This window comes from Alosa pseudoharengus, unplaced genomic scaffold, assembly GCF_046254945.1.
Source record: "Alosa pseudoharengus isolate Yale_2024_CS ecotype anadromous, Long Island Sound unplaced genomic scaffold, YU_APseudo_1.1 YU_APseudo_1.1_scf_7, whole genome shotgun sequence".
Classification (NCBI taxonomy): domain Eukaryota; kingdom Metazoa; phylum Chordata; class Actinopteri; order Clupeiformes; family Clupeidae; genus Alosa; species Alosa pseudoharengus.
The window spans coordinates 11,219,987-11,292,075 of record NW_027468859.1 but is presented as its reverse complement, the minus strand read 5'-3'; the positions used below and the strand labels follow the sequence as shown (position 1 = coordinate 11,292,075).

General features: G+C 41.3%; 3 protein-coding genes and 1 long non-coding RNA gene across 6 annotated transcripts in view; 2 read left to right on the top strand and 2 right to left on the bottom strand.

Annotated features, from left to right (window-relative positions):
* The window catches only part of map3k5 (mitogen-activated protein kinase kinase kinase 5), a 73,625-nt gene extending 54,788 nt beyond the window's left edge, over window positions 1-18,837 (bottom strand). Inside the window, exon 1 of one of the 2 annotated variants that reach the window (XM_076272574.1) lies at window positions 18,752-18,837. Coding sequence is in view for 1 of the 2 variants with exons in the window: in XM_076272573.1 (XP_076128688.1) it covers window positions 16,804-17,227 (424 nt within the window). In the remaining variant the exon portion in view is untranslated. Of the gene's footprint in view, window positions 1-16,803; window positions 17,857-18,751 lie in introns of those variants that run through there. The other variant, XM_076272573.1, reaches the window with a different exon arrangement.
* Window positions 18,838-22,003: 3,166 nt separating this feature from the next.
* Window positions 22,004-42,545, top strand: lrp11 (low density lipoprotein receptor-related protein 11). Its single transcript, XM_076272877.1, has 9 exons — window positions 22,004-22,865; window positions 23,457-23,614; window positions 25,039-25,180; window positions 27,297-27,422; window positions 27,724-27,921; window positions 28,981-29,151; window positions 29,310-29,366; window positions 29,475-29,573; window positions 42,203-42,545. Exons 1-9 carry the CDS (start codon window positions 22,262-22,264, stop codon window positions 42,355-42,357), a joined length of 1,710 nt encoding a protein of 569 aa, XP_076128992.1. The 5' UTR covers window positions 22,004-22,261; the 3' UTR covers window positions 42,358-42,545.
* A 970-nt stretch (window positions 42,546-43,515) lies between these two features.
* On the bottom strand, window positions 43,516-54,660 carry pcmt (protein-L-isoaspartate (D-aspartate) O-methyltransferase). Of its 2 annotated transcripts, none has more exons than XM_076272426.1 (8): window positions 54,549-54,660; window positions 48,231-48,335; window positions 48,068-48,099; window positions 47,615-47,719; window positions 47,331-47,451; window positions 46,231-46,316; window positions 45,240-45,466; window positions 43,516-44,487 (listed from the first exon to the last, which is right to left on the bottom strand). In XM_076272426.1, exons 1-7 carry the CDS (start codon window positions 54,601-54,603, stop codon window positions 45,287-45,289), a joined length of 684 nt encoding a protein of 227 aa, XP_076128541.1. In that variant the 5' UTR covers window positions 54,604-54,660; the 3' UTR covers window positions 43,516-44,487; window positions 45,240-45,286. The 2 variants fall into 2 exon arrangements, with proteins under 2 accessions (XP_076128541.1, XP_076128540.1); XM_076272425.1 differs by having other exon boundaries at window positions 45,297-45,466.
* An 8,310-nt stretch (window positions 54,661-62,970) lies between these two features.
* LOC143109954 (uncharacterized) lies at window positions 62,971-66,059 on the top strand. Its single transcript, XR_012984015.1, has 5 exons — window positions 62,971-63,609; window positions 64,439-64,525; window positions 64,601-64,750; window positions 64,992-65,068; window positions 65,840-66,059. It is a non-coding gene; the product is annotated as an uncharacterized LOC143109954 (long non-coding RNA).
* Window positions 66,060-72,089: the final 6,030 nt, after the last annotated feature.

Below are 72,089 nucleotides of genomic sequence, written 5' to 3'. Positions count from 1 at the left end.
ATGCCATCTCATGACCAAGCGTGAGATGGAAAGATTTGTATTTATATTTTGATATGTATTTATTGTCTGAGGAAATATGCTGAAGAACTGCTAGTTTCTAATGAACCCAGCCAGTGGACCCTGATGTTAGGCAGAGATCGAGTCACCCTTGCCTATATCCTTTTTTTCATGTCTATAAATACTGGGAAAGTGGATGACCACAGCAATAACTCTGTGTTTGTGTGTGTGTGTGTGTGTGTGTGTACCTGCACTCGTGGACCAAATCCAATTTTTTGAGGATATCGAGGGGGGGGGACCCCACGTAAAACAGGGGCATTTCTGATTGCATTTATAATCCAGTTCATCCTCTTTCCCGCTCAGCTCAGCTCAGCTCACGGGTGGCCTGCCTGACTAGATCTACACACAATCTTTATTCACAAAATCTTCCATCCTCTTTCAACTCGCCCTCTGTCTGAGGCAACCCGCCTCAGTGCACTCCATTCTATCAGGTACATCGTTTTAATCTGAGACAAAAACAACAAGGAACAGAGAGAATGAGAGTGATAGATAAAAAAAGAAAGAGAGTGTGTGTGAGTGAGAGCGAGAAAGAGAAAGAAAGAGAAAGAAAGATAGCGAAAACCACATGCCAGTGTAGGCCTTGACGGGGGTCCTGATTCTGACTGGAGATGGGCTCTTTCAAAGGCTCAAATGTACTAATGCCTGACTGTTAAAGTGTGTGTGTGTGTGAAAGTGTGTGTGTATGTGTGTGTGGAAGTGTGTGTGTGTGTGTGTGTGTGTGTGTGATCTTTCATAGGCTCAAATGCATGGAAAGTCAAACAATAAAATCCTGCCTCACTGAAAGCCAGAAAAAAAAAACAGAAAAAGAAAGATCATCCTTTCCAGCTTACATGCCAGAGATGATGGGACGCTCAAGTTCTTCTCCTGTGCCGAGACTCCGCCCTGCGTGTAGGACTGCATGAGGTATCAGCGGAAAAGTCGGTGCAGTGCACGGAGAGTGTGTGTGAGGACCTGTCAGCGCGTTGTCACTCAGCTCAGCATTGTCACTCGCTTTTGCTAGGTGGGTAGGCGAGGTGTGAAGTGGAGACAGTAAGTCAAACTCCCTCACAAAACACCTCAGACCGCGAGTTCTAGGCACAGGTACAAATATAGCCCTGGTGGTCACAGTGTTCGGCTACGTGTGTGTGGTCAGTTGTCAAGGTGGGCTGGAGTGGGGTTGGGGGTAGAGTGTGGTGGAGGTCTGTCCCCAACAGGGCACAAATATACAAGTCACATTACTGAGAGCACATGAACAGCTCAAAAAGTTATGCAACAACTGCCGGCAACAAAAATGTCATAAGAATGTCACACTTGCACTTGCACCGATCTTGTCTTTTCCCAAAGACTTTATCATATTAGAGTTATAAGGTGAACACCCATGTGTACAAACACCTTGTGGTGCAATGGCAAGCTTAGTCCTCAGGTTTCCTCCCTACACTGTGGAAATAAAAAACAACAGGCTTTGCAGTAAGCCAAATAGCGCAAGGTTAAAAGAGGAAACAACAGCGTTTGCTTTCATCTGGTGCCTAGACGGACGGATGATCTGATTTCCTCTTCAAAGCCACAGACCACACGCAGTACTGTACTGCACTGGCTGCCATACACCTGGCCTGGTTGCACTCGTCCGCCCACAGCGCTATTTACACATCAGCGTCTGGTCAGTGAAACACGCGGTGTGATGCATCCATGCGCTTTTGTGGGATCTGACCAGTGGCAAACAATCCTTTTTTTCAATTAGAGTGCTGCTGAGCGCCACTGTACACTACCTGGTGTGCCCATCACTAGGGCTGTAACGATACACCAACCTCACAATTCGGTTTGTATCACGATTTTTGACCCACGGTTCGATACGAATCTCAATTTTTCTTTTTTTTCCCCTTTTTTTTTTTTTGGGGGGGGGGGGGGGCTAGACATTTGATTAAACAACATTTTAATAGCCTCCCTTAGAACACCAGAGGATTACAATATAATATATCTATTATTTTATATCCTGATATAAAAATATCTTTCTGAATGACTGATATTTATGACAGCACACTTTATGCAGATTAGCCTATAGCCTAGGCCTACAATTTTTATTACAACTCTACCTCTTTAATTCAGCTGTCTGGTTGAAGCCTGGAAATATTGTAAACAAAGTAGCATATAGCTTAGCCTATCATAGTCTACTGATTGGACTGTTCAGTTTCCCCATGTGTGTTTAAGTTTCAAGGTAATAGCCTACTTGTTCTCCTTGGGACAGGCCCTTTTGGGAAACGTTGGTATTGAGATGATCAGTCAACTTCAATGCAAGAGTTTTAAACAAATATGTGCAGCATGCTAATGATGCTAAGCGGATTTAATAGTAATTTAGCTAGTTGTCTATGCGTCCTTGCTTTCACGATTGTGAATGTTTTATTTAAGTCGCGCGTGTTCATTGAGCAGGAGAGGGAGGGAGAGTGAGAGGGAGGGAGCGCGAGAGAGAGCGGGGCAAGGAGAGGGGGTTTACTTCTATACTGTTTGGTAAAGTTGCACACATAGTCTACAATGAAAGCAAGGAGAGGTATGAAATTATTATTTATTTATTTGTTTTTGGACAACGTAGGCTACCGATAAGTAAAGCGGGAGTTGTGGGTTGCTTTTGCGGCCATAAGCTGCAAAGCACTGTGTGAAACACTAGAAAGGGTGTGTCGCGATTCTGCCTTTTCACACCGCGACACAGTATCGTGGATATGCATGTCGCGATTTCGGTTTCGAATCGTAAATCGTTACAGCCCTACCCATCACACAATCAAATAGACAAGACACATAAAAAAGAAGTAATGGTTAGACATTAGGAAGAGATCAAACTTCTTCGATAGAATTGTGTAAAAATTTCACATCACATTGATATCACATTCATATCAAGACAGGATGTGAATTAGATTTTTTTTTAAATCCCATCCAGCTAATTCCTAGCATCCTCTGGGAACGCTGTGGTGCAAACGGTATCTGGGACCAGGCTTCTTTCCTGCCTAGTGGCAGAATTCCATTAGCAGCAACTATTTCCAAGACTCTGTTTTCCACAAATGTAAGCGATGGGGCTTTTTAAAAAAATATGTCTTTCTTTCCTAAGGCAATGAAATGCCTGGGCAAATGTGTCTGGCAATGCAGTCAAGTTGGTCAACAGAATTCTCTGGAATAATTGTTTACCAGCATAATGAGTAGCGAGGGACACTCCCTCACACACGCCATTCATTGTGTGCAACAACAAAAACTGTTGTCTCTCCTTCCGGTAGGACTCCAATTCTACCAGCTTCTCCCATGTCAGATCAGCTCATTCTTTGTACCAACCGGTCAGAGAGAGATTTAGGTTCACAAAGCTGTCCGGCAAAACAATTCTGGGAGGTACTCTATAGGAGGAAGTTCTCTCTTCTCATTCTCTAAAAATAAGCTTCTGGACAAAAGTCTCAAACTGTTACAGAACAATAGCAATATGAGAGCACCTTCTAAAGATAACCAATTCTCTGTGGACGACAGCATTGACTCTGGAAGAAACTAGATGTACCGCAGAGCGGTACAAAATATGACCGCCGCCCAGTCCAGCACATTTTTTCCACAAAAAGAAATCACGCTTAAAGGCCTATATGATTCTAACTGTCTCAATAAATTGCATTATCCACACTCAATTCTTGGTATCTGCTAGACAACAAGTACCAAAACATGATTAGTTCATAGATTTCACATGTAAAATTAATTTTATACAACCCCACCTCCATCTTGCCTGTTCATAATTCTGAGAAATTCTTGATTGTTTGTGTTATGTTTATGTTATGTGTGTGGGTGTGTGTGTGTGTGAGTGTGTGTGTGCGTGCTTGTGTGTGTGCCTGCGTATGTGCCTGTGCATGCAAGCGTACATATGTCTACTGTGTGAGTATGTGTCATAGGTATGATTACTGTGAATGTATGTGTGTGTGTGTGTATCTGTTTGTGCACGTGTGCACATGAAATGGGTTAACATGACCCCTGGAGGCAAACATACGGAAAAAATGGTCATCCTAGGCCCTACAGTTCTCAAGATATTCACAGAGAACTGTGTCTGCCCTACCCTCCTTTCGGGGGGTCCAGTCCAGCGGGGGGGCTACAGATCAAAATGAAAAATGACGGTTCCATGCTATCCATGTGGGGGTACATGCCCACCAGTGGTTAAATTGGCTTTTGTAAGGAGGGGGAGCCCTTACGGTGATGGTCATCATTCAAAATCGCGCCGTAAAATGACAATGTGTTTTTACACCAAATGGGCTCTTTTTCCAGTATTAATGTAAGGTAGGACTACTTGTTGAGGGGGGGGGGGGGGGGGGGTGATTTCCTGTAATCTGGTGCATTTTGGGGATGGCCAATACTAAATTCAATCAGATTCATAGCCTATCCTGATTTGTTGATATTGAGACCGAGGTGAAGTTAGTTTGATGTTTGATATTCGGATATTAGACAGATATTCAAAAAAAAAATGTATGCGGCCGGTTTCACCCTGTGTTTGCAGAGACAATGTACAAACAGATGACCTGTCTACTTGCTCCCAGCCGACCTTAGGGACCGTCTAAAAAGTACCTTCTGAATTACCTTCATAGTCTTTTTTGTCAATAGTTTTGACATCATGTGACCTAGTGACTCCAAACCAATGCAGAATAGTTATCCTATATGGGACTCATCAGACACACCTCTTTTTATAGTCACTGTATGCACACTGTATTTTATATGAATATTTTGTAAAAAAAATACATTATATCCTATATGAATGGTCCTTTTTTTCAATACCTCCCAAGCCATGTGACCTAGTGACTCCAAACCAATGCAGAATATTTATCCTATATGGGACTCATCAGACACACCTCTTTTTATAGTCACTGTATGCACACTGTATGTTATATGAATATTTTGTAAAAAAAAATACATTATATCCTATATGAATGGTCCTCTTTTTTCAATACCTCCCAAGTCATGTGACCTAGTGACTCCAAACCAATGCAGAATTGTTATCCTATATGGGACTCATCAGACACACCTCTTTTTATAGTCACTGTATGCACACTGTATTTTATATGAATATTTTAAAGAAAATGTATTATTTTATATAAGAAACAGTCTCCTTTTTTTCAATACCTCCCAGGTCATGTGACCTAGTGACTCCAAACCAATGCAGAATAGTTATCCTATATGGGACTCATCAGACACACCTCTTTTTATAGTCACTGTATGCACACTGTATTTTATATTAATATTTTAAAGAAAATACATTATTTCATATAAGAAACAGTCTCCTTTTTTTCAATACCTCCCAAGCCATGCGACCTAGTGACTCCAAACCAATGCAGAATAGTTATCCTATATGGGACTCATCGGGCACACCTCTTTTTATGATCACTGTATGCACACTGTATTTTATATGAATATTTTAAAGAAAATACATTAGAAACTGTCTCCTTTTTTTCAATACCTCCCAGGTCATGTGACCTAGTGACTCCAAACCAATGCAGAATAGTTATCCTATATGGGACTCATCGGGCACACCTCTTTTTATGATCACTGTATGCACACTGTATTTTATATGAATATTTTAAAGAAAATACATTAGAAACTGTCTCCTTTTTTTCAATACCTCCCAGGTCATGTGACCTAGTGACTCCAAACCAATGCAGAATAGTTATCCTATATGGGACTCATCGGGCACACCTCTTTTTATGATCACTGTATGCACACTGTATTTTATATGAATATTTTAAAGAAAATACATTATTTCATATAAGAAACAGTCTCCTTTTTTCAATACCTCCCAGGTCATGTGACCTAGTGACTCCAAACCAATGCAGAATAGTTATCCTATATGGGACTCATCGGGCACACCTCTTTTTATGGTCACTGTATGCACACTGTATTTTATATGAATATTTTAAAGAAAATACATTATTTCCCATAAGGAATGGTCTCCTTTTTTTCAATACCTCCCAAGCCATGTGACCTAGTGACTCCAAACTAGCCTGGTGTTACCATCCTACGTACTTCCGGCCAAAATTTGATTTCAGCCTCGCACGTAGTCTGGCCCAACAGACAGTATGCGGTTCGCATACAACCGCACCAATCAGCGAACAGTTTAGTGATGACGCGGAACTTGCCTGCCGAGTTGCTTGTTGTAGTCCAGCGAAGCTTGTAGTTCAACATTATAGCAACAATGGCGACGGAGGAAGATACGCTAGAAGCTATCCGCGAAGTTGTCTCAACTCTCGAGGGCATCACGCAATTAAAGCAGGAACAATAGGCTTGTCTTGTCAATTTTATAAATGGCAAGGACGTCGTAAAACTCTCCTTCCAACTGGCTTTGGAAAAAAAGTTTGATTTATCAGATGGTGATTACTAAACCTAAACGCACAAGTGTACTACATGCATCACTACTTTTCATGTTTTCAAATAAACGTTTGCTGCTCGTTATTCTCCCCCCTACTCTCAAATTACCTTTACAAAATCAATGCGGCCTACTTAAGGAATGGAATGTTAGCTACTAGCCTACCGAGCGGGGCTCAAAGCGAGGCTGTGTGTCTTGACTTGAGCTAGCCGGTTACCAAGCGGGGCTCAAGGAAAGGCTGCTGTGATTGTGCTTGACTGGGACTAGCGGTTACCGAGCTGGGCTCAAGGTAAACCACTCCGTGTTTGTGTTTGACAGAGGCCTGTGGCTGAGCTGGGCTCCAGGCGAGGCTACCGTGCTTGTGGACAGTAACGTTAGCCAGTCACGGAGCATGGCTCAAGGTGAGGCTGCGTTGTTTTATGCCGAACAACTGTTAGTTTAACTGAGCAAGCTCCAGGTTAAATAACACGTAGGTCATCAGTACAATCCAACTTATCCAAGAGTGTAGTCTGAACAGCCCGTGTAGGACGAAGTAAAAGCTCCGTAGCTCCGACGAAGTCACCGGGCTGCGTAGAACAACAATCGTCTGATAAGCGGCGAGAAGAGATAAGAGGAAAACTGGCGTGTGACAAGAGCTGATATAATCTCGGTGACATGACGCTTTTGGTATACAACTCTCGGTCTGTGGCTGGCGCAAGTTAGGGATATATCCACTACGAAGAGACTGCCCTGGCGGTCAGGTAGCCTACATACTAGCCAGCGGTCTGTTTACTACTGAGAGCAGGAGCCTGAAGCGGAAGTGGTAAGCGTAATAGCCTGAACTCCGGCGCACAGCATACGTCATTACCAAACGTTGCTGATTGGTTAAGGGAACTCCAATGATTTTAAACCTCGAAATAAGCATCCGCCCATTACGGAGACGGATTCTTATTACTTTGTTCCAGACTGTATGACGAAGAGAATTCGTAGTCACAGGCGGTAAGGGCCAGGCTAACTCCAAACCAATGCAGAATAGTTACCCTATATGGGACTCATCAGACACACCTCTTCCTATAACCATTGAAAGCACACTCTATTTTATATTAATATTTTAAAGAAAATACATCGTTTCCTATAAGGAATGGTCTCCTTTTTCAATACCCCCCCCCCCCCCCCCAGGGAAGTGACGTAGGGACACCAAACCAATGCAGAATATCCTTTATGGGACTAATCAGACACACCTCAAATTAATATAATTTTTGCACATACTATTTTATAGTACCCATTTGTTTCCTATGGAAACTGTGTTTTCTCAATACCTTCCATATAATAGTAGATGCCAAATCATTTTTCATATTGAGGTGTGTCTGATAAGTACCCCATAGCAGAACAGTTCTGTATTGATCTGTGTTGTCTAGGACCCCTTATATGGCAGCTATTGGGCAAAAAGCTGTTTTCCATAGGAAATAAATATGATTCTTTAAAAAAAATTTAATATAATAGTTCATGCAAAATATTATTTCACATTGACATGTGTCTGATTAGTATCACATAGCAGAACAGTTCTATGCTGATCTGTGATGTCTAGTGAGAAAAAAGCTAGTGAGGTATTGAAAAAAGGAGACCATTCATGATGGCAAATAATGTATTTTCTTAAAAATATTCATATAAAATACAGTGTGCATACAGTGACTATAAGAAGAGGTGTGTCTTATTAGTCCCACATAGGATAACTATTCTGCATTGGTTTGGAGTCCCTAGGTCACATGGCTTGGGAGGTATTGAAAAAAAGGAGTCTGTTTCTTATATGAAATAATGTATTTTCTTTAAAAAAATTCATATAAAATACAGCGTGCATACAGTGGCTATCAAAAGAGGTGTGTCTGATGAGTCCCATATAGAATAACTATTCTGCATTGGTTTGGAGTTCCTAGGTCACATGACTTGGGAGGTATTGAAAAAAAGGAGACCATTCCTTATGGGAAATAATGTATTTTCTTCAAAATATTCATATAAAATACAGTGTGCATACAGTGACCATAAAAAGAGGTGTGCCCGATGAGTCCCATATAGGATAACTATTCTGCATTGGTTTGGAGTCACTAGGTCACATGATTTGGGAGGTATTGAAAAAAGAGGACCATTCATATAGGATATAATGTATTTTTTTTACAAAATATTAATATAAAATACAGTGTGCATACAGTGACTATAAAAAGAGGTGTGTCTGATGAGTCCCATATAGGATAACTATTCTGCATTGGTTTGGAGTCACTAGGTCACATGATTTGGGAGGTATTGAAAAAAGAGGACCATTCATATAGGATATAATGTATTTTTTTTACAAAATATTCATATAAAATACAGTGTGCATACAGTGACTATAAAAAGAGGTGTGTCTGATGAGTCCCATATAGGATAACTATTCTGCATTGGTTTGGAGTCACTAGGTCACATGATGTCAAAACTATTGACAAAAAAGACTATGAAGGTAATTCAGAAGGTACTTTTTAGACGGTCCCTAAGGTCGGCTGGGGGCACGACAGGTCATCTATTTGTACATTGTCTGCAAACACGGGGTGAAACTGGCCGCATCATTTTTTTTTTTTGAATATCTGTCGAATATCCGAATATCAAATATCAAACTAACTTCACCTCGGTGATATTGAGGCAATGATTCCGTGCAAAGGCTTGGGCATATTTTAACGTTTAAATGCATCAATCTGGTGCACTTTCAAAAGAAATTCAGAGGTTAGACTTAATAATTACATAATATTATATAAAATTATTATAAAATATATGGATGGAAATATTTGTGCTGTAGCCTAAAGTATTTTGCGGTTCAGAGTTTTAACCATGCACACAGAATAGCATATTTTCAAAAATAGGTCAAAAATAGTGTACATTTCAGCACTCCATGAAATTATGCAGTAGCCTGTAGCAAAACAACCTGTGTTGTTCAGCTAGTTAATCTAAGGCTTAAGCTAGTCATATTGGTTATTGAGTTATATTGGTCATTGTAATGGGCATCTATACATGCTATATCTTCCTTTTTTTCAGGACAGTCTGGGCTACCCATATCTGGGAAAGTAGATGTGATAATATTTGTCTTAAATGCAATATGTCTTATGTCAGCCTTTATATCAAGAAAAAAATATTTGCGTCTCATGATTTTTTCCCTCATATTTTTGCATTCATTGCATTAGGAAGCAGTATAGCCTATTATATTAGTATATTATATTATATTAGGCTATATTATAGCATCTGGCAATATAACAAACATGATGGTTGGATACTCTGGCTAAGCAATTTACAGAAACGTTTCTACTGACATACTGTAGGCTAAATAGTTTAGATGAGAATACATTATAATTTTGGCCCAAAGTTGGAGACCATGTAGAAATGTATTGCAATTTAAAAAAACGGATCACTCGGGAACCGCTTGTTGTAGCCTACAGATGTATGCGTTATATCCTCGTATTCGGCAAGGTCTGCTGTTTATTGTGATATACGGTTCGCCTTGTGTTGAGTGAATAGTTTGTGCAGAGATGTGTGCAGAATGCAAATATGACTAGGTCTACACATTTCATTACAAGTCCAATGTTAAGTTTTTCGCGAACCATTGATCACAGCCACTTGGCGTTAATATCATTGGACAGCTTAGATTCCGCTCGTTCACGTGATAGGCTATGTGTGACGAGTACACCGCGAGAAATTAAACCTGAACTAAAGATTTTACTGGGCCACGGAAGTTCAATATTAGGCTAGTCTTGCTAATTATTCAGTCTCATATGCCATGTATTTGCCAGGAGATGAAAAATAATTCTAGTGGAATAATAATATTTGGTGCTGAAGGAGACGGAGCTGAGCTCCGGCAGGGTGTGTTGTGGACCTGAGGAGACGGAGCTGCGCTCCGGTGCGCTCCGGCCCAATTTAACCTCTGATGCCCACCAAGTTTTGTGTACCCCGGTCTTTCAGTGTCCCGGGAATCCTTGTTGGTGTACGTCACTAAATGAACACATAAATTATTTTATTGTAAGGCCCCCCATGAACGAAAGTACACAAAACTTGGCATGCATTCGGAGGGTGTCATAATGATCCTACACTTTTAATTTCGTGCAGTTTTGACCTTGTCAGCCAGAGATATTGTGATGAAAACACCAAATTTTTTGCTTTTTAATTTTTAACTAGGTGGCGCTATACATGAAATAAGTGGTAATGGGATGGGTTGACATGCCCCCTTAAGACCAACATACATAAAAAAGGTGGACCTCCTAGGCCCTACGGTTCTCGAGATATTCACAGAAAACTGTCTCCGGCCACCTACAGGCCAGTTGGTGTATAGTAACATAAATAAATTTATTGTGTGGCCCCCCATGAACGGAATTCCACAAAATTTGGCGTGCATACAGAGGGTGTCATAATGATCCTACACTTCCAATTTCGTGCAGTTTTGACTATGTTAGGTCACAGATACCTGCGATTACAACACCTCATTTTTACTTTTTTGTGTTTAACTAGGTGGCGCTATACATGAAATGAGTGGTTATGGAATGAGATCAACATACAAAAAAAAATGGTCCTACTAAACCCTACGGTTTTCGAGATATTCACAGAAAACTGTGTCTGCCCTACCCTCCTTTCGGGGGGTCCAGTCCAGCGGGGGGGCTACAGATCAAAACGAAAAACGATGGTTCCATGCTATCCATGTGGGGTTACATGCCCACCAAGTTTCGTGTACCCCGGTCATATTCATCTAATGCCATTGTCTATTACATAATACTTGCACTACATGCGCAGATCTCAATAGACTATTTGGACTGGATTTCTGTATTTGGGTCTATATGTAACAGTATTTTGCTAAAGGTCACTGCAATCCCCAGTGTCCACACTGTTCCCTACTCTCTGCAGGCATCCATTAAGAGCAGGATGAAGTGTCTGGAGGATAGACGCGCTGACGGGGCAAGTCTGTGCCACTATCAGCCAAATCACCCTGCTATTATAGCTGCCATCATTCTTGCCCGCAAGCCGCAGGAAGGTAAGACTCTTTCTAGAGGACCTCCCACAATGCCCCACACTCACTACCCATAAGTGCCTAGTCATCCTGGTGAACATGCACAATTAATTAAAATTAAAAACTGAAAGAAATTCAAATGAAAACTGCTGACATGCTTAGCATAGCTCAGACTAGCCACATCATAAGTCATGTCCAACTTCCTGCACAGGATGTACAGCATCTAGTCCTTGTCGCTGTCATTACTGTAATGGCCGTTGTTGTTGTTGTTTTGTGTCTCTCCCTCCCCTATTTCCTCGCCTAAACAACAGCATGGCACTTAAGACTTCGGAGACAGCCTGCGACTGTGATCCAATTCTCGCTGACCTAATGCTCCGTAAGCCACATGGGTATGCCTGGGGTAAATAAGATGACCAGGTAGTGACATCAAAGTGAGCCGTGAGCAGGACTGCCCTCACACAGGAGGACTCTGTCTCTGGAGGCTCCAGCCCCGAGAAGCCCAGGAAGGAAGCATGTGGGAACTTGTGTGTTGGAATTCATATTTTGAAGAGTTACAGTATAACACACACACACACACACATACAAGCACACACGCACACACACACACACAACCACCACCAAAGACAGAAATGGGGAAAAAAAGAGTCAACAACAGTCTTGTTGTGGAGAGAGGTCCGCCACACTGTGTGCTGAATGGAGGTTACATAATCACGTGGCCCCATAAGCAGAAGTGGAGAAGTCAGATGAATACAGCTTCAGGCTTGTGCCAGTGCGGTTAGCCAATTTGAATGAGAATGACCGACGGCTGCCTGAATCTAACATCAGATATGAATGTTGATAGCTCATCAGTGGTTTTGAATGAGAATATTTTTACCTCTGCCAAGAAAGTTATATTATCATTACCGGTTATTTGCCTGCAAGAATTGTACTTGCAAAAACCCTCCTTTACATGTCCTCGGGGATGTAAGATAGTGTGTCTTGTCCACATGATTTCATGCAATATAGGAACAGGTTCTTCAGCCCTGATGTCCTATCTGGAACTAGTGATGAAAGGAACATTTTCACCAAAACTCAAAAAAGGACTTTAATATAATCAAACACTCACACACACACAATACAGTTTCCACTGGTTCACTGGTCTATGTAAACTGGCTCATATCCATGGGCAGTCCTTTCTTCACACTAGACAAGGGGCGGAGCAACCCTTCCTGAATTAAATTAAAACTCTGTAATAATAATTAACTACCATGATAAAACGGCCGCATTCTTTGACTATGACAAATTCTTTCAGTCGTGCTGCCTGCTCTGTTTGCAGTCCAGTGAAACCACAGAGGTCAACCAAATAAGAAAAACTTCTCCAAATACTTCCTGGCCAGTATCTACTACAATGTAATGTGACCAAAACCTGGTCAGCCTGTGACACTGGGTGTCAATAGTAGTGAACATTTTGTTGGTTTGAGACGTCCTGATTGGCTTCACAAATCTCAGTACCTCACAATGATATCTATGTCTTAGGCGGGTTATTCATTTCTTCTACATTCACAACACCTATCTTAGCTGACATACCTATTCACCTGCGACAAATGCAGTGTCGGGTAAGCATGCTCTTATATGACTTCTTCTCCCATAACCTTAGAGGCCTTGCCCTAATACCTGACCTCAGGAAAGACTTTTTTCTTTTTTTGTCTGAAACTGCATTGATATCGAAGCGCTCTCTTTTACCCTCAAAAGTTTGCAACTGTAATAACATTCCACGTGCAGTCGTGCACTCACACATTATTTTCATCATGACATTAGACTCGAGGAGTTTGATCTGGATCTTCCTCACAATGTGATACCAGAGACCAGACAGCTCCAAAAAGTCTTGCTCCATATGATCTAGTGGGCTGACCAGACCAGCTGGAGAGAATGTGCCTAGACTTGCACATTTTAGAGATTTGCGTTGTCGTCTTTGTAAGGGATTACGAGGCACGTGGGGGGGGGGGGGGGGTGTGAGGAATGTCTCTCAGGAGGAGCATCTTACTCCATGTGCATCCATCTAGATAAGACTTACCACCCCACCCAACCCCACTCCATAAAGGCAAAAATACAGTTCTGTGGAAGAACTCTCTTTTTTGTGTGTGTGTGTGTGTGTGTGTGTGTGTGTGTGTGTGTGTGTATGTGTGTGTGTATGTGTGTGTGTGTAACCAAAAGAGGGGGAAGTAGATAGAGAGTCTTTGGGCATGTGTGCTTATTGGTGCAAGTGTGCATTGTGAAGTCTCTGGGAGTGTTGTTTGATATCAGTGTAGAGCAACTCAGAGAGGGTGTGGAAAAATGTCAAGCCCACAAGGAAAAGGAAGGGAAAAGTTCTCTGTTCTCAGAAACTCTGTTTACACAACGCATTGTAATTGTGACTACCAACAGCCTTCTCCTGGCCACCATCCTGACTAGAGTTGCCTTATTCGGGCTACTGCCAGGGCAGTTGGAAACTATTATAGTTTACACAGCGCAGAACAGAAATAAACACACACCTAAAAGGTACAACGAACACACTAACTGGTGAAACATAAACTAATGATTGGGCAACTTGACTGAGGTTTTACCTCAACAGAGGTTATACACATCTGCTGGAAATGGGTGATGTCCTGAAATAGCCCAAAACACTGCTCTAAATAAAGCATACTCAGGGGTAAACAAACAAAGCAAACAGCAACCAACGCTGTGGGTCAGAAACTCTAAAAGACCCCTTCACCCTGGGCAACAGCAGCAAAGGGTAATCCCTGCCCGTGGAAACAGAAACATCCCTCTTTTTCACTGTGTCCAAATAACAAAAAACAGACAGACAAGGTTGCTTTCTTTCCACTGGGATTACATGTGAAATGAGAGACATATGGGCAAAGACTGGGGAAGAGTGCCATCCCCCTAACAACTGGATGGAAAGACCACACTCAACAAGCCTCCCTTATACACAGAAAAAAGGAAGAGTGGAGCAAACCATGACGCTCTCTGCGATGCTTTACTCCAAGCTCATAATGGCAGGAAAATATGATATCCCAGATGGGAAAACAACAGCTCAAGCACCCGCAGGCTCATGGAAGAGATTAGACAACCTGCAGAGAGAAGTTCCACTATTCTACAGATTCCAGTCTGACGTACACGTGTGTGTGTGTGGGTGTAATTATGTACACTACAGTGGGTAGTAAGAGGTCAGCAATACAGTAGCCTACAACAGTGGTTCTTAAACTGGGGGTCAAGAAAATATCAGAGGGGTTGCGAAATGATTTGCAGCTGAATTACAGACATTTTTCTAAAGGCTTTTAGACTAACATGTTTTGAAAACAAGGATATTCAGTAGCTTTAAATGTAGGCTTTACAACACTTTACAGTGTTTCCATAATGTTCCTCTGAAAGTGGATGCTCTGTTAACGCAAACTCAAATCTCTACCTGCACCTCTTGCAATGAGCTCGAAGATGCTGTATGTAAGCTTAGTATACCAGAACACTATGCAGCCATTTTTTGCCACAAGAGCGCCAGTTATGGGCTTACATGAGTGCTAGTTATCCTTTGGACGTGATAAATCAGATTGTCAAATGCTGCCACCCTAGCCTGACGAGCCAGACCCACATTAAAATGTAGGGTCTGGGCACTCACCGTTCGCAGTGCTCAGTCCGAGGGGCGGGATAATCGGTTGTCTTTCAAATTCCCTCTGCATGCAATAGGACAGCGCTGAGTCCCATGCGTTTTCCCACCAGTGGAGCTAGTTGGCTAGTTCAAACTTTTGCCATCTTAAAACAAGCTTAACTCGTGTCACACTGTTGGCCAACAGCAACATCCATCTTCTTTGTTTTCAAGTAGCAGGAAATTCAAGCCAAACCGTTGCAACTCTGCCATCAATCATTATGTTAAGCCCGCCTAACGACTCTATTAGGGCTGGGATAAACAATTATTTTTTAAACGATTAATCTAGCGATTATTTTTTCGATGCATCGATTAATCTAACGATTCATTTTTTCAGTCCGATTCGATTTCGATTCGATTCGATTATCGATTATCTCCCCATTAATTCACTAATAGCAACTTATACATGTTTATTTACATATCTGAATGAAAAAACATGAATTCTTTAACATTGTAATATATGTGTATTGCTCTTAAGCTTCCAAAATAAAAGACTATACAAGTGCAAAGTAATGCATTCTTAGTCAGAGGTAGCATTCAATAAAGTTCAGTAGTGTAGGCCTATGTCTAATTGAGTGCCTGTCATTTTAAGACGTTCGTGTGGGAATCCTTGCAATTAACTTAACACAGTTAAAAGGCTGCTGATGTGTGGATGCAATTCATAACGTAGTTAGTTGAAATAACGGTTTGTACTTCTCCTTTGGACAAGCACTTTTGAGTCTTGGAAAACACTTTTCCATTTACATCGGGATTTTGCAAACATTCAGAGTCAATAAAATGAGCCCTGCATGAATAACGAATAAAAACAGCTGCAAGTAAGCATGCTAAACTTGACATCCAAACAGTATTCTAACGTTAGCTCTGAGATACTGCTTGATTGCATACTGTAACTTAACTTAGTTTAGTCTCCTCAATGTACTATGTTGCAGTTTACTTTAACTTTAATGCAGCAGTTTTGAACAAGCGCAGCATGGTCACGATGCTAAGCGGATTTAATAGCAATTTAGCCCACTGTGTTCTATGCAGTGCTTCTATGTGGCAACAACAATCGTGAATATTTTGTTAATTGCACATGCAGAGGAGGAGCGTATATGAGGAGGAGCAGCGGGCTCGTAACGAGAGAGAGCGGGTGGGGCGAGGAAAGGCTGTGTGAGTAAAAAGTGCAGCTCAATGAAATTATTTTATCTTATCTTTAATTTAAATAGTAGGCCTACAACATAGAACATCAATGTGTGGTGGCCGGTTTTGATTTCGTGGTGACCAGCCACAGATTAGTCAACGTATGGAAAACACTGAAGGTGTAAAATTAAAAATATTTAGCAGCACACGTTGCTTGACGAATCGACGCTCATATGTTGCCAGACAAAAAGTTTAAGAACCACTGGTCTACAACCCCAACAATAAGCAAAAGGCAGACAGTGCTGTCTGGCAAACTGGTCCTTATGAAGGAGCTTCAAATTTGCCAGACAAAAAGTTTAAGAACCACTGGTCTACAACCCCAACAATAAGCAAAAGGCAGACAGTGCTGTCTGGCAAACTGGTCCTTATGAAGGAGCTTCAAATTGGAACCCAGGTCCAATAGAGAACTCTGTACAATTCATTCAGAGAGTATTGGCTTGTCTTTGGATGTTTCATGCATGGTTCAAATAAAGCATGCAACCTAATGTGAACCAGAAGAACAGAGAGGTGTAATTATACTCAGCTTTGACGGGTGAATGTAGATGCATTGAAAGATGGTACACCTGCTCTACTTCTTACCTGCGTTATAAAACTGATCAAGCACTGAGGTCTCTCCAAAGTCAAGTTTCCCAAAATGCACAATTTCCAGTTTGCAGCCCACAATGTCGCACGCTGCTTTCAAGCACTGGAGGGCCATGCTCTCGGCCGTGTAATTTTGAGTGAGTTCTGTGTTGATAACGTAGGCAACAGTGAGGGGTCTGCTTTTGCTTTTCCCCGTGGTCATAAGCCCGCCGCCGTCCCCCGTGCAGGTAAGGACGGTCGGACTCAAGCTCATCGGAGCAGTGGGGTCCTGCCAGAAAGTCCCGGCAGCGGGGATGACGGTGCCACCGCTGGAGCCACTTTCGTCGTGGGGTTTCAGTAGGCCCCCGCTGTTGTCATGAATTTCCACAGAGGGACTCGGAGAGGGCACCGACAGAGTGACACCCTCTAAATCTGGATTCATCTTGTTCACGTTTGATGAACGCGCAAATCCTGTTGACGCTGAATACCAGTGTAGGTAACAGACGACAAAAGCTTACACACACTTCAGTGCTGACGAGACGCCTTCCTTACGCATTCTAACCCAGTGACATTTTGTGTTGCTATATCGGAGAACAATCGTTCAACGCGATTTTAAAGGTTTCAAAGACATAACTGCGCACGACATAATGAACGCAGCTCCACGTTCAAAACAAAATACTAATTTCTGTCCATGAGCGCGATCAACATCGTACAGTAACAGCCATGGTGTTAAGTCACGACACACTTAAGGATCCGTGTTAAGAGTTGTCAAAACAAGTCTGAAACAAAACCGTTGACGTTCCCATCGAATGACACACGGGCATGCATGCTTCCGCAGGGTAGGCTGCCTAGTTCTGTAAGTTAACTCCACCACGTTCGAAATCCACGGTCCTCCTGTATCATGTTGACAATGAAAGCAATTTCCTCGAGGGCTTGGTAACAACGTCCCCGGACCATATGACCTACCGCCACTACTGTTTATGTCATGTTGCAAGCACTCAAGTTATGAAATCACTCATGCCTTTGCCTCGCCTGCGTTCACTCCTACTCCCACCTCCACCATCGCCTTGCGGCCGCCCTATTTCTACTATTATCTTTCCTGCACAGCTTCACGCATTCGGGGTGGAGTCTGGCTGACTTACTGGGTGGGAACTTTTTCCCCTTTAAAGAGATAGGCCTACTATGTGTAGAGTGGAGAGTAGGCTATTAACCATGTGGAATTCGATCTCTTTCAAAAGAGGTGCATTTAAATGCATAGGCTTAGGTGATTCTAAGGAACTGTACCCTTGATAGGGTAGGCTAATAGCCTACAGTCAATCCGTGTGGTCTCATAGCCTAAGTTATTAATGACTTTTCTTTTTATTTGCCAAGCGAGTAGGCCTAAGATCTTTTTCTATTTATGTGCATAATGGAGGCTACTGTATTTGCATAATATAGTGAAACATTGTTTGGGAGAAAAAAAGCCTACACAGGTGTGGTGTGAAAATAAAGGTACTATTATGACCTCTAGCGGCAAATACATACCACTGCAATTAGATGTTATGTCACAAAAGTAAGCCACCTGTAAGGGACTGTTCGTTATTTATTTAAGGGACTACCGGATGAATTTTGATGATCGTTTTGGGACGTTAAGCCTCGTAAGCTTTAGGCTAATAGTAGAGTGCGGTTCGGGCCGCACATTTCTGTCCGAACCCGGCCCGCGTCCGACAGAGTTGCGTCCGAATCCGACAGGCATTTTAATTTTTATCTCCGAACCCGACCCGAGCCCGACGCAGATGATGCCTCAGTTATTCCCATGCTAGTGATTAAACGTTCACATTTGTGGATAGCCTGTCTTTCTTTAGCCCATGAAACGGAACAAACAACAAACGGAATTCTTGTCTACAGAATCAGATGAGCGTGCACACACGCAGGTCACACACAGCGCACATTAACAAGACCCAAGCAAGTAGAATTCTAGTCTTACCATTGACGAAAAGTCTTGAAATGAACTGCAACAGTCTTTGAAACTACAGTCCCTCTGTCCCTGGTCCATATGCAGCATCAACGTTAATTGGGGCAACTCGAGGAAATCCTCCTCAGCGAACGAGATGACTTTATCCTACATTTTATTTTATTGTCAAAAAACAAACGTTTGCATCATGTAAAGCAGATCTGTTGGCTACCCAACATAAGCTATTTTAAATGTAAAGCTTCCAATGCATATCGCCCCCATGTGTCCGAACCCGAACCGAACCCGACTACAATTTCTAAATATTTGTCCGAACCAGACCCGACCCGTCGGATAGGCTACCGTCGGGCTCGGGTCGGGTAGCCACACTCTACTAATAGGCGTTAATGAAGAATAAATGCTTATGTCATCTTTGGCCAGGTTTGAGGGCTATCAGACGCGAGGCCCTGGGCAACGGCCCAAATTTTGCTGTTTTCATGAATACAAAAGTTGGGTGACCCTCCCTCCTAGACTAAAAAAAAGTTGGGCGACCCTCCCCTCAAAAAACAATAAAAAGACATGACCCTCCCCTATTTTCCTCGGTGGTCCTCCATAAATACCGAAAGGTCCCTAAACTATCATAGACATTCTTGTCTTTTAAGTCATGGATCATTATTGACATAGGCTAGGCCAGGGGTTCCCAAACTTTTCCACGACAAGGCCCCCCAAATACCACTTCTGGCCAAGGACCCCCGTGATGTGTTATTATATGGAGTCAAAATAGGGTCTTTAATATTGAGAGCTTGTGAAAAGATGTTCACATGTGTAATAAAGTTTTGCAGCTGTGCAAAAGGAGTTCTGCATGTGAAAAGAAATTTCGTACCTGTAGAAATATTTTGTACATGTGTGAAAAAATGATGTACCTGTAGAAATATTACGCACTTGTGTGAAAGAAATGTGTATCTGTAGAAATGTTTTGTACATATGTGGGGGGAAAATGCGGATCTGTAAAAATATTTTGTACACGTGTGGAAAAAATATGTACCTGCACAAATACTTTGTAAGTGTGTGAATCTCCTACGAGATGCTTTCCTGCGCAACACTGAAAGTACGAGTGTGAAACTGAGATACAAGCTTACGGACTTTTGACCCTAATTTTACTGCCTTTCTGAAGAGCCAATCAACACATCGCTTACTGCCAACCAATCAGCGTTTCCCACCGACCACCTAGATTTTGGTGCTAAACAGATTGGCTTCATATCGAAGAGTATACTCAGAGCCCGTCTATAATGTCTTATTAGAAATTCTCTGGTATACTCTTTGATTGGGGTTGCAAAATTATAACTTAATTAAGAGTGACGTGGTAGCTCAATTTATACTGTGATCGCAAAAAGGGTTGAAGCGGAGCCGTAATGTTAACGTTAGCTATCCCATCCGCTTTTTAGACTGTAACGTTATAGGTTAGCTTCTAGCTAGCAGTAATGTTGACGAAATAGTTGAATTATTCATTCCATTTCCGAAAGGGTGATTCAGTGGTGTCATTCATGATTAAAAACAGGAATACTGTACACACATTTATGTTTATCTGCTATTATTATTTGAAATGAGAACACGTTTATTTTCTCACCCTTTGCAAGCCTATAATAATAGCCTAGTGGACGGCAAAAAGACGAATCAAATGAATGGGTTGTAATGGGACATCCACAGCTAGGAGATTATAGTGAGTGAGATTATAGTAATGCCCTTCCAGGACTGTTGGTTTGTTGTTTGGAATACAACATCCCATTTTCTTACATAGTTTTGTTTTCTTTGTGTTTGGGGAGTATTTTAACCACACGGTTATCTCGTCAGTTTATGAAGCACAGCAGCGGTTGCTGTAGCAACCATAGACTTAACAGGACGGTAGACTACCAAGCAAGCAAGCGCTTAGGCAAAGTCTATGGCAAGATCTGAATGTAAATGGATAAACCCGTTCAAGCGTTTTCTTTATTTCCTATTTCTTTCAATTCTTTAACTTAAGACATGTAAGAATTAAGCCTACTTATTCGCTGGGCAACGTAAAAAACTGACGAGTTACATTAGCCCTAGCACTATGAGCTACGATAAACGTCAGCTAGGATAGCTATGGCAGCTATCATACAGTTATTATTTCATGTTCTGGTATGATATTCTTAACGTTTTGACTATGTTACAACTGATAAAAGCATGACAAACAAAGTAACCAAATCGCTTTGCAATATTTTAGTCCAGAAATACTTATGGGTGTTCATTTACAGTAATGTTACGACCTATCTGCCCTTGCTGTTACCACCAGTTTTAATAACTAATCTAGATCTGTGGGTTAGCGGCAAAATCTGGGTGGTCGGTGGGGAACGCTGATTGGTTGGCAGTAAGCAATGTGTTGATTGGCTCTTCAGAAAGGCAGTAAAATTAGGGTCAAAAGTCCGTAAGCTTGTATCTCAGTTTCACACTCGTACTTTCAGTGTTGCGCAGGAAAGCATCGCGTAGGAGATTCACACACGTACAAAGTATTTGTGCAGGTACATATTTTTTCCACACGTGTACAAAATATTTTTACAGATCCGCATTTTCCCCCCACATATGTACAAAACATTTCTACAGATACACATTTCTTTCACACAAGTACGTAATATTTCTACAGGTACATCAATTTTTCACACATGTACAAAATATTTCTACAGGTACGAAATTTCTTTTCACATGCAGAACTCCTTTTGCACAGCTGCAAAACTTTATTACACATGTGAACATCTTTTCACAAGCTCTCAATATTAAAGACCCTATTTTGACTCCATATTATTAAACCCATCGAGAATACTACGGCAAATGTAAACATACATTAAGCTAATCCTAATAATTATTTTAGCCACAAACACTTCGCGATGGAGCATACAGTGTGTAAAAATTTTATTTGGGGCTTTCTATATGAGAGCTATCTCTACTATTATTCCCATTTTTTTTTTTTTTTTCCTTCCAACTTGCTGAGGCCCCCCTGGCACCCCCTCGCGGCCCCCCAGGCGGCCCCGGCCCCCACTTTGAAAACCACTGGGCTAGGCTACAATAAGATTCTCATTTTAAGGCTAGTTTTAATGTTATGAGGACAAGGAGTGCAACGCTGAATTGAATAACGTTTTCCCCAGCCTAACCAAACGGACGATAACGCACAACAAAATATAAAAAAGTATTTCCTTAAATTCCTGTAAATTCTAGCATAGTCCTCATTACAATCTATCAGTCGGCACTCCATCTTTTCCATCATATAGTGACGTCAGCACTTCTCTGTCTTTCTCAATCGCTGGATGGAGCTGTCTTTTTGTGCTAGTGCTGAGCGGCGCCCACGCGCAGGAACCCGTCACCACCATCATAAACCTCTATATGTTTAGCCTGATTTTTGCTTTCATCCTCTCAAACGTTACTGAGGATCGAAAAATACTGAGTGCATTTAATGTGGGCGATTGGGGAAAGGATGAGAACCGTGACTGAGAACTAACTGTGGGATAGTCTACGGTGATCTACTGCGTAAATATGTTACTCAAAACATTACATCACCGTCGACTAGTATTGTATGTTTTCCTGTTATTTGGGGTGACTCAAGCTTTAACGCGGTCCTCGCAATTGGGTCTGTCAGATTTAAAATCCAAAATATCAGGAGTAGAGGAGTTGCTGGAAGAATTTCGCAAACAGCTGCAACAAGATCAAGCTTATTCGAGGGACGATGACGCAGGGGATGTGTGCCTTAATGATTTCACCGAGATGGAGGAGCACATCATCCGGGCGAGGGACTCCATCGAACAAGGCGCCACCTTCCTCTCTGCGCCGAGCCGAGTGTACAGCTGGAAGGACTGCCTCCACGCCTGCTGCTTGGAGCCGCACTGCACCGTGGCGGTGATGCAGGAGGACCTCAAGCAGTCAGAAGAAAGCCTCGGTTGCTATTTGTTCAACTGCACGTACAGGAATAAAAACGTGTGTACATTCTCAATGCAGCAGGGGTTTAGCACGTATAGCCGGGTTCATAATGTGACAGCGCATCGGCCCGCAGCTGCCCCCAGCAATAGTGATATGAGCAAGCAGCTGAGTCCACGAAGGAGGCCTCTGGACGACCAGGCAGAAGATGAAACATCCGAACTAGGTAATTAGGCTATGCGTGATGGCCGGCAACAGGTCTACTGGTCTGTCAGTTGTAGCCTAGGCTATTATTATTTTCTATAGTAGATCGATGGTAGTGTATAATATTTCTTTTATGTTTTACAATACCTCTACAATATCCTTCCTTACCCTCTATAGTGTTCCTATAGTAGGCCTAGTCATATAGTGATTCTAGCCCAAATTAGGCCTACTATAAGATTCCTATAATATCTATACTAGCCTATTCCTGTTGGATTACTATCCTTTTGTACTGTCTTTTGTAATGGTTGATGTGCAGAATTCCTTTATTTAGCCCTTCTGATAGCGAGCGTTGACCATTATCCTATATTTGTGAGTTGTGTAATGTCAGAATGCTCAGAACACATATAACTTTATGAATGTTTGATCAAGTATGTATACAAGTAGCTAATGTGAAGAGAGTGTACAGATGAACTTCTACATACCACTTTTTCAAGTTTATCATGTGACAGGGAATTAAACTTTAACTTCAGCTCTCAGTTCTAAAATAAGACACATGGCCTTCAGGCACAAACTGAAATCAGTGTTTGAAGTGGACTGTGTGTTTACTTTTCAGACATGGACGAGCCACCTCGCACTGATGCCGGCAAGGATGTGATGGTCCAATTACCCACTGACTGGGCTGTACTGGACGGGAGGGACAGTGTGGATGACCATGGGGTCGCCCACTATGAATGGGCACTGGTCAAGGGGAACCCCTCTGTAACAATAAAGGTAATACTTTTGCATTTAAAAAAGTTGTGCTTTTGCACACCTCCTTGGGACGAGTGCGTCTGAGAAGGACCACAGGGTCACCAATGTCAGAAAGTCAGAAGAAAGTAGGAAGCTCCCGCACACTCTCTTCATTTGCAATTCTACTGTTTTTTTTATTGCAAAACAGTAAAAAAACAGTTAAAAAACAGTACAATTGCAAATGAAGACAGTGTGCGGGAGCTGAGGAGACCTTAGTTAGGAATTAATACAATACTCTGTATTGTACAGTACATGGTAGTTGTGTGATAAATACTTGGATGTAGAGACATGTACATGGATAGATCAGTCAATCAATCAATAAATAAGTAAACAGAGAATTAGATAGATGGTTATATTGGCTATGAACTGATTGGTTGGCTATATAGTGTATTTGTAGTGTATTTGTAGTGTACATAGTGTGCCCTCTGGTTGTGCCAACAGAAACTGTATCTCAGATACATCCTGTTGCATTTCCTTTTTTAATGTGGCACGCTTCCGCTTGTCCTCAAACTCTGTGGAGCAGGCTTAGTTATACACAGTTAAGAGAGGAGGAAAGAGTCAGCACGGCGTTTAGTCACATAACAAGGGACCAAAGATAATGTTAAGCAAACATGGCCACATGCAGGGCTACACACAGACACACTTTACACTCACATTTGATGTGTTTAGTCCACGTTAGTGTCGCCGCACCTTGCGTTAGGCGTGTTGAAATGGAGCCGGGGTGGGAAAGCAGGCTCTGCTGTTGTTTGCTGTGCAGATATAGATAAGGGAGCTGTACTCCCCCACCTGCTCTGAGCACAAAAAGCCCCATTGTTACTCCCTGTGGACTCAGGAGCTTGAGGGACACACAGGGCTAATGCTCGACACTATTTGTCAAAGAATTAAGCATCACAGTGAATATAATGCATCTGGAAGGATAAGCAGCCGGATTGATTTTAATGATCTGAATGGGAAGTTTATTTGAATGCAAAGGAATAGAGCAGAATGTGCATATTATCCTACAAATGAACGTTTTTAGCAGAACATAAAGAAAGAAAGAAATCAAGAAATCCTCAGAGTCCGAGTACTTGTATCTTTTCAAAGTTGTGTGGTGAAATTTTTAATTACTAAATGACTCTCACTGCTGACATGTCCTCAGCTTATCTGTGATGCTAACTGGTTGAAGCTAAGCATGTGAGGCTACAAAATTAAAGAGTGAGAGTAAAGAGTGAGAGATGTTAATAAATTAACAGTTTTGTATAAAAGTCACTTTTTTAGGCCAGTAAATATACCGTACACTAGGGGCCAGCACAAATCTCACATATAGGGGCCAATATGTGTGTTTGTGTGTGTGTGTGTGTGTGTGTGTGTGTTGGGAGGTTTTTACGTTGGACACTGCATGACATCTAGTGCGCATCTCTCTGAAGGTGACCCATCCAGGTCTGCTGAAGATCACTGACCTGCAGGTGGGAGTGTACGTGTTCCAGCTGACCGTCACAGACACGGCGGGGCAGAGGAGCTCGGACAACGTCTCCGTCACTGTGCTGGCTCCTGAGCGTCACTCTGAAGGTGAGAAACGGCCATCACGGCTCACGCCCAGACAGTTTACTACACAAAGCATAAGGACAGGTTGTTGAGCTGAAGAATGAGAGATGAGAAAATATGAAGACATTAGTAATGTTACGGCAGTGTGAACCTGATATTAGCATAGAACTGGGGATTCATGTCAAAATGGTTTTAAAATAGAACGTTTTTATAGGCAGAACATAATTTGAAATAAACAATCAAAAATGTTGACAAGGTGAGATTCTTTACTGAGATGTTTTTTTGGAGGAATTCAAATGTTTTTTTTTTTGTTGTTGTAAGAAACCTTGAGTGCAATTTGGAAATTACATTTATCTTAGATTTATGAATATATAGAAATGTATGGCTAAAATAATGCCTGTCAACACCTTTGGAGTTTGCATTAAACCTAAGCTGTACTTGGTAAACAAAATCAAGCTTTGTACTATGAGACATTTAGAAGGGGAAAGGATGATTGTATGCCACCTTCAAATCCATCTGTGTCTGACACAAAACAAAACAGAACACCTGTCTGTACATGAGCTTGGAATATACATTTTCATCAGTGGCCCACTCCCAGCACAGCGAAGTATTGTATTTACCAAACTATTCAGTTGAAACACCAGGCTCGTAAAGCCGGCTTTGCAGTTGGGATGAACTTTATAGACAATTTTATAGACAATATTTCAGACCGAATAGCACTAGAACTCAGTTAGATTGGGGCCAAAGTCCTAACTAAAAACATTTTTTCTGCCGACCTTGAGCCGGCCCTCTGATAAGCGCTCAGTAGTCGTACAGACTGAACAAATCATCATCAGACATCAACAACTCTACGATAACCAAAACAGTTGTATGCATAAACTGAAAAAGAGAGATGCCAAACCCCTCCACTCTGATAAGCACCCGGCAGCAATACACACTGCCTCCACCGAGGCAAGACAAGTTCATTTAAATAGCACATTTCATACACAGGAGTAATTCAATGTGCTTTACATAAACAAAAGCAAAGAACAATAGTAAAAAAAGCATAAAGGGGCAATAGTCAAAAATAGTTTAAAAAGTAAAGTACATAAAATACCATAATTAAAAACCATAAAAGACACAAAGTAGAATAATTAAAAGACAGAGTGCATCTCATTAACAGGAAGTGTATTTGATCAGTTAGCAGAAAGCATCTGAAAACAATTTGATTTTAAGTCTAGATTTAAAACTGGCTACAGTTGGGGCATTTTTGATGTCATCTGGAAGTTTGTTCAAGAGCTAAACTGCATAGCAGCTTTAAGCTGCTTCATCATCTTCATCAACAGTGGGTTTTACCAACAACAATTCTCCTGACACCTGAGAGGTCTGATGGGTAATTAAGTCCCGTTCCATTTAGTGACAAGCAGTAGTGCAATTCTGTTATTTACTGGAGGCCAGTTCAGGGACTTACGTAAATTAAATGAAGAGCTTGGAAGAACATAAACATCCCTCTCCACAATGGACATAAAAACATAACATAAGAAGGACAGTGGTGAAATGACTCAAAGCCAGTTATTGCCGTCAAACTTCCCTGAATTTCATCACTCAAACAGAGATAACGAGCATGAAGATGATAGAAAAGATGCTGCAAAAAATCTATGTCACCTACCAAGGCTGCTGAGAGGCAATCAGAAGAGAAGGGTCATGCTGAAACATCAGGACTGTCTGACACACACATATATCCCACCCCACCTTCTCTGACTCCGTCACCGCAAAAACACTACAAGGACACTGCTGAAATGACTTAAGGCGAACCATCTCCTAGTCTCCGCCAAAGATACAGTACAGTCTTACTTAAAGCATCTGTTTGGAAGATGTGTCAATTCTGTACAACTTTTTGTCAATTTACATTCTTGTGAATTTAGTCCTACTTCTGCATTACTAGTCCTTATGGCATGAATCGGCTCCTTTTTTCACTAACACTGAATGAATCTCAGAAATTATATTGAATTTATCTTTGATGCATTCATGTATGTTTCAGCTATCCTACTTGTGCTACCAGTGTCCTTCCGTAATGTGTATTGACTGGTGAGAGAAATCCAGTGTCAGTGGGCCTGATGAAAGCCTTTCATAGCTAACCAGAGGCCATCTGTGTCCGCAGCGTGCATCGGCTCGTGCTCCCACTACCAGTTCATGTGCGACGACGGCTGCTGCATCGACATCAGCTACGCGTGTGATGGGAAACAGCAATGTCCAGACCGCTCGGACGAAGACTTCTGCCATAGCTGTGCGTGTCTCTCTTCACCTAAAACCTAAACCTGACACATACTCTGGACACTAACCTTTGTCCTCTTTTTACAATGTCTCTAATGCCAACATGAAAGTCAAGCATCTTCAAGGTTGCATAATAAAATAATCTAAGCCTGTAAATTCTCAATAGATGAAATTACATTTGGTTGGCTACCCAATCATCTAATAATAAATTCAAACATTTTGAAAGGAGAGAGAGGAGTTCAATTAACATAAGGATCGGACTGTTAGTTATCCTAAGATGACTCACATACTGTGCTTTTGTTTCCCCTCTCTAGTTGATGGAGGCAGGAAGACTGTCAATCATGCTGCTACGCCTCAGCAAGCTCAGCCAGCCGATCAGTCCATGATACCAACCAGACCCAAGGCAACCATGGAGGAGGCTAGACCATCAGTGGGTCAGATTCCCACCAGAAGCAAGCCACCTCCTCCGGCCGCCCCTGAAAGCCACAATCCACAGAATGAACTTATACCAGGTAAAAAAAAGGGTTAACAAAGCATGGTACTCAGACAAGTCGATGGCAGTGTAGTAGTGGATAAGGACTGGCCCTGACTTCTGTAAGGCACTTTCGATAAAAGCATCAGCCAAATTAATAAAGATTAAGTCAAACATTGCATTCCCATCACTAGCATCTCATGCTTGCAGCAGCATCAAAACTCCATTCAGCAGAATTCAGAATTCCATTCAGTCTACATTACAATGGCACCAGACGTCATCTTTTCAACTATTCAATATGGACTTAAGCATATTAGTCAAGCACCAATACGTAATTAAACCATGCATAGTTATACGAGTCAATTGTTACCTCCACCAAGGAAGTTCTGCTTTCTGTGCAGTCTGTCTCTGTTTGTACTTTATTGTCATTACTATTTATGCATAGACACTCTTATCTGGAGCGGCTTACAAAGACCTCTGTAAACCGGTGGGTGGTGACCTTCAGTCTGTATTCAGTTAGAGGGTTTAAAAGTCAAAGGTAAAGGTCAGAGATTGGGCCTGTCAGTGAAAATACAAATACGAAGCAAAGAGAGCAAAGAGAAGGAGAAACGGGGAAACAGATCAAATCTCAAATCAGGCAGTGCACCCTATAGCCTTAACCGACAGCAGTCCATCAGAGTCACTCTTCGGCAATGCAAGAATATGGCAGGACAGAAATCCAGAGAACCAAGTGCAGAAGGTCTCTTTAATGGACGGTTTACCTAGATTTACACAGATTGAGGATCTCACAGGCAGCTGAAATGAATGAAAGTGAACTGTGTATCTGTGGGTTTGGAGTGCAGAGGGACTAGTCCTGTAGCATGGGCCCAGTGGTGAGCTACAGCTGCCCAGTATATTATCCCATCTCGGCAGGTTCTCGGGGTCTGGACACAAAGCTTCCCCTGTTTGCAGCCACCTGATCCCTTATGAGTATGCCATGGTTACCTGAGTCCAGACTGAAACCTTGTCCCATGCCAACACACACACACACGCACACACACACACACACACATTTTCTCTCTTTCTCTCTGTCTTAATTCTCACTCACCTCTGTTTGCAGAGCAATGTACATCGCCCCCTGTGGTTGGACCATGCAAGGGCATATTCCCTCGTTGGTACTATGACCCAAATGCAGGGGAGTGCAAGCACTTTATCTATGGTGGCTGCAAAGGCAACCACAACAACTTTCTGCAAGATTCAGATTGCATCAATGAATGTATACAAAGACCTGGTAAGGGTTTGAAATTGTTATCCATTAATTAGCAAGAGTTTTATAGAACTGTGAACACTTACTAGCGTTTACTAATATGTTATCATTACATCAACATTTGCTAATACGTTCATAGCATATTATACTCTTGATGTTAAGTTAAGTAATATAATTTTCAGCTCCAGCTAAACCAGAGACCACAACAGCTCCTGCTCCTAATCCACATACAGAGATGGGTTTGTGTTTTCTGCTTCTGAAATCCCTATTAATGATACTACCCAAGTCTTCTCCTTCCATGATCATGACTTAGACCAACATTCTTGTTCTTGTTTTTTTCCCCTCAGCTGTGTTTTCCAAAGTGGCTGTGTCTGAACTCCAACCGGAGAATCTTCCTGTCTCAAAATCTCACAGAGTTTTAGGAGGACACCCACCACCAGAGTCAGGTACTTCATAATATATCAGTTCATTATATCATTATGTGTCCGATAAACAGGCTGCAGACTGCAGCAACTAAGTGTACTGCTCCTACTGTACCTTCAATAAGTTCTGGTAATTTTGCATGTTTGGTTGTGTTTAGATGGTTAAAGAGTGCTGCGTTGAACTCTGTGGCTTGTGCAAGTGCTCTGAGAAGGCAATTGTTTGCTTTCGTTTTAAAATGTGTTAGCCTGATGAAATAGTTGTAAATATAGAAATAAAAATATATTTGGGGCAGCTGTGGCCTACTGGTTAGCGCTTTAGACTTGTAACCAGAGGGTTGCTGGTTCGAACCCCGACCAGTAGGCACGGCTGAAGTGCCCTTGAGCAAGGCACCTAACCCCTCACTGCTCCCCGAGCTGTTGTTGCAGGCAGCTCACTGCACTGGGATTAGTGCGTGCTTCACAGTGTGTTCACTGTGTGCTGAGTGTGTTTCACTAATTCACAGATTGGGGTAAATGCAGAGACCAAATTTCCCTCACGGGATCAAAAGTGTATATATACTGTAGTAGCGTTTAAGTTTTAAATTTGTCTACTACTTGTGGCTGAGTGGATCCTAGTCTTGACGCGTGTTGATGAGGAGTAGTGAAATGATGAGGAGTGGTGGTTTTGTTCCAAGTCGGTCCCTTCTGACCATTTATTGTTGACAGTTTGTTGCAAAGAAAAACATGAAAATACACTATAAGGCTTTCTATTAAAGTCCAAAAGTCCAAGCTTTAGTCAGCAGAGCAGCACGGTCAAAAGACTGTATGCCCTTCTCAGCCACGCCCACATGCTGCAGCCTACAGCTTTTAAGGTCATCCCCCTGGGGCTCCACCTTCAGCAACCTCCTCCAGGATCCTGTAGGTGGGACAGACAGACCTGTGCCCATACTCAATCCAATCAACCACTCTCACATACATACGCACACAGACATGCACACACATACTTACTCCGGCTAATAAACAAGGAAAATATAAGAATTAACATAAAGCTCAATTTGGCTCCTACATACCGGCCCCTAATTGTATTTGTAGAGGCAAAGACAATTAATTCATTAAATTATAAAAGGAGCCATTTCTATTTGCACCCGAATTATTCTAAATTATTTGCAACTGAAATCTCAAAATATTAAAGCAAAGTGAATCAGTTCACTTATCTTTAATCCTTTTTGACTTGTTCTGAACCCATCACAGAAGTGTCATCACCCTCCAGCAGCAAGCAGACTTTAGATACTGGCCTCTCCAGCACACTGGTCTTCGTTTGCAGCTTCACAACTCTGACATGGCCTCTGGTGTCAGGTTTGGCCTCCAAAATTCTTCCAAGTAGCCATGAATTACGAGGGGCTGAGTTGTCTGCGATTAGGACAATGTCTCCAGGGATGAAGTTTCTTTTGACTCTTGACCACTTTTGCCTTTCTTGAAGAAGAGGTAGGTATTCCAGCAGCCATCTCTTCCAGAAGAGCTCTGCTATATACTGGACCTGTCTCCAGCGTCTCCTGTGGTAAAGGTCAGACCTTGAAAACACTCCAGGGGGCAGAAGTGGGTTAGTCCTGAGCAACAAAATGTGATTAGGAGTCAGGGCTTCCAAATCGTGTGGGTCATCAGAAACTTTTGTAATAGGCCGGCTGTTAAGAATCGCCTCAACTTCACAGAAAACAGTGCTTAGGCCTTCATCATCTAGTGTTTGTTGTTTGCAGACTGAACATAAGATATGCCTTACCATTCTGATGAGGCGTTCCCAGCACCCACCATGATGAGAAGCAGTAGGGGGGTTGAAGCTCCAGTGAACTCCCTCCTTCATCAGAGCTTGGTGGATCTTTCTTTGGTCTAATGTTCTGAGTGCTTCTCTTAGTTCCCTTTCTGCACCGACAAGGTTAGTGCCATGATCAGATCTTATGTGTTGTGCATGGCCTCTTCGGCATAGAAACCTCCTGATGGCATTGATGCACGAGTGTGTATCTAAAGAGTAGGCAACCTCCAGATGTACTGCTCGACTTGTCATGCAGGTAAAGATGACACCATACCTTTTTACTGTGCTCCTTCCCCTTCTCACCTCTAAAGGGCCAAAATAGTCAAGACCAATGTTGGAGAATGGTGGTAAGTCCATGACTAGCCTTTCCCTTGGCAGATCAGCCATCTTTTGTTCACCAGGTTTTCCTCTGTTCTTTCTGCAAGTTACACAGTGAGAGATAATCTTTCTTGAAGCAGAATTAGCACTTGTAATCCAGTATGTTTTACGCACCTGGGATAACATGTGGTTCCTTCCTCCATGTCCAGTTTGAGCATGGACATGGCGTAAGATCAGAGTGGACACATGGTGGGTTTTGGCCAAAATGGCAGGATGTTTTCTTTCCTCAGGCATTGCTGTTCTTCTGAGGCGACCGCCCACTCTGAGGATTCCATTGTCCAGCACTGGATCCAATTTGTATATGCTACTGGTCTTTTTCACAATGGAAGCGCCCTCTTGCAGCATGTTGATTTCATCAGGGAAACTTTGTCTCTGTACATACGATAGAATAGCCTTTTCTGCCTTTATCAGATCATTCACTGTTATTGCTTCTTTTATGTTGTCTTTGACATACCCTTTTGTCATTCTGGTTACCCTTAGAGTCTGCTTACAATCTTTCTTTGAGTCATTTCCTTTCTGCACAAGGTGTTTTAATGCTTCTTTCACTTTAAGGATCCATGCAACAGCTACTCTCAACTTCAGCCAATCTGAAAAGTGATTGAGCAACTTGTCTGTGGGCCTTTCCTCACATGTCTGCATAATTGCATTCACTGTTGCAGATTTCCTCACCTCTGGATCATCTTCACAAAGTTCAACATTGTCCACTGATTCATTCGGCCAGTCCTCTTCTGATGACCAAAGGAACTCTGGTCCAGAGATCCACCTTGGGTTCCTCATGAACCTCTCTGCGCTCACACCTCTAGAGCAGTCGTCTGCGGGGTTTCTCTTTGTGTCAATATACCTCCACTGATTGACTTGTGTAGCCTCCCTAATCCTAGATGTCCTATTCGCCACATAGGTATGAAAACGAGTGTGGTCATTTGAGATATACTTTAAGACATGTGCTGTCAGACCAAAACACTGACCTATCTGTAGGTGGCGGCAATTCTTTTTTTAACATGTTATCCACTTTAACTGACAAAGCTGCAGCTGCTAACTCCAACCTTGGGATGGTCTGTCGTTTTAATGGAGCTACTCTTGACTTGCCAATCAAGAATGATACATAGACTTTCCCTTCTCCATTTGTCATTCTGAGATAGCTGACTGTTCCATAGCCTAGCTCGCTGGCATCAGAGAAGTGGTGAATCTGGTTTTGCACTGACTCACCAAAATCATTTGACTTCAAGCAGCGTGAAACTTTAAAGTCTGTGAGTTGTGAGAGACTTCCGGTCCATTTGGTCCACTGGTCAGAAAGTGTGTTGGGAATGGTCATGTCCCATCCAAGGTCCTGTCGGCACCATTCCTGTAACAACAGTTTAGCTGGCAAGGTAAGTGGAGACAGAAAGCCTAATGGATCATATATAGAGCTTACCATTAATAGGATGCCCCTTCTGGTAAGTGCACGCTCACTGATGGTGATGTTGAACTTGAAGGAGTCACTTTGGACACACCATTGAAGTCCTAAGGCTCGTTCCATGGGCAATGGATCTTTGCTTAAGTCCAAGTCTTTTATCTCTTTAACTCTGTCTTCTTGTGGGACAGCACCAAGGACAGCTCTGCTGTTGCTTACCCATTTTGACAAATGGAAGCCTCCTCTATGACAGATTTCAGTGAGGTCTGAGATGAGCTCCATTGCTTTTAGTTCTGTGGGCATAGATTTTAAACAATCATCTACATAAAAGTGTTCTATAATTGTGTTTGTTACCTCAGGAGGGAAGTTGTTTGCATTGTCCTGTGCAGTCTTTCTGAGAGCAAAGTTGGCTATGCTTGGTGAAGAGACTGCACCAAACAAATGAACAGTCATGCGATATTCCACTGGAGCATCATCCACATTCCCTTGTGGCCACCATAAGAAGCGCAGGAAGTCCATGTCACTTTCAGTCACCTGGACTTGGTGGAACATGGCCTGTATGTCCGCCATCAGCGCTATAGGTTCTTCTCGGAAACGTGTCAGCACTCCAATCAGCGTGTTCGTCAAATTTGGGCCTTGGAGTAATTCAGAGTTAAGGGATGTCCCCTGAAAGGTTGCACCACAATCAAAGACTACTCTAATGGTCTTCTTTTTTGGGTGATATACCCCATGATGAGGGATATACCAAACCTTTCCATCTGTCCTATACAGTTGTGCAAAGGGAACCATTTCAGCGTAGCCTTTGTGAATGACATCACTGAGGAACTCTGTATACTCCCTTTGATAGTACGGATCTCTTTTGAACTTCCTTTTCAGATTCAACAGGCGCTGTTCTGCAACAACGCGGTTGTTGGGCATTGTGATATTATCTGATTTGAAAGGTAAGTTAATGCAGTAGTGACCCTCTTTCACTTTCACAGATTCATTGACAATGTTCAGGAATTTCTTGTCATTCACTGACATTTCAGTTTTTTCTTCATAGGCCTTCTCGTTGAAATCTGTGTTGTATTGCCTCACCAGAAGTTCTTGCAGGTCGACCAAGGAGATCCTATTGGCAGTCACTGTGGCAATTTCCACACCTTTGCTGCATCCTCCCAATGGACCATTTATCACCCAGCCTAACAGGGTTTTAACGGCATAAGGCCCATGTTTTTGTGAATTGATCACTTGCCAGGGTTCCATCATATTTGCTGCGTTCATTCCAATGAGCAAGTCAACATCAGAGTCTATCTGGGGTAAGTGGATTTCACTGAGGTAAGGCCATTCCTTTAAGTCCTCCTGTGTTGGGATGTTGTGTTTTGTCACTGGCATGGACCTTTGAGTGTAAACTTCAGTTATAGGCATGCATTTGCTACTTTTCAGCTCACTCACTTCCAGTCCTGACAGCAACACACTCTTGACAGGTCTTTCATATGACAATGTTCTCAATAACACAGTGGTTTGTTTTCCTTCCAGGCTTAACTTCTGCGCCAGCCTTTCCGTGCAGAATGTTGTTGAACTTCCCGGATCGAGAAAAGCATAAGTTTGAATGATCCTGTTTCCTTTAACAGATTTCACTTGAACAGGTAAAATTGAAAGTGCACATTTAGAGTTCCCGGCCCCATTATGCCTACAGATGTTTGATGACACAGTTGGGATGGGCTGTGGTGGTTCCACTGACCTGGAAGTCTCACCTTTGACCTGAAAGTTGATGTGAAGCACACTGGGATGGTTTCGGTTGCACATGTTGCATGACAGACGGTCCTTGCAGTCCTTGCTTAAGTGCCCTTTGCACAAACAACCAAAACAGAGTCCCTTTTCTTTTAAAAGGTTTAACTTTTCCCTGTGGGTTTTCTTCCTGAGGTCAGAGCAATGCTCTACTTTGTGGGCACCTTCACAGCAGAGGCATTTGGGAATTGGATCATTGCTGTTCAAGCTTTGAGCCACTGGAGTGCTCAGTGTTGCCACATTAGCTGCATAAGAAGACTTGGGCCTAGAGATGGACTTACTGATATTGAGACTTCTCCTGCCCGCAACCTTGTCTTGTATGTCTCCAAATATTGGGTTGGAACAAATCTTTGTTTGTTTCTCAATGAACTGAACAAGATCTGCAAATGTGATAGCGCTGTTGTTCTCCAACCTTTCTTGAGCTTTAGTCCGCCATTTATCCCGCAACTTGTAGGGCAATTTCATGACAATGGCTTTCAAGGTGGAAGCTACATTCAGTTCTTTCATGTAATCCAGCCTTTCCATGGTATTACAGCATCCTTTGAGATACAAGGCATAGTCGTTCAAGGCCTTTGGGTCTTCAGGCTTTATGGTAGGCCAATTAAGTACTTTCTCAATGTAAGCTGTAGAAATTGTATACTCATTGCCAAAATGTTCGTGCAACAGGCGTTTGGCTCTGAGATAGCCTTGGTTTCTATCCATGTGCTGGCAACTTTTTACTAACTCTCTAGCTTGACCCTTTGTGTACTGCTCAAGGTAAAACAATCTGTCTTGTGCATCTTCAGTTTTCATCTCAATGTTGTGCTCAAAAGATGACATAAATGACCTGAACTGCAAGATGTCCCCTTCAAAGATGGTAACACTTTTGGGTGGCAATAAAGACAATTGCTGTTGCTTGAGTAGCATAGATGTGATTTCATTTTGTCTATTCAAAATATTTATCAGATTACCAGAGGTTGCACTGTCTTGTACTGGCCTGCGCTGTTCTTGTCCTTGATGTGTTTTCACAGGACCTTCTGTGTCTGCATGTGATTTTACAATAACATCATCAGCCAGCTGTTTATATTCTGTACTAAGCTCAATTCTTTCTGAGAGATCATGAGATTTCTCCACAATAGTTTGCCGAAGAACATTACCTCTTTGCACTGACTGTGGCCTTTGAGCTGCACCTATAGCCTCTTGGGTGTCCTGGAGTAGCCAGTGTTCTTTGTCGTCCTCACCCGAACCTGCTTGTCTGCTGCGCGGTTGGAACAAGGGTATATGCTGCACACCATGCCTGGGTCGAACAGTCCTTCCACCGAGCATGTTAGTGGTTTGAGGTCCTGCACGCAAGGTTTCCATTTCCTGTAGGTACTCGTTCATTCCATCCACTGGAGTGGAAGCCACTTGCTCTTCAGCACCAGCCAACACTGCAAGCTTGGCATTTACAGCAGAGAGCTCAGCTTCAAAGTCCAGAGTCTCCTTTTGCCTCCTTAATTCCTCTCTTTCTTTTCTTAGACATTCTTCCTTTTCTTCTAAAGCATGTCTTTCTTTCAGAGCGGCAGTCTTGACTACAAGAACGGCCTTCTCAGCCTCTGCTACCAGTCTGGCTGATGCTGTACTAACATTTGTCCCTTTGCTTGATGCCCGAGTTACCACAGAGATGCTGTCCTGAGGACGAACTTCCTCCTCTTTCTCAGGTGGTGGTAAAACTGGTGAGAGCAAAGTTGGACAAGATTGAATCCACTCTTCTGCCTTGGCCTTAAACATTTCAATGGTCCTCATTTTTGGTTCATACCACTGCTTTGTGTCTTTAACATGCTCATCCTTTGACAGGAAAGTTTGATAATGCTTGTGAACTTCATTAAAACTCTCCAGCATTTCTATGTATTTCTGTAAATCCTTTTTAACTTCCTCTACATTTGCTTGATCAGACATAAGTTTATTTATCTTATTCATTTTGCGAGTCATTGCAGCACTTCTATTCTTTCTAACATTTTTTGCATCTTCACATGTCAAAGCCTTTCTTAACTCAATTTCTTCCAGCTCTCCTAGAGGTGAAGAAGCCGTGGCATTGGCATCCATCTTGATAACTAAACAAAGTTTTTTGTTCAACTTGACAAACTTAACATTTATTTTTCTTTCAAACTTTAACTCAATATTCCTCAAAACTGATTCTTCTTAAGATACTAAACAAGATTCCTTTCAAAGTTTCTTCATTAACATACCGATTGATCCAGATTCCCTTGGATTAACTTTGGGCCTTCAAACAATCCAGAGTGACACTCACTTCCTTTGTTCCAGTTTCCAGTTGCATGCATAGAAATTAATTCATCCAATGTCATCCAATGTTCCAAGAATCCATCCAGGGTAGTCTTTTGACTAAATTGTAGTAGCGTTTAAGTTTTAAATTTGTCTACTACTTGTGGCTGAGTGGATCCTAGTCTTGACGCGTGTTGATGAGGAGTAGTGAAATGATGAGGAGTGGTGGTTTTGTTCCAAGTCGGTCCCTTCTGACCATTTATTGTTGACAGTTTGTTGTAAAGAAAAACATGAAAATACACTATAAGGCTTTCTATTAAAGTCCAAGCTTTAGTCAGCAGAGCAGCACGGTCAAAAGACTGTATGCCCTTCTCAGCCACGCCCACATGCTGCAGCCTACAGCTTTTAAGGTCATCCCCCTGGGGCTCCACCTTCAGCAACCTCCTCCAGGATCCTGTAGGTGGGACAGACAGACCTGTGCCCATACTCAATCCAATCAACCACTCTCACATACATACGCACACAGACATGCACACACATACTTACTCCGGCTAATAAACAAGGAAAATATAAGAATTAACATAAAGCTCAATTTGGCTCCTACATATACTTATACTTACTTATATACTTTCATATTCTTTTTAACTTTTCAGTCTTATCTTTCATCTCTAAATTACTTGAGGTGGATATGCTGTGATCATCACTGCATTAGTACGGCAGGTTTTGTATGCATGTCGATGCTGATAGGCTAGCACCTGACGTTTTCGTGGTGTAGCTGAGGCCTGAGAGATAGGTAGCCTACGTGGAATGAGGGAGCCTATGGTAGAATGAGCGGGAGAAAGAGTTGGTAAGCCAGTTAGCGATAGGTTGGCCATATATTCGAATTTAGGCCGGACATATGGATTTTAAAAGCCCTGTCCGGCGTCTGGCGCAGCCTCAAACCAGACGCTCATTTGTTCTTTTTGGAGTTGCGTTTGGCATCTAAAGTCTTTGCTTGGATGCAGCATCGTTTCACAAACTATGGACGCGAAGACTGCTGGTCAAATGATGTGCAGTGTTTTGCAATCAGGAGGAAATACTGTATATGTTAAGTTGAGCTGTTTGCATCTTTCCAGCGTGTGTTGCTGGCCTAGCCTAACCTGACCCTCACCAGATGAATTTCGTTCCGCTTAGCTCCGCCTAGCTTCACTCACATCCATCTGGGACTAGTGTTGCACGGTGTATCGATACTAAAAAGGTATCGCGATGCCTTCACGCAAAAAACGATACGATTTCAGACGTTTTTAGAATCGATACTTTATTAAAAATAATAACGTTCTGTGTCTGTGTGAACTGCTGCTCTCACTGCTCCTTGCACGCATCTAGGCAAGTGGGCGTGTCTAAGCAGGCAGCTCTGAGTGAGTCAGTGGGCAGCCAACGTCAACATAGTTCTTTGCCGACAGTTCTAGGCCTTGTGGATAAAACAAAAGGTGCAGTGAAATCTGCAACTATTTCGGATACATCGCGAATAGTGAAGGCAAGCCATCAGGTACACAAAGTCATTTAAAAGCAGTAGGCTACGCATGGAACTTGGCTAAACACCTCGCAGACATATCCCAACATTTTTAAAGAGTTCAAAGAACGACAGGTTAACGATTATGCTATAGAAAACACGACTACATGGTTAGTGCCAAGTTCTTCTCTTATGTTTTAGTCTAGCCTAAGTGAAACGAGTATGGTTATCTGGGATAAAGCGAACCTTCCTTCATCCATGAATTTTGACGAGACATAACGAGCTGTAATCATTTTGACGAGACATAACGAGCTGTAATCATAGGGTGCTAACGTGATGAAAGCGCAATGTTCACGCCAGAATAACATTACCATAACTTGTAAACCATCTATTTCATGTTCGGTCAGTAGCCTACTACTGGTAATATTTGTCATGGCATGTAGACTGCAATTTGTTCAATAATTATTGCCCAGATGTAGGATAGGCTACCCGAAATGCGCTAAATTAAAGCCCACAGCATAATACCACCAAAGCGTGTTGAGTCCTAATAATAGCGGCTTATTGTTACAGTAGCCTACGTGGTAGCAAATCATGTTATCAAAGAAATAGACGTAATGTAGGAATGCACACAGATATATTGCAACAGGTAATGGTGTAGGCTTATCTGACGAAGACCTGAGTGGTTGGAACGTCGTACTTGTACACTGGGCGCAAAGAAGACTATCCTCACATTTTCCCCTTTGCAACTGTCAAAGAAATCCCATGAACACGGGAAGGCCTAGGGTAGCCTATTCATGAGTTTCATCAAGTCCCTTTACACAGGTGTATAAAATCAAGCACCTTGATTATCAATGCAGACTGCATGGTGCTTGATTAATACACCTGTGGAAAGGGACCTGATGAAACCCATCAATACTGTACATCAGATGGCCCCTCTGCATAGCATTCAGTGATTTGCATGCAGTCATTTTAACACTGACCTTGATCTAGCCTAGTTTGGCTATTTAAAGCTACTTTATTGCCAAAACACAACACAATGTAAATGAACTATAACAAACAATAAAGGACTTAATCACACAAAGTAGGCCTACTATTTTACTCACTGCTCCAGGTTAATGTGTGCTTCAATGTGTGACCTGTGTGTTCACTAATTCACGGATGGGATACATGCAGAGACCAAATTCCTTGTATACCAAAGTATACTTGGTCATAAAACCTGATTTACATTACATTTTACACAATTGAAGCGAATTAGGTTGGTAATGTATGTAGTCTCAGAGTAAGTTACACTTTACGGTAAGGGTACATGAATTAATTCATGATTTATGTATTACTTCATTCATTAATATCAAATTAATCATCAGGAATTTACTGAGTTCATAGTTTGTCATTTGTCAAATGAACTATAACAAACAATAAAGGACTTAATCACACAAAGTAGGCCTACTATTTTACTGACTATAAAAAAATAATAATTATGTAGGAAGTTTAGAAGTTTAGAACCCAGAATTGACCTACACACTACAAAAGTGCACCAAATTTAACACAAATGACTCAATACACTTGGAGGAGGTATGAGTCCTTTCTTGTCCAGATATCTTAGGATTTCGCCGAAGTATCGTTTTAGTATCGAGCATCGTGATATTTATGGCAGGTATCGTATCGAAGTCATAATTTTGGTATCGTGACAACACTATCTGGGACCTCTTCCATTGAGAGTGATTTCTGCAACCGACTTTATGGTTCAGCCAATCAGGACGCAGGGCGGGAGTTTCATAGATGTGACATAGTGGAGAAGCGACCGTGAGACTGTTATCAGCGTCACGGGTTGGCTTCGATGTTAGTGGTTGAAGTAGCATGTCATAAGATGACGGACAAGTGGCTTATTCAATCATATGCAAGCATTTTTTGATTAGGCCCAGCCTTCTGAAACACCATTCCAATGGATCGGTTCCAGATGGATGAGTGGAGCTAGGCGGAGCGAAATTCATCTGGCTAGCTAGGGTCAGGTTAGGCCTAGCCTAGGGAAGAAAATATCTGTCTAAGTTATAATAGCCTACCTGTAATATCTGCCAGCAGCTTGCTTGCCAGCATTTCCCAGTAGGCTAGGCCTACTTCGCAAAAGTTGTGAAATATAACAGTCTGCGACTGCTACATAAAAAATAAAAAAACGTGCGTTCATAATACGTGCGTGCTTGAGATGAAACCAGCAGTTTTCAGCAGGATCATGTGAGGAGGACCTGTCTCTTAATTAATTTAAAACAATTCAATGGTTTTACAATGTTTCAGTCAAGCTTTGGTTGGTTTAGATACAACTGGTATGCAAAATGTAAAGTAGTGGATTAACTTTAATTTGCTGTGCTGCATATTGGACAATAGATGCACATAGTAAATTATATAAAGTAGGCTTATTAAAATATGTAAATAGCTTAGTATTGAAGGGAATCCAATCCAGTGCACATGTCTTTGGCAAGTAGCCCTAGGCTACTACAGACATAGGTGAAGAACAGTTAGCCTCAGCAGTAAGCAAAACCAAATATGTACAGCCAGCTTCAAAAGCAAGCAGCCCAGACCCTAAAATTGGGCATTTATAGCTGTGAAGGTAATTCACACACAATTATTTTTCTTTCGCCAAAATATATTTGGTATATATTCTGTAGACATCCAAAATGGGGTGGGGGTTAAAATTTGTAGGAAAAAAAAACTATTGCATAAACAGTATATCTTTTTGTCGTGGAATAGTCTTAATTTTCATTTAGATGTCTTGAAAAGGTCTTAAAAAGTCTTTAAATTTGCACTTGGAAAATGAGCAGATACCCTGAGAAAGACAGTTGGTTAGCTAGCTCATTTAAAATATCCTAAACTTTTTTTGACCCTGCCTTTAAAAAAAATCGGTTAGGAACCGGAATCGAAATAAGAAATCGGAATTGGAATCGTTCAAATTGAAACGATACCCAACCCTAGTGGTATTAGTAGTAGTCGCGAAAAATCATGGGTTTGATTCCCAGCTGCCACAGATGTGCAACAAGGCACTTATCCCTGAGGGAGACGGGCCCTGCAGTTAATAAACATCTGTGAGTCACTTTGGATAAAAAGCTTCAGCCAAATGAATAAAGATCAAGATAGGATCAGGGAGGCTTTAGCTTCAGAATGACCATCTGTTGGACAATGTCCTACAGTTAGATGTCATAGTTCTGATAATGAAAGGAAAGAGTCAAGGAGTTTAAACTTCTTTTCAAAGATGGCTGTGAGTTAGGCTGTACAATGACGTTTCTGTAAGAGATGTTTGCAAGTCAGTGCATTGACTTGACTTGATGGATGCAGTCCTCTTTGCATAAACTCATTGTGCTCCCTGTAAAGTAGTTGGTTATTTCAAAAATTGTAGATATGTTATTGCTACTTAACTGTTGTAGTTGGAGCCTGTATTGCACATTGTTATGCACACTTCAGCAGCTGTGCACTTCAGTCTGTCTGACAATGTGCATTGTATATGTGGAAGTGTTTCACCTTTGCGGTATTCAAAGTAGGGATTTGAATACCTGGAGTCATGATAAGTCCTGAGACTAACTCAACTTCATGTGTTCCCTTTGTGCACTCAGGGGCCATTTTGCCACTGGTCCTGGGCATCCTCATCAGTGCCCTGCTGCTGCTCATGGTGGGCTGTCGGCTGCGTCTTGTGCGACACAAGCTGAAGAAGGCTCGGCCACTGACCACCGAGGAGTCGGATTACCTCATCAATGGCATGTACTTGTAGTAGCCCCAGCAGGACAAACATCCAAACCATGAGAGAGAGAGAGAGATGCAGTCTTTCTCTGATCAATCTATTTTGTCCATCTTCCTCCTGCCTCCCAAATTGAAGTTGGGTTCACACCCTGGCCGCTTTCCGTTCGTTTTTTGTCCTTTCTTCAATTTTAAGGGTAAAACTCAACCTTCTCTGCACAGAGATTTATCCTTAAACCTTAAAAAAAATTGCTATTGAGCTTTTGTTGTCTCATTTGTAATAGCTTTTGTGTACCTGTTGTTTATCATTTGCTTTTTTGAAAAAAATATATATTTCTCTTCACATTTTCAAAACTTTTTTGCTGATTGTGGATGGACATCTCCTATTTGTGCCATAAAATGAGTTATTTTTCAGAGGACATACCTCCATTATGCAACTACATGTGACTTTGTTTATATTTTCACAAATGAAAGACCACGACTTAATGCAAGTCTGTATCAGTAATGACCTGTCTGGTCCATGTCTGTGTACTTCAGACATGGCTGGTGTTTCTAGTAGTTACCTCAGAACACTATGATGATTATCATGATTGATATTGATTTATTATCATGACTTCAGAAGATGCTCTTAGCTTTGTGTGATTTCTATCTCGTTAGAATACCGCTTTGGCTGTTCTACATCAATTAGTTCAATGTAAACATCTTTTAACACTAGACATAAGAAAATATGTATACATTTCTATGTGTCTTATACATATATTATACATATCTAAATTGTATATGTGGGTCTGAGATTTTGAGGAATAAACTTATCCCATATGACAGGACACAAAATGTGACACAATGTGTGACATATATGACTCACCTTCAACAATCCTTTGACTTGACATGATAAATTCTTAAAATCCAACTTCTGAATCCAACATTTGATGTAATTCCTGTAGTTTGTGAGATGCAATTAATTGCAGGAATTTCATTTACCAACCAACAACTGATTACACTCTCAAAAATGTCTTACACATCAAAAAGTGCAACACCAACTTTGGCAAATCTGCTAAATCCTACGATGATGACAAGAAAGTTTTTTAAGCTGTATTTTATTTAGTGTGCCATTCCAAAAAAATAAAATAAAATAAAAATTACAGTCATGGGTAAACCATGTTGACAGAAAGAAAATGGCAAGACATTCATGTGCTTTGCGTCGAGGTTTATTTTAGCAAAGCCATTCTTTTTTTTGTGGAAGTCACCACAAGTGGGGCCAGCATACAACGTTGTCAGGGAAAACAAAGAGTCAGTGGGAGGAGAGAAATCAAAGCTCAGCCCAGTTCATTTGTTAATGTGCACGTTTTTTTCGTTGGTGTTTGTGTAGAAAAGCCAGTTCCAGGCTGAATGGGAGGAGTGAAACAGAAGAGCGAAAAGAAGGGGGGGGGAAAAAGTCCACTCAAATGTTCCACTGAGCCAAGACTAGGGACATCGACAATGCCACTTTGTGTTTAGTGCTGCATATCAAACAACTACACATAGGGGTGGAATTTAGCCGCTGTGGAACTGCAGGCGCTGTGTGGCTCTCCTTACAGTTAGCGGAGGAGGAAGCGTCAAAGGTATGTTAGCGTCAAAGAGCGATTCATTTATCTACACCGACCAGCACGTCGCACACACGGCAGCTACTGTGAAGTGATTTTATGTTATACTCTCCACCGTGGGCAGTTTAAAGCCAAACGGCAGAGCTCAGAGGAGGTTCCTATTCTTTCGCACTCAGTTCCTTCGCAGCTGAAATGCGTGAGAAAAGGAGAATAAAAAGAAAACAAAAAAGGCTTCCAATACTGAATTTATCACCAAAACTGCCTTTTTCAAAAGGAAAACTTGAGGAAATGGAAAAAAAAAGATAACCCCCTTATATGTAGTATACATTAAATAACTCATAGTCCATACACCTACAAGAGGGGTTACCTCACTTTATAACCCTCTTCCACAACTGGAGAGAGAAAAAAAAAACTGAATTACAACTGCAATGCTGGGGTGTGTGCCGTTTGTTCTTTCCTTTTTGCTTTAGAATGAAGCTTTTAGTTTGAAATCCAATGGCTTGGGGCCAGTCCAAACTCCCCCCACCCCAGTTCAGAGTGAAATGTTGGATATAGCCGGTCTGATGATTCAGAGTTCATCCCTAAGAGAGATAACAGGACAGAGTTACATAGACCAATACAGAAAAACAGACAAAACTGTCCACTAAGCTCCACTCTGCCTCAGATTTCAGTCAATCGCACATTCATTCATTCTTTCACACACTCACTTATTCATTATTGCATGCACAAATCAAAGGTTCATGCACAAAGGTTTTCTGCAGGACTTCACATGCCCTTATACCATTCACTTATTCATCATTAGTTCTGTTCAGAGCTGAAAGATGATCCAAGTAATAATAATGGGAAGCTTATTGGGTATACATAATAAAATAAAAAAAAAGGATCCATTCCTTTCAAAATACACTTTTCTGTATTTTGTATATGTTTACATTAATGGGTGACATGCTCTAAATGTTGGGCAGCACCTGAGGTATTACGGTTTCATTTTGTCTTTACACAACAAACTAAAATTGTCACTGCAATCGAGAAAAACAAAACCAAGCTTCAAACATAACAGATCTAGGCTGGTTGTTCTATTAAATACATAAATAGATACAAATATTAAAAATAAATAAATAAATAAAACTCACTCATATATCATGTTGTATATCAAGCACTGCAATACCCGTTCATGTGAATTGTTAAATAACTACATGTTAAAAAAATGTAATTAAAAAAACAAACGTGCAGCCAGTTACTATGGTATGGGGGAAGCAAAGAATGATGACAGGCAGGCAGCACACGCAGGCCCCTTTTTGTGATCGATTGTCTGCTCCAGACCCCACCATTTCACCTGTGCTGCCAGAGGGGGAGAAGGGAGGGGGGAGGGGGAGTAGGAAGTCACTTCCACCTGGACCACTGCTTGTCTTTGTCTGTTAAAGGCACGTAAATCACCCCCATCAGGGGCTTCATTTTGGTGCTGCCGTCCTCCATCTTGTCGTACTGCTCCAGCATCTGGTTGCCCCCGGCCGGACCCACGGGCAGGATGAGCCGTCCGCCAGGCTTCAGCTGATCCAGGAGCTGTGGAAGGGGAGGAAGAGGCGCGTGGGTTTAAACACATGGGCTCCTCTGACACGCATGGGTGCAGACACATGGGTATATGCAGGACTGAATCACAGTAGTCGTTCTATTCAACTCATGTATGTCTGTCAGTCTATAGACCAGTGTTTCTTAACTGGTGGGTCGGAACCCAAAAGTGGGTCGCAGAACCGTTCTCGGTGGGTCCGGAGCTTTAAAGTGCTACTTTATCAGATCTAATATCGGACCTTTATTTTGATGGACTTTATTCGTATATCAGTCGTTGCCATGGACAAAGACAATGTTACTGTGACAGGTCAGGACATGGATTCACTTAAATTGAGGACAAAATGGGACTGAAACCCCAGTATGTGGTGTGCAGTGAATGGCTGGCACATGAGAGCATGAAACCATCAAAACTAAAATGCTACATGGAAACAAAGTACCTCTGTCAAAAGCAAAGCTGTCGAGTACTTTGAAAGGTGACATCAGGAGTTGAAGACTTCACAAATGTAATACCGAACATCAGCATGTTCCAAACAAGTAGGCCTACAGGCACTTTGCAATTAAGTGGCCATTAAGTTATATGTAACAGACTAATTGCTAGTATGTATAATAACACTTAATGCTCTGCTACCGAACTCTATAATAATACCAGAGATGCACTAGCAAGAGGTCTATAATGTTGAGTCTTGCCAAAAGAAACCCCTTGCTTACATGCTTCCTATCTAGTTCTCTAAGGTGATCAAGTGTCACAGGTGACTTACTGCTTGTGGCACTGTAGGTGCCGCTGCCCCAACATGGATGGCATCGTAAGGTGCCTCTGCCTCGTGACCCATTCTGCCATCCCCCACTGCAACACAACACAACACACACACACACACACACACACACGGTGTCAAAATAGGCACTGCCACAGCAGAAGAGGCTGCAGCAGACACCAACACAGCCGGATGCCAGCTTGTATGCCAGAGTGCCAGCCGGAGGGGAGGGGAGGGGAGAGAGGAGGGTGCAGTAGGGCTGGGCTGGGCGTCTGTGAGGAACGAGAGGCTGAACCTGCAGGCAACTCAATAATTCAGTTTTAACACAAAACACAGTTTATTACTGCGCAATTGACACTGGGGTTCACATAGTGATAGAGTTGGGCAATATGGTAAAAAAAAAAACACTACAATCTTGATATAATGATTCTTATAATATAGAAGCGTAACCATGATAAATAATGTGCGATATGATACGTCCCAGCCCTAGAGTGGAGAGCAGGATGTATGTGAGGAACAAGAGGTTGAACCTGCAACTGAGTGCTAAATAATTCAACACAGTTTATACATTTTATTTATCTTAATATATTAGTCAGATAGGACCGTAACAAGTGACAGGAAGCAAGCGAGAAAGAGACCGAGCGAGAGAGAGAGAGAGAGAGCGAGAGAGAGAGAGAGAGAGAGAGAGAGAGAGAGAGAGAGAGAGAGAGAGAGAGAGAGAGAGAGAGAGAGAGAGAGCCCTGGGTCGAACCCATGCCCCTGTGGGCAGTTGGACCTGAACATATTAGATGCTACAGCATCTTGTGTCACAGCTTCCCCCTCATCACAGTTTATTACTGCTAGACTGACACCGGGCTTCACACACTGACAGCTTATTACTGCAAGACACTGGGGTTCACATTCTGACAGGCTTGGCAAGATGACCATTTCTGATGACAACTACGATATAGCCCAAGAAACATTCACTTAAGGGTTGTGTGTGAATACTGTGCATGCTACAACCACATATTCATTCTACCAAACTTAAGGTTTGCAGCCATTGTATGCCTTCACAATCTTCCCACTACCTTTCACAAAACACATAAAACAGGATCATCAGAACTTACCGATCAGTGTCACTCTGCCTGAAGATATCAAACTGGGATCATCTTTCTTTACATTATTTACAGAGTCGTCCACTAGTTCCTTGATATGATCAATTCCTATGACCTTCCCTTTCGGGCCGACCTGCAAAAACAGGAAGTGTGGTCAATCTATGTCAAATGTTGAAACCGACACCCGGCAACTGACTTTTACTCTGCCTTTGACAAAATAATGCATTGAGATTTTGTGCAACAACTTCATCTGGGACAGAAAAATACTTGAGGCTCTTTTTTACGAAAAAGCTCACCATTCGTGCGAAACAAACAGAAAGGATCCCACTCCCGGATCCCACGTCTAAAGCCTTTGCCCCATCGTACAGCTGATCGTGAAGCAGCTCCAGTGCGTAGGCGTGCTGGGGGGAGAGAAGAGGGGCAGCCTCTTCAACATCATCATCATCATCATCGTCACTGTCCCCACAGCTTTACAACCATTTACACATGACAGTGGAGTAAAAGCCACTTTTATCAGACCACACATCTCCACCATCGAAAGCAACCACACTCAATCAAATCTATTTAATTATTTTCACTGATATTATTAACAAACCCACATTTTGTTGAATATTTTAATAAATAAATCACCCAGCTAAGTAATTAATATCAACACACATGGGTAAATGTTTTATGACTTCTTTATAGCTTCTAATGAGATAGTACATGCAAACAAACTGAATCCCAAATAAGGCATCGTGATGCCTTACCATATGTGGAGCACTGATGGTCGCTTGGTAGCCTGTTGGGACAACCAGAGGAAGAGAGATTACATAAGACAGTCAAGGCAGAGTGGGAGGGGTGGGGGATGTAATAAAACATTCTGTTTTGAACAGAAGCCAGTAGACCTGCAGTCTTTGAGAGGACACCTACCTATAGACTGTGGTGAGTCCATGTAGGGGTTGCAGCGCGAGAAGTGAGCCCGGTCTGTGGCCAGCATGACTTCATAGACCTTATCTGACTTGATAATTCCATTTTCTGGTACAGAGACAAGAAAAAAGGGACAAACGCACAACAGGTGGGAGAGGAGACGACAGCCAGACATGAGCTTTCTCAACAAAGGGGGCATTTTCAGATTCAAACAAAAAAAAAGTGACCACATGACACCACACATGACCACATTCAGACCAAAAAAACAACCATGTCAGTCTTTTGGACTGACATAGGCTATTGACTGAACCCATAGACAGCACACACAATTTGTGTGCACTAGGGTGGTCCTTATATGGGGTAAAAAAAAATGTTTTGGAAATGTTTAACTCTCACCCCCTAAATGTGTTAGGATATCAATAAAAACACACTGTGCAAAATGTTTAATTGTTCCCACAATATCTAGAGGTTGCTCAAGGCCTTTGAATATTTCCGGAATCGCTAATTTTTGTAGAAATTGTACCATTTAAGAACACAAAAAAACAAATGCAATATTATGTTTAATAACACAGGCACTGTGGTAGTGTGGTAAACAACATACAACATCAAAATCATAGAAAGAAAGAAACAAACAAACAAACCAAAATCACTTGTCATGCTTGTATGACGTAATGACAGAATGTTGAACTCTACTATAGTATATTATCATCATATTGTACAGTTGTACACCTGAGACGTCCATTTTCACTCTGGGCCAGAGGAAAGTCTCTATCTTATGGATTCTTGAGATGAATGAGTGCATCCTGAATCCTGCAATATCAAACAGGTCTCCTAACTGGTCTACAAAGGCCTCTACATTGGACTGCTGAGTCTTGGAAGTTCTCTTGGCATTTTTCTTGGCTTCAGCCATTTGTCCTGAAGTGTTTCCAGTTGTTTTATGGCATGATGTTGGGGACGAACGGGAATCCTAGCCTTGTCCTAGAATACCAAGACTTCTTTTATCACCGCTGTTGCACTTTCATGAAGTTTTTTTTCAATGTTTTATGTGATACCCTTGGGTCTGGCCCTTGAGTCGTGGATCTGCTCGAGGTTTCATCCTATATGTATCTTCAATTCTAGGGAGTTTTTCCTCGCCCCTGTTACTCATGGGCTCTCTTTAAATGTTTAACACTCTGTAAAGCGTCATGACACATGAGCAATGTTTTGCCGCTCTATAAGTGAAATTAAATTGAAATTGATATTACAACACACATGAAACCTGCTTCTTGGAGGGTAACTTTGTTCCAGTTATTTCAGTCTCTTCTGATCCGAGTAACCATATAGCGGACTTGCTTCGTGTTGCTTCAGCCATTGTCTCAGTGTATATTGTCTACTGTGCTTCATTCACATTGAAGTGTTCTTGCTTTGAAAGACATATCACAACTAAAACAGGAGTTGCTATGAAAATTGTTCACAACACCATATTATTGGGAAATACCGGAATCAGCAGATGAGATCAGCAAATCACCATTGTAAATTTGCATGGACAATATGGAATTCCCATTTTAAGATTCATTAGGTGATGTAGGTAAAACCGCCACATGTGGTCACCAATAATCAATACACATTGTCATTGACTGCATGGTCAAATAAGTCCATTGCTGTCATAAGCATATATTATTAAACAATTATACATGCTAGCACAATGTATCACATAATACGCGAAAAATCCCAAATATATGCACATTGCACTATGGGCCCTATTTTAATGGTCTGAAACGGAAGTGTCTTCGCGCAAAACGCAAGTGACTTTGTGGGCGGATCTTGGGCGCTGATGCTATTTTACCGGCGGGATATTGACTGTTGCGCCCGACGCAAATCTAAAATGGGGTGGTCTGAAGTAGCTACATTAATCATGGGTGTGGTTTGGGCGTAACGTGCAATAAACCAATCAGAGCGTCATCTCACATTCCCTTTAACAACAGGCACGCTTGTTCCATAGCTGATTGTTATTATGGTGGCGTATTTGCCAGGCGCAGCCAGGAGCGTTCACAGCGCTATAATCACTGTTCAGTTGGGAACAGTTAGCTATTGATTTTTCATCTTGACAAAATGTAATACAGAATTGTCACAAAGACATACTTTCCGATGTTTTGGGATCATTCTCACTGAATCACGAGGTTATGAATGCATGGTGATATATTTGCAATGTACAATGTAATCTAACATTACCTCTCTATAGACAATGCATATCTTCCGTCAGTTAATCTCTTCTCTCCCGTGCTGCCGCTGGGGCATTTGGGTTAAATGGCATCGGCATGCAGTTCAACATCACGTCTCCTTAAGTCCTCTAACATTTCCTAATTTATGTCATCAACACATCAGTGATTCGTGAAAATGTGTACGCTAGATTTATGCCTATTTTTTCACATGGACACCACACTGATTTCCCTCGAGTGGTAATATTTTTCTTTGAAATTATGTATGGTTTACAGAAATGGGAACTACATTGTATAGATGAGAGGAGCTAAGTGTGCGTTGCGCAGCACAGGCGGCCAAGCAAGGGCTTCGTTTAAGTTGACCTAACTTTCAACTCTGCACAGTATCCCATTAACTGCGTGACAGTAGACTATTTACAATATTTTCTGTAAAGCAGAGTTTGTAAACACATTATCATCAACTTAATTCACGCTCATCAACTTCATTCATTTATTTGAGCATGAGAGAGAATAACAATGAATGGATGCAGCAACTACAGAAATTGTACAGAAATTGTAACCATACTTGCTGCTTTCTTGTACTATCTGTTGCTGGTTAACAGCACATGAAAAGCTGATTTAAGCTAATTCACTAACTTAAGACTTCAAGGCCATCATGGATATAGAACGTTTTTTGAAAATAACGAAAGGATGGAGGGAACATAGCAAAGCTTGGAGTTATTTCAGATGGGCTACAACAAGGTAGGCAATATTATGGTGCTTAAAACCTTACACAACGGTAAATTGGAACAAAACTAAAAGTAACTTTAGCCTTTATAGGGCTGTAGCCTATAAAGTTGTCCAGATGAATAGGTCGTAATTAGGCGTTGTTGTAAAGATATTGCATGTAGATGTTGTACTTTATAGGCTACTAAATATTTAGGTCACCAATGCACGAACAAAACCGGGAAATGGACAAATATTATCAAGGCTTTGAATGTTTCCGTCTGTGCACGGGGGTGTCTGTAGATTGGTGTGCAACGCATTCATTCATGCAGGCTTGTGGTCATGCATGCGCCCTTAAAATAGCATCTGCATTTTCGCCACAGACTTTAGACCAGGGAGTTCCCGGTCTGTGGCGGAATTGTTTTCTGAAACTGCAAAATATCAACAGTGAACGTTTGCGCCGGAACACGCCCCGTCTTTTTGCTGAACCGCCCCCGTGGGCGCAATCGAATTCCCTAATTTACAGGCATGTACCTGTGGAGGGAAAATTCCAATATGCGCTGACTGCAAAATAGGAAAGACAAACGCGCGAGTATACAAAGTCAATTGCGCCGGGACGGAAGATAGAGCCCAATATGTGTTAAACTTCAAAGGTCTTGAGCAACCTCTAAATATTGATACAAATTTGCCCAATTGTTTTTTTTATTTATTCAAACATATTTGTGGGGTGAGAGCATGAACTTTTAAAAGTTGAAAAATAAGGACCACCCTAGTGTGCACAGACAGTTTTGGTTCGTGCAGTCTACACTTTAGGTTTGCATGATGTGATAAAACAATTCAAACAAAGAATTTACTGTAATTATGAAATTCCACAGACAGATGGTGGAAGTGACAGGAAGTGCTAATCACAGCTGCTTGTGGTCAAGTTACAGTAGGTCCCTGACCCTACAACACCCGCCTTGATACGCAGGTCGGCTCACACACAATGCAGCATCTCAGATCAGCTGTTAAAGCCAACCGGTGGTGCACACAGCAGTTGCCTTTTGGCCTGTGCATGACATCTGAAAGCTGAACATGTTTATGTCTTTGAACTGACATGCACGGTGTACAAACATGATTCTACGGAGACACGTTGTGTACCACACCACAAAACAACTGAGGTCAAACATGAGGAATTTTAATCAACTGCCTTCAGCCAGACCTGTTTAAATCCAGCCTCAGCTAAGTTTAGGTGCGTACGCAGCTGGGGCAGCTGAAATGGGTCAGTTCTTGGCTACATGAGGAGAGAAAGGGAGATGCAAGGGGGCAGAGGGGTGGGGATCGGCCGGCTGCTTCTAAAAAATTCAACAACATTTTTTTAGGATGTAAAATATTAATTCGCCTCAGCATCCGATTTTTAGATGCAGTGCACATCAAGAGGGGAGGCATGCAGTTTTGTGACAGTGCATATTTAAAACACACTGACCTCATTCTCTCTAAAGCCAAATAATAAGGCAAAGGGAAAATGGTCTATAGAACACTCAGGTTGATTTTCTACGGTGTCATCATTCAATGGGCAATGCCGAAAACATGAAAAACAAATGAACAAATGAGAAAAACAAATGCGAGAGAGAGAGAGAGAGAGAGAGAGAGAGAGAGAGAGAGAGAGAGAGAAAAAAATAGGCTACTGCGCACCTGTGTATGGTAAGAATGCCTGGCATTCGGCAAATGCCACAAATAACCCTACTCAGCCTTGACAGCAAAACTGCTCTGTCATTCAATCACCTGGCAGTCATCACTGCCATTTCAGTACAATGTAAGAACAGTGGCTTGAAAGTTCCTTGATGACCAACACCATTCAGTTAGAGCCCTTGTTTTAGGCTTAAATCATAGCTTCACTTTTACTGCGAGTGATAAAAAAGAGCAACCTGCAACAGAAGAACCAGAGATCACATATCTCAGGATTTAAAAATAGCCAATTGACTGGACACTTGCCTTGTAGGTGGGCATGACTATAACAAGACTCTTTAGAATGGCTTTAGATCACTGCGTGCTCTACAAATTTGGGATGGGGAAGTCCTAAACATGAAGCCATTAACATTCTGCAACAGACAAAAAAATTCGAGCTGCTTAGCCCCATGAAAACAGGAAAACTGGCAGAGGCTAAAAGGTGCCATGCCAGCTAAAAGGTGCTATGCCAGCTAGAACCGTGCATTGATATGTAGCCTAGTTGCTGAGAAACAGAGTGCGTTGACCCTCCTGATTAGCATGACAACGATAGAATAGTCAGTAAATCTATGAGAAATATACAATGTATTGGAATTAACCGAAATGGGTGCATGTTTTACTCTACTGTTACGTTTTGGGGTTTTTATCGGTGCGGTTCAGACTGCCCCGCCCTCTCAACTGCTGCCAGTTCAGGAGGCAACTGCAGGCATACGGGACTGAAACGTGGGTACGGTTACTGACAACTCTCCTATAAACAACCCAATAACTATAACACCAACAACAGTTAGGTAGCGACTGACTCCCTCAACGCGTCCCCATTAAATAGATAGCCTACTAAACTGCAAGCAATAGCAGCTATGACTGACAATTACTTGCATGACTCAAACTAGTTCCTCACATAGCAACACTAAAAAAACAACATGTGGTAACGTTATTACAAAGCATAACGTTAACACAAAATGCCTCAAGAGTATTATGGCAATGCATGGCATAAAACAATTAAGCAGATTATCTAAAACAGACAAACTAGCCTACACACGTAGAAGCTATTCGAAAAACGTTCTAAGATGACACTGTTAGCCAATGTCACATAGTTAGCAGGCCAATCTGATGCTAACATGCAGTGCCAGTGCACACATTATGAACATATCCTCACATGAATTGGCTGAGATATAACAGCGACTAATACCAAGGTCACGACTGAAAAAATATTTTCTAGACAATTCGCTCAAAACTAGACTTGCTTAGGCTACACACTGCCAGTGTATAAGCAAGCAAACGCTAGCTGACAACTGTTAGCTTTCCTAGCAACAAATGACGCACAGGCAGAATGATTAAAGTAGCAGTATGCAATGCAGAAACCAAACTTGTTACAGTGTATCGATAGGTCATATTGTTAACATTATAACAACGGTGCTGTGTTGCTACGTTGCATTCCAACATCTGAGAAAACATTGACATTTGGCGAGGGGTGCACTGGTATTAATACTAGCTACACGTAGCTGCACCATTGCAGTTTGCTGTTTGCTGCCAATGTAACATTATGCTAGCTAATGTTAGCTAGGCAGTTGGCAGCCTGGTGCTGCTTTGGACGTCTGGGCGGGGGGGGCAAGAATGGCTTGAAACACCAGGGTTTGCGTCAAAATCAACTCCACCACGACTTGCAAAGACCTTTTGAGCACAAGATTATCTATATTATAACAAAACTTACTGCGAAGGTTGTTGACGAGCTCTGCTTGGCTAGCTCCTCCTGATTTCCAGGCCATTATTAAACACACTCTGCGGATCAAGTAGAGAGCGGCTGTCAATGCCGCGCCTGCGCAAACAGCTTTACCTACAACAGAAACCACTTCCAGAACAGATGGAGCCGATACGTCACTTGACATAACTGTGCACCCCTCTTTTCCCGCGTAACCTTCAGCTACTCATTTCAACGTTTAATATTAATCTAGCTCGTAGCCAAAAGTGTCCACATAAAACAACCAACAGACTAAGTTTTATCCATTGCTATGCGAACCTGTATTTGAAGATGGCTTGGTGAGCTGCCGTGTTCTTCCAACAGGAGAGCATGAGCTTATTAGCGTAACACATGACGTAGGCTAGTTGCCCTCTTAATCTTTAAAGAAAATGTGCAATCACCTTATGGCAATTATCTGCTCATTGTAGCCTACCTGTAGCATGTCTTCTTGAAATGGCTTATTTGTAGTCACATGTGCTTCATTTAGCATCAGGAGATGTTTTGTTTGCATTTAACTACCAGTTTTTGACATTCCATGATGACAACATGATTTAATTCCAGTTTTTCTCGATTGCTTTGACCTGTTTAAGGAAACTGGGATCCTCTTGGTCCTCATGAACACTTTCTTTGCACAGCAGAAGTCAAATGTTGCGAATGTGTAAACACGTTTTCATTGGGTTCAGTTCTCACACCCTTTTGCAAAACAGTTAACACAGATGTCATTCAAAAAACCCAAACTCCATTGGTTTTCTTTCCTGTGCTGAACAAAAGGAAAACATATTTCCGCAGGTGGGAGAGATTCCTTGCATAAGTCTGAATCTCTGATACACCTGTGTGAAACTCCTTTGCACAATTCTTCAATCAGCAATCATTACAGTTTTTTTCTGATTGCTTACTGTAATTATTCATAAGAGATGCCTGTTAGTGTTGCTATTTGCAAGTAGGCTATGGATCTAAGGCACATTTAGAGAAATTACAGTATTATATAGCCTATTTGGTGAAGAAAACAGTAGCCTACAAGGTGTACTATTTTGATGAAAAATGACAAGTTGTAGTTCAATGAAATTTGTTGTGTCTACATGCTTTCTGTAAGTACATGTCAATGACAGTTACATCTTGGGAGGAATGAATACAATTATTTTTTATTCAGTACATTTAGTCTTTAGTTTTTTCTGATACCAGAGAAAATGAGAAATAAACGGAACAGACATAGCAAAAATGAGAACTATGTTTTGCATTTTGTTGTATGTAAGTGTGTAATGATTGATTGAAATCACACAGTGATTTGATGACAGGATGTGTTGTTTGAAGGCAAGATTTGCTTTTGCTGCATGTTTTAAGTGTTTTGAGAGAGTAACGGCCTTTTGCAAGCAAAATGTGTAATTTTCAGCCTGTTTAAGGCTATAAAATAAGCCCTTATGGATTTTGTGTTCACCTATATGCCCATAACGTGCATTGAGGCTGTTTGATATTGTGCTTTAGTGGTGTTGAAGCCTATATAATAGCCCAATGTTTTCTTGTCAAGTGCTCTGTTTGTGGCATTTTTTATAATAAAGAGCACAAAAGAACCTGTTATGTCCTCCATAGAACTTTATGTAGAACACATTTAGGACAGATATTGGGTTCTGCCCAAAGTCGAGCAACATAACGTAAAAGTAACGAGTAGCGTAAACAGCTACTTTCCATACAGGGTAACTAAGTCAAGGGTTACTTTTTAAAGAAGTAATGAGCAAACACTGGTCTGCATGAAAAAGTAACTTGTAATCAAAAAACACTGGCCTGCATGCGTGCGTGTGTGTGTGTGTGTGTGTGTGTGTGTGTGTTTACAGTATGTGTGTGCCTGCATGTTTGTGCATGTATCTTTTTGTGTGTGTTTGCATGTGTTCATGAGTGTGTGTGTGTGTGTGTGTGTGTGTGTGTGTGTGTGTGTGTAGTCACTAAATGTACACATACTAATTTATGGCTCCCCATGAACGGAATTTCACTAAACTTGGCATGCATTCAGAGGGTGTCGATCGTACACCTCCAATTTCGTACAGTTTTGACCATGTCAGCCAGAGCCAGATGTGGCCATCTGGCTAAACTCTGCTTGAGGCAGAGTGTGTTGAAACCTCAACTTGACCAGTGATGGTCTCTGCAGGTAGCCTCCTCAAAGCTGGAGAAAAAATTCCCATCTCTCTCCTCCTGATACTCTTTCTCCCTCTCTTTCTCTCTTGCCTCTTTCTTCACTGTCATTGCTCTATCAATCTATCTCTCTCTATCTACCTCTCTCTCGTCAAGTTCAAAAGAGCATACTGCACAGTTTTGCAGGGATGATGCATCAATCCTTCAAGTCAAGTCAAGTCAAGTCACTTTTATTTATATAGCACATTTAAAAACAACAGGAGTTGACCCAAAGTGCTTAAAGGAGCCCAGGGATACACAGGTCTGACTAAGAAAATATAAAAAAGTAAAAGGAAAATAATATTACATGAGTAGAATTAAGAGAGTACATTAGAAAAAAAATAAAATAAATAATAGTAGTAGTAATAATAATAAGATCAGTAGAATAGATAAAGTTAAAAAAATATATATAATATAAAAATAAGAACATAAAATAAATGGAGTAAAACAGGTAAAACAGAGTAAGCAGGATATATAAATTAAGATAAATAAATAACTAAAAGTAAGTGGTAGATAAAAATAAGTAAAAGGTAGAGGGACACACACGCAAGGGGGCAGAATTAATGGTTGTTAAAAGCAAGAGAGAAAAGGTGCGTTTTTAGATTAGACTTAAAACTAGCAAGGGTAGTCGAGGACTTAATGTGGGGGTGGGAGGGGATTCCATAAGTTTGGGCCAGCCACAGAGAAGGCCCGGTCACCTTTTGTTTTGAGACGTGTGCGGGGGACAGTTAAGAGTTGTCTTGAAGATGACCGGGTCGACCTAGAGGTAGAGTGTGGAGAAAGGATTTCAGCAATGTAGGGGGGTGCTAGGCCATTGAGAGCTTTAAAAACAAAAAGTAAAATCTTAAAATCAATTCTAAATTTAACAGGAAGACAGTGCAACTGAGCCAGGACTGGTGTGATGTGCTCTCTCTTTTTAGTACCAGTAAGCAATCTGGCTGCTGCATTCTGGACCATCTGTAATTTGTGAATGTTAGATTGGGTCAGACCTGTGTATAAAATATTGCAATAATCGAGTCTGGAGGTAATAAAAGCATGTATAAGGGTTTCAAGGTCGTTTTGTGATAAAAAGGATGTGAGATTAGCTATGACTCTGAGTTGATAAAAGCCACTTTGGACTACACTGTTGATTTGTTTATTAAAATTTAGAGAGCTATCCAGCATGACACCAAGATTTCTAACCACGGAGTGCAAATTTTTTGAGAGTGGACCAAGAGTACTGCTGAGGCTGGAGACAGAGGAGGGTGGACCAAATATGATTATTTCAGTTTTGCTGTCGTTGAGTTGTAGGAAATTGCAGGCCATCCAAGATTTAATATCATTGAGGCAGCTATGTAGTTTATTTAGTAAACATGGGGTCTGAGGAGCCACTGGGAGATAGATTTGGGTATCATCAGCGTAGCAGTGGTATTGGATGCCATATTTATCAAAAATGGAACTGAGGGACAGCATAGAGAGAAGAGGAGGGGGCCAAGGATTGAACCTTGGGGGACCCCACATTTCATGGTAGCAGATGAAGATGAATGATTTCCCAATTTGACAGAAAAAGTCCTATCTTTGAGGTATGAGGTGAACCAGGTGAGTACAGTGCCCTGCAGACCAACTCTGTGTTCCAGCCTGCGCAGCAAGATACCATGGTCAATGGTATCAAATGCAGCACTGAGATCTAATAAAACTAAGATGGCACAGGAACCAGAATCAGTGCAGATCAGAATGTCATTGTAAACTTTCAGTAGGGCAGATTCAGTGCTGTGGATAGCTCTAAAACCAGATTGGAATTTATCTAATAAATTAAAACGGTTTAGATATTCTGTGAGCTGCAGATTTACTTAGACCTTTACTAAACTTAGACCTTTACTAAATTGGTTGGCACTACCAGGTAGCCAGTCATGAGATGTAACAGCAATGAAAATAAGAGTAGCTTTCAAAGGTGTATATACTATACATGATTTGTCCACTGTTGCCAAACAATATATAATGATATTATTGGTTTTAATGATTTCTCTGAACATATTTCATTTTATAGTCGAATCATATCATGTGGTAAAAATGGATGACAAATAAATTGGGCATTATGTAAACAAATATGTATTTTTGGATATTTATTTTTATACCAAGCTGGACAATGTAGTTATACTTTAAATATTTTAATATAAATAGTGATACTTTGAAAGAGTATTACAAAAATAAAGGTGTTGATAAGCATCCATTAAATTACGTATTTACAAATTTCGCACCGAAATAAATTAGCAAATATATTATGTTCCATCTAATTGTCATTCATAAATCTGTGACGTTCATTTCTTTCTCGTCCTCCTCGTCACTGTCCTCGTCGCTGCTGGAGTCTGCGTAAAGACAGACAGTCGCCTGGACGGGATAATTCCGGAGCAGCGCTTCGGCGTCCTGATACAGATAATCATAGCAGCGCGATCGAGGCCAGAATAACCTACCAAGGAAACAAGGTTTGTGTTAGAAACCACAGGAATCCAATACAATTGATAGCCTACGTCACGTATGATGAACACAGAAACTCTGCCAAAGTGATGTGATTGAGAGATAAGACTCACTTTACAGGATGTGGGCTTCTGTTGGGCTTCTTTGCATCTGATAATTCAACTGGAGATTTGCCGTAAAACTGAGAAAGAAAGGAAAGAAAAATAACGTTAGCGGGATCAAAGAAACAATGATAATAACACGGTTTATGTTTTTTATATTAACATTACAGGCTTTTGTCCAGCCGTTCATTTATCTCTCTCAATCCATCATTTGATTCAAATAAACTCACCCCATGAGAGTCCCTTTGTTCCAACTGTCCTTGTGTCCACGGTCTCCAAAACAGAGCACGCGTGTGTGTTGGCTCGTGTGTTGTATTTTCATTATTATATCCGGTATGTCCAAGGCAAGAATTAATGGTTATCTCCATAGTCCTAGTTTGACAAGTAGAACACTCCATACGATTATTCCCGAGCGATGCAAGTCCTTAATCCTTCGAGTCTGTGGTGAAGTATGTCCACGAATCTGAGCGAGGGATCCATAAAGGACACGCAGCTCGTGCCAAATTGTGGTTTGACACCTTCATTCTGGCACGCTGCCAGGCGACGCGTGCAACGTAGTGCCAGAAAGGGGTGTGTGTTGAGGTGACAACTGCACAAATGGTCGTATGCACTGATTTGCAATAGCATTCTAAAGGTGAGTTGATCTACTTGGCAAGCATTGCTTGCTTTGTAGAAATGTAGTAATCTTGCACCACAGCAGTAATCACCAGTCAAATAATCTCATGCAATTGCAGGAACTATATAATATCAGTTTACCTAAACATCTCGGTGCTTTAGAACTTATGTGGTGTGAAATTACTTGAACTGTACCTTCTTCAACCGTCTTAAAATCATCTTTGGAACTGATAATGCTATCTGACAGAGAATGTTACAGTTTCTGTTCAGTTCACTGCATTTTTTAATGCTGTTGTTTTACTGCTTATGTTCATAAACTTACATTACATATGTTCATGAGCTCACCACAGACATAATTTATTTTGCTGGATCATGTAAGCTATATTACATAGGCTATTTAAGGACTCACACAGATAGAACTGGTCAGAGTTCAAGATACGGGTCACTAGTGTGTGAACATGAGAACCAGCAACCACACACCTCAGCCTGGCCAGACAAGCACCTTTAATCGTGTCAAAATTCCCACTAATTATTAACACGTCTCTCTCTCTCTCTCTCTCTCTCTCTCGCATGCATGCAGAGCCTACATTAAGCATAATAGTAATAATAACAATAATATCAATAACAATATAAAATATCAATAATGGAAATAATTAGTTTTATATTAATGAAACAGATGAGTCCTTAAACCCCTCAAAAACATAGGCAACTCATTCCATCAACAAGGATCAACAGATTAAATAGAGTGTTGGATGTGACCTCTTAGCATTAATGACTGGTCGACACAGCAGACGCTATGAGGCTCCGTACTCTCGGTCATCAATTGTGACGCCCAAGATTTAATTGGGGTCAGTAAAGATGAGCCAAGCTGGATATTAATTTGTTGGGCAATAGCTGTAATAGCTGTAACAGTTTCGTTCTTGGAAAGATTAAGATAGAGGTTCCAATCTTTAATTCAAACTGAAATATCCTTAAGGCATGCTGAAATACGATCTGAAACGGTAGTCATCAGGTGAGAAAGACAGGTAAAGTTGAGTATCATCTGCATTGCAGCGATAGCCAAATCCATGAGAGTGAATGATCTCACCTAAAGAAGTGGTGTAAATAGAGAAAAGGGGCCCTAATACTGACCCCTCATGAGACTTAAATACACATTCAGTAAGAAGCTTACATAAACACCTGTTACAAATATCACTTACCAATAGGCTTGTTAAAAAAAACACACACACACAGACAAGTAAACTACAGTAAGAGAAGATTCCGCCAAGACTTATCAGTGTGTCAGAGGAGAAAACAAGGAGGAATGGTGAGAGATGTTGTACTGCAAATGAGGCAGAGTAACTAAGCACACCTGAGAGGAGAAATGTGTCTTTGCCACTTATCTCCCAACTCCAATGACATTTCCAGTGAACTGGGCATGAACTGGGGTCAAATACAAGGCATATACTGTAGGCATGAGGCTATTCAAAATATTTATTAATTACTTAATTCATTCATTCATTCATCCATCCATTCATTCATATATGCATTATAGAGACAGTCTCCCTGGTTGCAAGTCAGGGTTAAGTGCCTTGCTCAGGGGCAAAACATTAGCAGGCCGGAATTGAATCCAAGCCTTTTTAGCTTCCACAATACCATCATCAATTCTTATGGAGACATCACCACTCAACATATCAAAACAATCCCACATAGGGATCTCTGGATTGTAAATCTACACCCTCAGAAAAGTCAGAGTTCAGGACAAGGGTCAGGAGTGTGTGACCATGAGAACCAAGAACAACACACACCTCTTTGTATCACTGCTCACCTCTTTCAGTGTGTCAAAATCCTCACTCTCTGTTAGCATAACACACACACACACACACACACACACACACAATGTGTGAAACTGGGTTAGGGTTAACCAAAGATGAATTATTCCATGCCAAATGGCTTAAGCTGAAATTCTCACAAATAGCGTAGCTATTAAGTGGCCTTATTTTGGTAAGCCAGCTTGTAACTTACAAGTGAATTGATCATTGATTAATTTGCAGAGCTTGTGTGGAGATAGTATTTATAAACCTCCTTTTTCAAAGGGTTTCCTCCCCATATAGAAATCAAAGGCAATATTGAGGTCTCTGTAAAATGCAAAGACTTCTTTGTTTAAACCTCCTTGTCTGATTAAGGTTCACCTGTTTTAGGAATGCTTATCACCCGGAGAGAAGAAATACTCTTTTCTGATTGGCTGGCGGGGTGGCTTTTAATTCTCCTATGAAGTAGATCTGGTAAAAAAAGTTTAATCGCTGTTTCATATCAATCCTTATGAATGGTAACTATAACAACGATAGTAGGATGTCGGTTGAGCCTGGAGGAAGGCTTCGCAACAATGGAATCAACTGTAAACAAGCTAACTGTCCATGCTATCGCTTATAGGACTCGGGCGGAGGCAACTCTCCACTGCTGCGCGTCCGGGAGTTCTTTGCCCCTCGCCCTCGTCCATTAATTCCGTATAACAGGACACCTCGACTGCCGTTATCCCTTACTGTACATAAATCATGATTTGGACCAAAGATTCTAGAACAGAGCTCCGCTCTAGAATCTTTGATTTGGACTATCTGCCAAGACCATGGTAGGCCTACGCATTATGATCTGAATGTGTAAAAACATTTTTTAAATGTTTTTCCTGCTTAAAAATAGTCACTTAAACAAAATTAGTGAAAATTTTAAAAAATATTTATTTTTTATTTTATTTTTATAAAACCGTTGCCTGTAGGCAACATTATACCATAATGGAAAACATTAAACTATGTAGGTTTTCTTATAGAATATATTTTTATTTAACCAAAGACATAGAAAACAGAATTATGTAGTTTTTACCCCGTAATATTATTTATTTTTCTCAAAAAAGTATCGCATCATACCCGTTCGTATTCACCCGTTGCCCACAGGCAACATTGTATTGTGGAACACTATCATAAACAAATCATAATATCTTCAAATCATGCATGTAGATTATTTTAAATGACTGTTTATTAAAATTAAAAGTAGTAAAAAGCATTACAATAAGTAAAAAATCCCCTACACAGTAAAATCCCAAGAGTTAAAATGACAGAGTAGACTGTTATTGACTCTAATAGAGTTACATTTACTACAGTTAGAGTAAAATGTACTCTAGCATATTAGTTAAAAAACAGAGTTAAAATCACAAGAGTTAATCAACCACCTCATTTTCTCATTTGGACGCCATTTTAGACATTTCTTGGGAGATGTTTGCCTAATTATTATTTGGATATTATTCATAAAAAATCAAGTGTTTTCTTCTGGTTTATTCCAAAGTCATTCGGTAGCTTTAAGATTTTTTTCTGGACTAGGCTACTAAAAAATTACTTGCAAGTTTGTAGGCTAGCATGTGCTACAGTAAAATAGGCAAATACTGCTAAGCTATCTATAAACGGAGTCTCTGTTATCAAGCCTATAGCTGTTCACAAAGAATAGTCAAAGCGAACAAACATTATAATAATACTAATAATTATAAGTACTGTATGTTTGTTACATGCAAGTGTGTAAGGGCTCAGACAAATTACTAACTGGCGGAACGTGCCCTCTGGCATTTCACGTCAGAGACGAACGTTAGTAGCCTATCACCCACTTCCTTCCATTTGAGAGAATGCAGCGACGCGACGGAGCCTGGTTAGAAGAATCTCTCTGAAGTGTAGTTGAAGGTGAGTAGATGTTCATCTAAAATACACTTACTAGAGATTTATTTCACATGTTCCGTAGTATGCCTCGAAAATGATAAACAATAAGCGGTGACGCGCAAGAGGAGTGTAACTTAACGTAAATGTATGGTCAAGATATCATTCTGAAATGTGTTGACCTTCAGGGGCTAACGTTAACGTTAAGTTAACTGCTAACGAAGGTTGAAAGTTAACATGAACGTTAACGTTACCTCTGTGTAACATGAGGTACATGTCAATTCGTGCTCCCGTATTGTACAATGCTATAAGTTTTTTTTTATCATGTTAATATTTACTCAACCAAATATGATACCAGTATAATCGTCTTTCATGGTCAACATTGACTTGGTTAGCAGCTAGCCTATCAGCCAACGTAGCTCTCATTGGCAGCTTAGCATAATGCAAATCAGATATCAAATGAAGGCTATGGTTAGCTTAATGAGGTAACAGTTACTGTTGTTAGCTACTTAACATTAACAGTCATTAATAGGGCAAATTAGCTTAAAGTTCATGCTCTACCAAAAAGCTTGTTTCACGTAAAACAGGCATCCATAAGCATGAATTTGGCCTTCACAAGTTGGTTATTTCAAAACTAGCTGCATTAATTGACTATCAAGGACGTGTTGATTGCTGAATGTGCATCATTGATAGCATAGAAGACACGTGTTCAGTGCAAAGTGCCAACAGGTGCACGTGCCACATTTACTAGTTTAGTCAGTGTCACTGAGATAGTTGTTACCTGTTTTTTTTTTTAAGAAACTGTTTTAAAAGTAGTGTTGTTTTTGTCTGAATGTTTGATTTTATGTTTTCTCAGGATGTTGGTGAAAGTTAAATACCAGGCAGACCAGATACATTAAAATGGTGGAAACTGATGCCACTCTAGAGGATTTATTTAACCAAGGTACTGATTTATTCAATTGTTGCATTGTTTAAGTCTATTGTCAGTTTTTTTTGTAATGTTCTGTTTTTATTTTAGTGTTCATGAAATTTGATATTTAAGCCAAACACCAAGCTGGGCTAAAATGTATGATGAGTTTGGTACAGAAGATTGACAACTATGTGTCTGAAGATGTGGTGAAGGATCCAAAATGTGGTGTATTAAAGCTGAAGCCTGCAGAAGATGATGGTGAGTTGTAATATGGAATGTAGTTAAAACTTGGTACAAGTTTTGTGAATATATCAACAGCGGTTGCAACACATTGTTTTGATGGAATTCCACTCTGTGGGGTTTGTGGATGTTGATTATGTCCGTCTTTGAGCCTATTTAGTGTTTAAAAATCTCAGCCATCAAAGACTACATGACATACAGCCGTCACAGGTACTGGACATGACTATATAACTGATTTATTCTGTCCTCTGCTTTGTAGTAGATGCATTATGTGATTCAGATGACACCACTGCCTTGTTTCCAAATAAGCCCAAGGGAGATGATGGGGTAGAGCAAGTAAGTGGCATTTTTTCCCTTGTTAAATATTGGTAAAATCTTTATGCTGCCCATTAACACAAAGGTAACCTAAACTGAAACCCACACTGAGGTATTTTTTTTTCTTCAAAAAAATTCCACACACTCAGATCTGTGCAAAATGATCTTTCTATTCTAGATTTCGGTCATAGACCCTCTTCAGGAATCCTGAAAAAGGCCCATGACCGAAAGCTATATAAAAAGATAATTTTGCACAGATGTGAGTGTGTGGATTTGTCATGCTGTGCTTGACTTTTGACTTTAAATCCCAGCATCTCCACCACCAGATGAACAGTATTATTTGTCTCTTTTAAATGATTGAACTTGAAATGAAACCATTTCATAAGTATTTCTGCATACAAATTGTAATGAATCTGTTTAAGATCAAATACATTGTTTACAGTGCACTGAATTTCACATTGATCTCCATTTCTCAAGGTCACCGAGAACTGTCGGTACAGGGGGGAAAAAACAAAACAAAAAAACAATCGGATTCACTTAGCTCGAAATGCAGCAAGGAAGCTACTGTGCTACACTCTAGGGGCATGTTCCTGAGCCCTAATGTTCATGACCCCAGAGTGTAGCGCTGTAGCTGCACAGTCGCTTTAGCTGCTGGCTTTAGCAACTCGAGCTATGTAAAACCGATTGTTTTCGTTTTACATACTCGGTGACCCAATAAATGGAGATCTTTTTGGAAAATCGCTGGATTTCCTCTTAATGCTGGAACTCACCCTACTTTACACTGTTTTATAGGAACATTTCTATGATCCAGCCAGCGGAGCAGGGTACCTGGCCTGACGCATTAAAACAATTCAGAGGAAAGCCTCAGGAACCACAAAGTCCAGCACACAATGAACATAATGGAGGACCAGCTTCTGAAGATGTGCCCGAGCCAATCCTGAATGAAGAACAGCTGAGAGAGGCGGTATCTCTAATGAAGCATTCTTCTGATGAAGAAGTTGTGCGGCTGAAGGTGAACGTTTGATTATCGTCAGAAAAAATGGTCCATGACCCTCAATCACCTCATATGCTTGCAACATTCTCTCGATTCGTGGATGTAATGGATCAGATTGAGCAAGACTGTGTTACTGTTTGGTGAGATTTCAGCGAACCTTCTTGAGAGGTAGTCAACTATGTTCAAAGAGAAGACTATTAAACAGAGTAAAGGTCTTTCTTCCTCCAGCATCGAACTGCAAAAAAGGATCCAGGTAGCAGAATCACCACATGGGCTGTGTCCCGGTAGAACACTCAGGTTAAAGTGTGGTGAGACTGGGTGTTTCAGGGACATTTTCTGGCTTTTAGAAAACATTTGGAAATGTTACATGAGTATAGCGTTAATAATGTTCATGTTTTGGAAAATAACTGTAGTGAACACAGAAGTAATGATTTGGCGGTAGATTTTGATACAGTGGTTCCTGTTATGCATTCTGCTGTACATGAGATACAGGTTAAGGAAACTATTCAGTTTTTTGAGTGATAAGCAAAGTGTTGAGGAAATGAATCATACTTTAAGTCATCTTGAAAATCTCTTCTAGGCCCCATCCATTGGATCATGCCTTAGGTATGAGCTACACCAGGCGCGTAACTGAAGCGTTCCGTTCGCGACGCGTAAAATTCATTTTAAATGAATGGTCTATTTTTTTCGAACGTACGCGCCGCTATCACGTCTGGTGTAGCTACCTCCATTGATTATAGTGGCAGCTAATTGTTGCAACAGACGCTATGCGAACGTAACGCTTCAGTTACGCGCCTGGTGTAGCTTCACTGTTAGAATGTGTAGACTTAAACATGTCGGTGATGCTAGAATGTTTCAGTACAGGCTGTAGAGTGAGTAAAATTGGTATGTAAGCTAATGTATCACTAACAACAACTTGATATTATGTTCTAGTGGCTTTGTTCCATTTGATGCCAAATGTGTTGTACATGCATTTACCAAAGGAAAAAAAAAAGAAACTTTTTATATTGTATATTGATACATTAACTTAATATTTTGTAATAAATATATTTTCAATAATTTGTCTGTATGTCCTTCAGATTTTGTAGAGCTTGATAAAGACAAGCAAAATGGTGACTCTAGCAAGAGTAGCTGGGAATAAACTCTGAATAGAGATAAACTAAGATTACCCAATTAAGAGTTAAGATGACTCTGGAAAGAGTTGTTGGCTTATAGAGTAGATTTTTCTTTACTCCCTGTGGAGTTTATCTTGGTGATTTTTCAACTCTCTGTAGAGTAAATTTAACTCTGAAAAATGTGCTCTAGGAGAAGAGTCAAATTTACTCTCTGTGGGGTGGGACCAATGGGTCTCTATGACAGAGTCAGAATCGACTCTATTAGAGTTGAAAACAACTCTGACAATTTTACTGTGTACATTCCCTCAATTATATCACGTATGGCCTATTGTGATTCCATTACGGTACAATGTTGCCTGTGGGCAACATGCAGATTTTTGCTATTTTTTTAAATATTGTAACGTCGGTGTCTTCCGGACTGAGTGCTAGCCTCCCAGAATGCAATGTGTGTGAATGCTAGATTGTGTAATGTCGGTTTTAGTGAGTGTAATTATGTTTACCATGTCATGTATGTGTTAGCTTCTGTAGTCTTTCTTTAGGTTATACCTCATGTGTTTTACCCGGTGTATTGTATGTGACTACCCTGTTCGTGTATTGTGCTTGTTTTATTGACTTACCTTGTGGTTCCTATGTGAAAGTGTTTTGGTATGTGTGTGTTTCCCATTTCCCTTAATAAACCTTTGATTGGTCATCTGTGTTCCGCATCAGATGTTACAATATTCATTATTTTATATACATAAAATGATGGTTGTCATTTTTTTGAAGAATGTATACTTGAGGGAAATTAGTGAAATTCACACTTCTCTATAGAGAAAATATGATACCAAGCCAAATGTGTGCATCTGCTGAAAGAAGGGTTAAAATAGCTGCCTGTGGGGCATGTGACCACTATTTTGCATTTTCATTGGTTAGTATTGAGTTGTCCAGTTCTTAAAGAGGTATTTACTTCTTTAAGGGATGTCTCATTTTATTTCAACAAGGCAAAATAGGCTATGTTGCCTAAAGGTAACACCGTATCATAGAGGGTTAAATCCAGAATGAACACAAAGGGCCCACAAATGTGGTGTGTGCTACAGAGCCTACATATCATTTAATTCTTCTCATGTGACAGTAAATAATTTGACTTTAGATTTTACTACTCTAAATATTTGTTCGATGTTATGACTTGTTCATGCATACTGAACTACTTGTTCATGCATTACGGTCCATGCCGATGTGATGTCTAACTTGTAGCCTTTTTTCCCGGTAGGTTGTTCTGGTCGAAATCGCAATGCTTTGATTATTTGTACCATGATGCAGAGGTGCTGCTCCTAAACTATCCCATCCAGTTGACCATCTGCCCTTATGCCGAAACCAGCGGTGAAGATGAGGACAGGGACAAGCATGACCAGAAAGAAATGAACTAAAGTGTACTTGTGATGTATTGTAAAACAAATCTAGCCTAATATATTCTCTAATTTATATGTGTAAATATGATATACATGTAAATATGAATGGAAACATATGTATTTTCATTACACCTTTTATTTTTGAATAATGTTATTGAAGGTTATCATTTATTTTTATTTGAAGTAAACTTGTCAATAAATTATTTTTCATGTCACTTATTTCTGTATTTTCTCTTGTTTCTAAGCTCTACAATTTATACGGCTATCATTTTGTATGCACATAAGAAACAGGTGTTATTACTAACAACTATATCCCTAATGGTTTATGTTTTTAGTTTATTTTCCCCTTTATACCATATTGTCTACTCTGTTTTTTATCATGTACCTGTTTCCACACACTCAGCTGCCAAGTTCAATCCTCTCATCAGCATAATAATGCCTGCCTGCTGCCTGCCCAACTACTGCTTGTCAGTATCGGCCCATTCAAGGGGACAGTGCCTCAGCCGACTTGAAACTCCGCCGACAGTGGCAGCACTCAGCCAGGATCGGGCTGACTGTGTTTACTGTGCTTCAGCCAACTCGGACCTCAGCCGACATTGCCAGCACTCAGCCAGAATCGGGCCGACTATGCTTGCTATCTGGGATGCCACTCCATCATAACACTGGCATTTAAGTCAGATTTAACCACATGGACGCACGAAAGAAACGTCACCAACACGCCCTCTCACTAGGTGTGAATTTTAACCGCATGTTCTACGCCTCGTTCAGACACAGCACATTTACATAATGTCCGGAGGAAATACTAGGTCGGGGGTAGTATAAACACCGGGTGAATTCGGACTTCCATATGACCGGTTATGTCGTTCAGATATACGGCCCACCCGTTTAACATCGGCAGAACCTCCGGTCTTACACGTATGTCTGAAAGCGCTTTCTGTCTGAGTCTGCCCCGTGGTCACGGTCTGTCGGACCAGTCCCTCCGTCCAGTCCCCCTCCGCCCACCCTGGTTGGACTTTTCAGGGGACGCCAGGAGGCATCCGTAGAGGGGGGGTACTGTCAGGATCTGGGACTGTTGAGTTTGTGTGCCACCCTGGTGGCCATTTTTGTGTATTGTCCTGTGTTTGTTTTTGCCTGTTCCCCATGTGCTTTGTGCTACCTGCCTGTCACCTTTCTTTGTCTCCGCCCCATCTCTTTATTTGGTCTGTGCTTCCTGTCTTGTTTGTTTTCCCTCAATTTCTGCCTCCTCACCTGTTCCCTGTTATTGTCTTGTTGGTTTTGTCCAGTCCTCTGTCTTTCTGTTAATTGGTATGTGTATTTCTACCCTCCTGTTTCTTTGTTTCCTTGTTGGATCGTCTCTTTCTCCTTGTCCAGCCCAAGTCCTGTCCCAGACAGCAAAATATATTTGGGCCAGATCTTCATTAGCATTTGGCGCAGATCCTCTAAACGGACCTGCCCCGGGGTCATTTCTTCCAACGGGCCAATACCGGAACAGGTTGGAATTACGGATCAGAGACAGATCTGGGCCAGAACTGGCCCAGTACAGTTAATATTGCCATGGCATTTGGTGCGGATCTGGCCCAGACTCATATTCTACATCTGGGGCTCATCTGGCCCTGGTCTGTGATTCATATTTAAGCTATCAGACAAAGACCCACACAATTTGTAATTTTCAAAATAGTTTTTTATTTTAAAAAGGCAAAAGAGAACGCTGTGTCCGCTAGCCTAAGTTTAGGCCTAGGCCTACAACATAACACAAACCAATATGTGAAATATAAGGCTTATGTTGATAAACAAACTCCGCTAAACGCACTGAAAGAAAATTTCATGTTAACATAGTCCGCTGCATCTAACCGGCTGATGTCCCGATGATGATGACGACGGCGCTCAGCTGTGTCGGAGGAAGATTACTGGCAGTCTGGGGAGCACTGAAAGCACAGAACAGTTGGGCGATCCTGCAGATCAGCAGGTCGGTGGACTTTGACAGCGACAGTTTGTTGTTTCGTGAGAGTTCTTCGACGTTAGCTAGGCTACTCAATCCAGACTGCAGGGCAGGCTGCTATCATGGCAGCTCGCAGGTCAGCAGCAGTTCCTTGGTAGATCTCTCGCAGAGGCTAGCTGTCCTGAGAAATATTTTCGAGCAGACGGTGAATAGCAGCGCCGTTCACGGATGGATGTCAGAGGACCAGGGCAAAAACTAGCCCAATGGACTAACGTTAAAGTTAGGCATCAACCTGCGATTCTTCCTCACTGCTCCTGTGAGACGTACAAAAAGCACACAAAGCAAAGAAACAAAGAGTAAATATTAGATTCAACATCCAAAGATTATTTATTTTATAACAGTAACGTTATAGTATGCCAACAACGCATTGCATCCCAAACCGGATAAACTGGAGGACAGCGACAATTCTTGTGGACCTTCGATAAAAGGCTTTACAGCCCAGTTTTTCCACTCTAAATCCATTTTAAACAGGCTTAAAAAACACTGGCCGTCTAAAGCTACCTGCAGTGCTACTAGCAGCAAGGCTAGCTACAGACAAATGGCTACGAATTTGTAGCTAACACACAAGGGCACGATATTAAGCGATTTTGGTGAATAATAAGCAAAGCTCACCAATTTAGCCTTAAAGCTCATGTTCACATAGTTGTGGATGCATGTTTAAAAGAACCTAGACTACAAGCTAACCGTAGCTAATACCCAGCTTGTCTGGCACGTTTCAGGTTGTCAGAATTTCAGAGTAAACTAAGTTTGTAAACTTTCATGTTTAATACAGAACAGGCCTAAATATTTAGCAGACTAAAATGACATCAACACCAGTTTACATTTAAAATGATACTTGTATAATGTACTTACCAATAATCACAAAGATGGTGCAGCCTGTCTTCCACTCTGCATAATCACATAACGTAGTTGCAGTTGCAGGTTTATGTGGGGGAAAAGTGGTCCGTTAGTTGTGGCGCGTCAGGTCTGCGCAGCTCCTGAGGATCTGGCCCACACCCGCCGGGCGGACTCAATTCAGTTGTGGCGCGTCTGGTCTGCGAAGCTGCCCCGGATAGGCGCCGCACCCGCTGGATGGACTGTCACAGTCAGAAGCTACAGACAAGTCTGGCGCAAAGTTGGTGCAGATCTGCATAGTGAGTGCGACTGCTGCGCGAATCTGCCGATTCAAAAACGGATCTGGCACAGATGTAAATGCTGTCTGGGGTGTGTTGTAAGTAAGTCTTTAATTGTTAAGTTCGTGTTAAAATTAGGGATGGGCAGAACGAGGCTTTGTGAAACAACGAAACGTTAGAAGCAATTGCGCCGGAATGTGTCGAGGTTTCGAAACAATCCGACACCCGTAACTCCATGTTAGCAAAACTAGCCACTAGATGTCACCATCACATTTTGACCGTGAAGCTCAACTGCTTCAGACGAATAATATAAATAGCCAACATCCCAGACAGCAAAATATATTTGGGCCAGATTTGGTCCAGATCTTCATTAGCATTTGGCGCAGATCCTCTAAACGGACCTGCCCCGGGGTCATTTCTTCCAACGGGCCAAT

Coding starts and splice junctions, on each gene's coding strand:
- pcmt (XM_076272425.1), bottom strand. CDS start 54,603: ATGGCCTGGAAATCAGGAGGAGCTAGCCAAGCAGAGCTCGTCAACAAC. Junction 47,452..47,614: donor CTGTTTGTTTCGCACGAATG/GTGAGCTTTTTC, acceptor CTGTTTTTGCAG/GTCGGCCCGAAAGGGAAGGT. Junction 46,317..47,330: donor AGGCAGAGTGACACTGATCG/GTAAGTTCTGAT, acceptor GTTGTGTTGCAG/TGGGGGATGGCAGAATGGGT.
- lrp11 (XM_076272877.1), top strand. CDS start 22,262: ATGTTACTCAAAACATTACATCACCGTCGACTAGTATTGTATGTTTTC. Junction 27,922..28,980: donor ACAGAATGAACTTATACCAG/GTAAAAAAAAGG, acceptor CTCTGTTTGCAG/AGCAATGTACATCGCCCCCT. Junction 29,152..29,309: donor TGAATGTATACAAAGACCTG/GTAAGGGTTTGA, acceptor TATAATTTTCAG/CTCCAGCTAAACCAGAGACC.